General features: G+C 43.4%; 2 protein-coding genes and 1 non-coding gene across 3 annotated transcripts; 2 read left to right on the forward strand and 1 right to left on the reverse strand.

The window, feature by feature from the left end:
- Nucleotides 1-20,114: 20,114 nt before the first annotated feature.
- LOC133799832 (uncharacterized) lies at nucleotides 20,115-25,703 on the reverse strand (the record flags this gene model as incomplete). The annotated part of the gene is made up of 1 exon (XM_062237821.1): nucleotides 20,115-25,703. A coding segment is annotated over exon 1 (5,286 nt), but the record flags the coding sequence as incomplete, so codon positions are not given.
- Nucleotides 24,778-24,884, forward strand: LOC133802700 (small nucleolar RNA R71). Its single transcript, XR_009877445.1, has one exon. It is a non-coding gene; the product is annotated as a small nucleolar RNA R71 (small nucleolar RNA).
- A 3,392-nt stretch (nucleotides 25,704-29,095) lies between the features above and the next one.
- On the forward strand, nucleotides 29,096-30,660 carry LOC133799833 (serine/threonine-protein kinase BSK5-like; the record flags this gene model as incomplete). Its single annotated transcript, XM_062237822.1, has 5 exons — nucleotides 29,096-29,147; nucleotides 29,623-29,756; nucleotides 29,851-29,956; nucleotides 30,243-30,322; nucleotides 30,451-30,660. Coding segments are annotated over exons 1-5 (567 nt in total), but the record flags the coding sequence as incomplete, so codon positions are not given.
- Nucleotides 30,661-72,089: the final 41,429 nt, after the last annotated feature.

Below are 72,089 nucleotides of genomic sequence, written 5' to 3' on the forward strand. Positions count from 1 at the left end.
TCGATCTCCAGAACCAATAAACCTTGGCTCGCTCTGATACCAAGTTGTAACGCCCTACTACCTTAGAGCCGTTACTAAGTGAGTTTTTAAGACAAAACAGTGTGCAATGAACTCGCTAACCGAGGTTTTGAGAAGAAAGTGTGACTAATTAAGATTTAAGGCTGTAATCTTAGAAAATGCATCGTTTCATCTAAAACTGCTAGTATTAAACATTTGGGATCCCAAAATAAGGTTTGAAAACTATTTATATCTTGAAATAAGTTTACAGTTGATAAATCATAAAATCATAGATTATTACAGCCATTTTCAAATAAACCCCCAACCAAAGCAGTCGGGCAGGCCAAACATGTACGCGCCGCTTCACGCTCTCCGTACTCATGGTTGGTTGATTCAGTCATTGCCCTTACCTGCAACACAGAGCACCCGTGAGCCGAAGCCCAGCAAGAAAACTCATGCAGAACATAACATATGCAATGTATACAATTTATCATAACAGATAATCCACAAATAAACAAGTCAACCAATAGACGAAGCAAACACGGCCATGCCGCCCCAAGACCCTTACCAAAGCCCTAGGGTATCGGTTCTCACCGCGAGGATAACTCATGTATCCCTTGGGTCCCACCCTGAATATAGCATAACACATGAATTCACCGGGCCCCGCCCTGACTATAGCATCCCATGTGCTAGGTGTTACTTTCGGCCCACAGCCGCCCCGGCTTACGCCGTACTCGGCCCACTGCCGCCCCGGCTTACGCCGTACTCGGCCCTTGCCGTTCATTTCATCATAATCACACATATAGTACATTCGAAATAATCATTCACACACATCATGATTCATTTAAGGTTAAAAATTTGCACATAATACAATCTAGGGCCATGCCCTAACCTCGGGGTTATAGTTTTCTTACCTGCATTCCGAGCCTCCTGATGCACTAAAGCCGCGAGCACGGTCCTCTAGCACGAGCCTCACCAAAACCTAGTCACAACACACAAGCAACATCCCTCAATACTTAATCAAATCAAAAACCGCCTCCCGGGACCAATCCCACACTCTCGGGACTCCCAAATTCCTAAAACAGTTCATCGGAAACATCCCCCGAACCCCCGGAGCGAAAGCTGAAAAATGCAAATTTCCAACCCCTGAAAATGGCTAGCGCCGCGGCTCAGCCCTACAGGGCCGCGGCGCTAATCAAGTCAGAGGCCCCATCCCCTCCTGCCTTCAGCCTTGCGCCGCGGCGCCCAAGAACAGGGCCGCGGCGCCCCAACGCGAACCCAGAAAAACTGGGTTTTTCTCCTGCATTTCATCATCCAAAACATCTCCAAAACAGCCCAAACAAACCTAAACCCCAAAAACCAATTCCAAACTTCAAATAGACCATACATCAACCCATAAACATCATATCCCAACTCAATAACACAATCATACTCAAAATCCACCCATTTAATCTCAACTAAAGAAATCTAAACCCATAAACCAAAAACATAAACCAAAGCTTGAAAAGCTTAAACCATGCATCAAATTCCTAAACCACAACAGAAATAAATCTTAAAATTGCATAGAACCTTACCTTGAATGAAGAATCCAACCTTAAGCTTCCTTGGTTCATCCCCTAAGTCCTCAAGTTTTCAGCTCCCTTCTTCTTCTTCATGCCCTATCTTTTTCCCTCTCCTTTGTCTTCTCTTCAAATTTCCAAGCATCAAATGACTAAGTCCCCAAACCGTGTACCCCTTATACCCAGCTGCAATATACCAATTTCCCAGTCAAAAGACCATTTTACCCCTTCATCAAAACCCTTTGCTAACTAAACCTCAAGGGCACTTAAGTCCTTTTACCTCTATTTCATTTCTACCATTTTCTTTCTAAAACTTGTTACTCTCAGCAGTAACTAATGGTTACCCAGGTTACTAAATCTCCAATAACCATTAACCGCCAATTCTCTACTTAACCATAAAATTCCCGAGGTACCCCTAGGCTCCTCCCGAGCCGGGTATAGAAATCCCGTTGTGACTCTTAAGTTAACTTGCTCTCTCTAGGACCGTCTCGGCACGTGCATCACAATAATAACACCACACTCACGTGGTACAAATCACGGAATACAATTATCACATATCAATGCAGTTATGCCCAACAAGGCCAAAATTACAGTTATGCCCTTTAAACACAATCAGGGCCTACATGCATACTAATACACATAGTCATGCATCTCAGATAAACAATTAGCCAAATAACATGCTTTAAATCATAACCATGCATTTAACTCATAAAATCACACATAAATCCCATCATGCCCTCCTGGCACGCTAATCAAGGCCCTTAAACCTTAATAGCGAATTTGGGTCGTTACATGCACGATATGAGACAGTCCTAGGGAGCAGTTTAGTTAGAAAGTCACAATGAGGTCAAATACCCGGCTTGGGAGGAGCATAGCAGTATTTTGGGAATATTATAATGTGTTTAGAAATTATTGAGTAGCCGGTAGTAATTTAGTAATGATTGGGATATGTTGGGATTAAATGGAGATTTATAGGAATACTCAGGGATTTAACGGGCTTTGGTAAATGACTAAATTGCCCTTGGGGTTACATAAGGGTTAAGGATAGGTGTAAGGGGAAAAAGGGTAATTTGGTTTTAAGGTTGGATAGACTTGGCTAAGGAGAAGTCATTCACGTTTTCTTCACTTACGCATACATCTTATTTCTGTTGGAAGTCTAGAGAAAACCAGAAGCTAGGAAAGGAAGGAGAAGAAAGCTAATCTTCTTTAGGATCAAGGGAGGAATTTAAAGCTGGAACTTTGGGGGCTAGAAGCTTGGAACTTAGGGGATTAATTCAGAGACTTATTCAAGTTCAAGGTAAGCTTTTAAACCTATTGATCTACTGAAATTCTACTAGTTTTGATTGCTCGAATTTAGGCATGCATGGATTGGTTTCCAAGATTGGTTTTGAAGGTTTGTTGGGTGTAAGAATTAGTTTATGAGCTTGTTGGGATGTTTAGGCCTTATGGATATGAATTCTAGACTTAATTCCTTGGTTGCCTGTAGTTTGGGATGTGAGAAATGGGATTAAGCTCGGGGAAAAACTTGAGAGAAAGGCTAGTTTTTCTGGGTTTGCATGTCGAGTTGTGGCCCTTGAAGGGGCATGCTGCAACCCATGTGTACGTGAGGCCTGGGGAGGCCTCTATTCTTGAGGCGTGTCTCGGCGCTGGGCTAAGAATGTCGCGACCTGTGTCTCCTTGCAGGGAGGAATTTTGCCTCTGTTTTGAGGCATGTCGTGGCCCTTTAGGGGTTGGGTCGCGACCTTAGTTCAAAATGTTGGTTGTTTTGTAGGTTTTTTGCTTGGGAACCCAATAGTTAAGGCTTGAGATGGATTTTATCACCCGGATTGATAGAATCCAAGGTTCTGAAAACTTGAGTTGTAGCTCAAAGTTATTTAATGGATTAGAACTTGATGGATGGATGTTGTTGATGCGTTGTGACTAGGTTTTTAGCGAGACTCGGACTAGGGGACTGTGCTCGAGACATCTATGATGCCCTACCTACTTAGATCCGTTACTAAATGAGTTATAAACATGCATCTGACTCGTTAATCGATGTTTTAAGACAAAAATGTAGTTAAACCATAAACAAAGTCACACAATTTGAAAATACATCCATTCATTGAAAATTATAAAGCATTTAGCATTTGGGATCCCAAAATACTGTTTAGAAATATTTACAACTAAAAAATATAATTAATTTCGGCTAAACGACAAAACTATGTTTAATGCAAACATCTCCCAAAAATACCCTTGGCCGTGGCAGCGAGGCAGGCTAAACATGTACCCGTCGCTTCACGCTCTCCGTACTTATGGTTGGTCAACTTTTCCCTTGCCCTTACCTGCACCATAGAGAACCCGTGAGACGAAGCCCTTCAAGAAAACTCCACACAAGCAAATAACATATGCACACCTATCATTCAACATATAATCAAGCCGCCAACAGGCTAAACACATACGGCCATGTCGTCTCAGAGCCTTTACCAGACTCTGGATTTGCGGCCTACACTGTGAGGATGTCCCAGGTATCCTATAGGGTCTCACCCTAGAAACTCGCTCTCCGCGTGCTTAACGCTGCTCCCGACCCCTTGCTGTACTCAGCCTTGCCATTCTCGACCTTCGTCGTTCTCGCCCTTCGCTGTTATGAGTTTCCAGGGTGGGACCCCTATAGGATACCTGGGATATCCTCATGGTGTAGACCGTGAACCTAGGGCCTGGTAAAGCGCTTGGGACGGCATGGTCGTTATGTGTTTAGCCTGTTGGCTGTTTTGTTATGTGTAAATTAATGGTTATGCATATGTTATTTTCTCATAGGTGCTCTATGGTCCAAGTAAGGGCAAAGGGAAATTCGACCAACCATGAGTACAGAGAGCATCAAGCGACGCGTACTTGTTTGGCCTGCCTGGCTGCCACGGCTAGGGGTATTTTTTGGAGTTGTTTGTATTAAACTTAATTTTGTCGTTTAGTCGACTTTAATCGTATTTTGGAGTTGTAAATATTTCTAAACAGTATTTTGGGATCCCGAATGTCTATCGCTTTATAATTTTCAATGGGTGATTATATTTCCAAATTTTATAACTTTTATAACGGTTTAGCTACACTTTTAACCTAAAACCTCGATTAACGAGTTAATTGGACGTTTTAAACTCACTTGGAAAAAACTCTAAGGAATTAGGGCGTTACAACTTGGTATCAGAGCGAGCCAAGGTTTATGGTTCCTAGAGATTGATTGAACATGTACGCTCGCTGTCAGTGACAAGCTCCACTCAGGGTTGGTTGGTAATGAATGAGTTATATCCTTGATTATTTGCTTAAATACCCTGTAACGCCCTACTTCCTTAGAGCCGTTACTAAGTGAGTTTTTAAGACAAAACAGTGCAATGAACTCGCTAACCGAGGTTTTGAAACAAAAGTGTGACTAATAAAAGTTAAGGCTGTAATCTTTGAAAATACGTTGACTTAATAAAACCTCTAGTATTAAACAATTGGGATCCCAAATTAAGGTTTGAAAACTATTTACATCTTGAAATAAGTTTACAGTTGATCAGTTCTAAAAATCATAGATTATTACAGCCATTTTCAAATAAACCCCCAACCAAAGCAGTCGGGCAGGCCAAACATGTACGCATCGCATCACGCTCTCCGTACTCATGGTTGGTTGACTCAGTCATTGCCCTTACCTGCAACACGGAGCACCCGTGAGCCGAAGCCCAGCAAGAAAACTCATGCAGAACATAACATATGTAGTTTATACAGTTTATCATAACAGATAATCCATATATAAACAAGTCAACCATTAGACTAAGCAAACACGTCCATGCCGCCCCCGAAGCCTTACCGAAACCTGGGGTCTCGGTCCTCACCGTAGGGATATCACCCGTATCCCCTGGGTCCTACCCTGACCATAATCATCCCATGTGCTAGGTGTTACTTCCGGCCCCGCTGCCGTTCTCGGCCTTGCCGCCCTCGACCATAGCCGTTCAATTCACTATAATCATATATAGCATAAATCAAACAACATTCAAACAAATATCAATTCATTTAAATCTGCACCCTAACATGTAATGCAATACAGGGCCGTGCCCTGCAATCATCTCATCATGCAACATGCAATATAGGGCTGTGCCCCGCAATCACACTATGGGCCCATGCCCCATCCTACGGGTGTTATAGTTTTCTTACTTGTATTCCGAGCCTCCTGATGCACTAAAGCCGCGAGCACGGTCCTCTAGCACGAGCCTCTCCAATAACCTAGTCACAACACACAAGAAATATCCCTCAACACTAATCAAATCAAAAACCGCTTCCCGGGACCAATCCCACACTCTCGGGACTCCCAAATCCCTACAACAATCCATCGAAAATATCCCCCGAACCCCCGGAGCAAAAGCTCAAAAGTGCAAATTTTGGTGCCCTGAAAATGGCCTAGCGCCGCGGCACTTCCCTATAGCGCCGTGGCGCCCAAAAAGACAAAAAGCCATCCTCGCCTGGACACAGCCTCGCGCTGCGGCGCCCAAGAACAGGGCCGCGGCGCCCCATCGCGAACCAAGAAAAACTGGGTTTTTCCCCTGCATTTCATCATCCAAAACACTCCCAAACTCACACCTAAGCCCCAAAATCAATTCAAAACCCCACATAGACCATTTAACAACTCAGAAACATCATCAAAGAAATCCAAACACACAATCAAATCCCCAAAACCCACATCTTTGATTTTCAACTTTAGAAAATATAAAACCCAAAAACCAAACTTAAACCATGCTTAAATTCCTCAAACCATAACATAAACAAGCCTTAAATGTGTATAAAATCCTTACCTCAAGAGGAGAATCCAACCCTAAGCTTCCTTCATCTCCTAAGTCTCCAATTCAGCTCCTCCACTCATCTTCATCTTCTTCATGCCCTAGCTCTTCCTTCTCTTTTCTCTTCTCTTCAAACTCTATCAAGAACAACAATCACTAAGTCCAAACCGTGTACCCCTATAACACAGCTCAAATTTGTCTATTACCCTTGCCAAATGACCACTTTACCCCTCCTTGCTTATCCTTTCCTAACTAAACCTCAAGGGCTTACTTGTCATTTCCTATCCATTACAATTCTACCATTTTACCATCAAAACCTGTTACTCTCTATGGTTACTAATAGTCACACAAGTTACCAAATTACCAGTCACCAAAATCTCTCAAGGACTAAGTTACAAAATCCCCGAATTACCCCTAGGCTCCTCCCGAGCCGGGTATAAAATCCCGTTGTGACATTTGAGTTAACTAGCTCTCTAGGACCGTCTCGGCACGTGCATCACAATAATAACACCACACCCACGTGGTACAAATCTCATAAAACAATATCACATATCAATACAGCTATGCCCAAACATGGCCAAAATTACAATTATGCCCTTCTAACACGATCCGGTCCTACATGCATACTAATATATAGAGTCATGCATCTCAGATAATCAAATATTCATATAACATTATTTAAATTATAACCATGCATTAAACTCATAACATCATACATAAATTCCATTATGCCCTCCAGGCACACTAATCAAGGCCTTTAAGCCTTATTAGCGATTTTGGGTCGTTACATACCCTATTTGCCTGCTTATCTTATATAGAGCATGATGAATGAGTTAACATATGCATGATGTCAAGGCATGGACCGTTGAGTGTTATATGCTATTTGTATGTTGTGTGGATTGTTGTTATAGTTTGTTGATGTGAATTGGGAGGTGGTTTTGGATGTTGTTATCATGCTTGATGAGCGGCATCGTTGATTGTAGGCATACTGTTGAGATGCCTCGACAATCATCGAGACTCCGTGACAGTAGGGCTGAGGATGACAACCAGGGTCAGGACCCTCCACCTGCCCCACAGAATTGGCAGCAAATATTTGCCAAAATTTGACAGCTGAGGCAGCAGGCCCGTCCTCAGGCCACTGGGTTGTTAGTTCAACAGGCTGTGGCGTCAGCGCCGTTTCAGCCTGTTATTGAGAACAGGTGGGAACCTTTGTATGAGAGGTTCAGGAAGCAGCATCCTCCCACCTTCGAGGGTGGAACACACCCACTGTGGGCAGAGCAATGGATGTATATGATTTTCTCCATCCTGGATTTTATAAGGGTGGTAGGGAATGAGAGGGTGGCATGTTCCAGCTACATGTTAAGAGAAGATGCCCACATCTGGTGGGATGTAGTGACTTAGAGGAGGAATATGGCAGTTATGACCTGGGAAGAATTCAGAAACATCTTCAATGAGAAATATTATTGTGTTGTAGTCCGATCTGCGAAGGTTGACGAGTTCATCAACCTGAATCAGAACCGGTTGATAGTTACTGAGTATGCTTTGAGGTTTGACCGGTTGGCAAAGTTTGAGATGGATTTGGTGCCGACTATTGCGGCAAGAAGGGATAGATTTGTATGGGGGTTGAATGTTATGATCGCCTGTGATGTGAAGATTACTTTGGATCTAGAGACTACTACTTATGCCCAGGTGGACAAGGTCTTTACAGCTGAGGGGGCTGAGGATCAGATATGAAGAGAAAGAGTCGTTAGGCACGATGCCAGGAGGACAGTGCCTCCTTTTATTGGATATAGTCGGGGTAAAGGCTATGATTTCAGCACTGAAGGCTAGAGACCTTATGCAAAAAGGTTGCATAGGATTCCTAGCGAACATTTTGGATACCTTTAGGGTTGTGTCGGTTGGACCAGGTGAGACTAGATTGGTATGTTAGTTTCCAGATTTATTTCCAGCACACCTGCTAGGTTTGTCGTCGCAGCAGGAGATCGAGTTTGTTATAGAGTTTTTGCCGAGGCGGAGCCAGTATCTAGGACACCTTACAAGATGGCTCCAGTTGAATGGACGGAGTTGAAGATACAATTGCAGGACTTACTGGATTTGAGGTGCAATAGACCTAGTTTCTCGCTATGGGGTGCTCCAGTGTTGTTTTTCTATAAGAAGGATTGATCTCTTAGGATGTGTATTGACTACAGGGAGCTAAACAAGTTGACCATTAACAATAAATACCCACTGCCTAGGATCGATGATTTATTTGACCAGCTACAGGGAAAGACCGTGTTTTCTAAGATTGATCTCCCGTCAGGTTACCATCAGTTAAGGTTCAAAGAAGAGGACATACCAAACACCACTTTCTACACGAGGTATGGACATTATGAATTCCTAGTTATGTCCTTTGGATTAACCAATGCCCCAGCAGCTTTTATGGACATGATGAATAGGGTTTTCAAGGACTATCTAGACAAGTTTTATTGTGTTCATCGAAGACATTCTGGTGTACTATCGGTCAGAGAAAGAGCATGAGCAGCATCAACGTTTTGTATTACAGCGGTTAAGGGAGCATAGGTTATATGCTATGTTCAGCAAGTGCAAGTTTTGGCAACGGAAAGTCACATTGCTGGGCCATATCATTAGTAAGGAGGGGATTCATGTTGATCCAAGTAAGATTGAGGCAGTGAGAGATTGGCCTAGACTGAGCAGCATTTCTGAAGTCAGGAGTTTCTTGGGGTTGGTAGGGTATTATCGGCGATTTGTTGAGGGGTTCTCCAGGATAGCTATGCCATTGAAAGAACTAATGAGGAAGAAGACTAAGTATATATGGACAGATAGGTGTGAGAATAGTTTCAAGGAACGGAAGTGGCGACTGATCACCGCGCCAGTGTTGAGTCTGCCGATAGACAATGAGCACTTCGTGTTTTATTGTGTCGCTTCCAAATAGGGTTTAGGGTGTATGCTGATGCAAGATGGAAAGGTGATAGTCTATGCATCGAGATAGTTAAAGGAGTATGCGCCAGAGATCTGAATATGCGCCAGAGATGATGGCTATAATTGGTAAAGGATTATGATTGTGATATCATATACATTCCTGGGAAGGCTAATGTAGTGGCTGATGCATTGAGTTGGAAGGTCCCAGGACAGTTATTTAGTTCGAGACAAATATCTGATAAATTAGCTGGGGAAATGACAAGAGCGGGTATAGAGTTGGTGGTTGGTCAGCTAGCCAACATCACTCTTCAGTCTACACTCCTTGAGAGGATCAGGGAAGTGAAGGGGAAGGATTCCCAGTTGAGAGGGCACAAAGAGAATGTCTTATTCGAAGAAGCTAAGGACTTTTCTATCTTGGAGATGGGGTTATTAAAGTACAAGGATCAGATCTGCGTTTCATTGGATTCTGATATCCAGCGAGAGATCTTGGATGATTTGCATACCACTCCTTACTCTCTTGACATCCAAGTATGACGAAGATGTACCAAGATTTGAGAGCTTTGTATTGGTGGTCAAGCATGAAGAGGGAAGTGGTGGATTATGTAGCCAAGTGCTTAACATGTCAGTAGGTAAAGGCTGAAAATCAGAGGCCAGCAAGGTTATTGCAGCCTCTAAGTATTCCAGAGTGGAAGTGGGAAGATATCACCATGCACTTCGTGGTTGGTTTGCCGAAGACCATGGGACAGCATGATTCAGTGTGGGTGATTGTGGATAGGTATAGCAAGTCCGCCAACTTTCTACCTGTCAGGACGACTTATACTATGGAGCAGTATGTCGAGTTATATGTGAAGGAAATTGTTCGACTTCATGGGGCTCCGAGGTCTATAGTATCCGATAGAGACCCCACATTCTCCTCCATGTTTTGGGAGAGTCTGTAGAAGGCTATGGGCACACAGTTGCGGTTTAGTACTGCTTGTCATCTTCAGATTGACAGTCTGAGAGGACAATTAAGATATTGGAAGACATGCTATGAGCTTGTGTGCTAGATTTTGGGGGATCTTGGAGTAAGTATCTCCATTTTGATTGAGTTTTCATACAATAACAGTTATCAGGTGATTATCAGAGTGGCTCCATATGAAATGCTATATGGGAGGAAGTGCAGATCACCTATCCATTGGGATGAGATGGGGAGAGGAGATACTTGGGTTCTGAGATGGTTCAGAGGAACAATGAGGCAATTGAAAAGATTAGAGCTCGAATGCTTGCCTCTCAGAGTCGCTAGAAGAGTTACTCCGACTTGAGAGGCAAGAGCGTAGAATTTTAGGTCGGTGACCATGTGTTCCTTAGGGTTCCACCTTTGAGAAAAGTGAAACAATTTGATGTTTGGGGCAAGCTGAGCCCTAGATTTGTTGGCCCCTTTGAGGTTCTTGAATGGGTTGGAGAGGTAGCTTTCATATTGGCGATTCCTCCAACCTTATCAGGGATTCATAATGTTTTTCTTATGAGGAGAAGTCGGTTCAGATTCTCGTCCGGAAGGATAAAGTCTTACGGAGCAAGACCATCACCTTGGTGAAAGTGCTGCGGAGGAACCGCAAGGTTAAGGAGGCAACGTGGGAACTTGAATCAGATATGTGAGAGCGGTATCCCGAGGATGAAATTTGTGTGATGAGGGGATAGTTGTAGAATCCCAAATATTCTACTAAGTCTTAGGGCGTTGATTATCGTGCCTGGAGGGCAATAAGTGATTTATTATCTTAATATGTAAATTTAATGAGTGTGTGATTAAAATGCATGTTTAGGTGAAATACATATGTATTTGGCCCCGTTTGGTTATTAGGGGCATGTTTGTAATTTTAGTCGTTGAGGGCTTTAATTTAATATTTGTGTATATTGTGATTAACACCACGTGTGAGTGGTGATGTATTTGAGTTGCACGATCCGAGACAGTCCTAGTGAGCAGTTTAGTTAGAAAGTCACAACGGGGTCAAATACCCGGCTTGGAAGGAGCTTAGGGGTATTTTGGGAATATTATAATGTGTTCGGGAATTATTGAGTAGCAGGTAGTAATTTAGTAATGATTGGGATATGTTGGGATTAAACGGAGATTTATAGGAACACTCGGGGATTTAGATTACTTCAGCTAAGGGAAAGATCATTCACGTTATTTCACTTGGGCAATTTAGTTTTAGCTGAAAGAAAAAGAGAATTAAGGGCAAAAAGGAAGAAAGGAAGGGAGTTGGGAATTCTGAGATTTAGGAGAGGAATCAAGGTGATTTGAAGCAATTGAAGCCAAACAAGAATCAAGATTGGTCAGAGGTAAGTTTCATCTCTGGAATCTCTGTGCTTTTAGTAAGTTTCTATATAATTTAGGTTGGAATTGAAAGATGGTTTGTCGCTGGCTTGTATGGGAAATTCAGCTTGTGAAATCAGAGGGCTTAACTTGGAGCTGGAATCAAGGGCGCTTAAGGTTGAATTCTCTACTTGAGGTAAGGATTCTGTGCAATTATGAAGTTTATTTCTGTTGTGGCTTATGGAATTTGAGGTATGGTTTAGGTTTTTGTAGGCTTTGGTCTGAATTTCTAAACTTACTGGTTTGAACTATTGAAATTTGGAATCAAGTGTGATTTATGGAAGTGATTATGTATCTATACTTGTGGATGATGTTTAAAGGTTGTTAGATGGTTTATCTGGGGTTTTAAATTGGTTTGGGTGTTTAGATATGTGTTTGGGTTGAGTTGGAGGTGTTTTGGCTTGGGAAAAACGCAGGGGGAAAACCCAGATTTCTGGGTTCGTGAAGGGGCACTGCGGCGCGAGGCTGCTCCAGGGCTAGGGGTATTCTCTGACTTGCTGGGCACCGCGACCCTTAAGGGCAGCGCCGCGGCGCTAGGCTTTTTCCAGAACTAGGTATTTTGCAATTTTGGGCTTTTGTTCCGGGGGTTTGGGGAAGTTTTCGATGCATTGTTTTAGGAATTTGGGGATTCCGAGAGTGTGGGATTGGTTAGTATTAAAGGATGTTTTATATGTGTTGTGACTAGGTCTTCGGAGAGGCTCGGGATAGAGGACCGTGCTCGTGACTTTGGTGCATTGTGAAGCTCGAGATAAAGGTAAGAAAACTATAACACCCGTAGAGTAGGGCATAGGCCCATAGTGTTTTTGCAGGGCACGGCCATAGATTTTATTATTGCTAGGATGTAGCTTTAAATGAATTATTGTATGTTTGATTGTTTTTTGAGAATGCTATATGTGGTTATAGCAGAATGAATGGCAAAGGAGCTGGGAACGGCGAAGGGCCAAGAACAGCAGTGCGGCCGGGAATACCACTTAACACATGGAGTGCTTACGGTTAGGGTGAGACCCCAATGGATACATGGGATATCCTTACGGTGTAGACCGAGAACCCAGGCTTTGGTAGCGCTTCTGGGATGGCATGGCCGTATATGTGTTTAAATCTTATGGGCTGTCTGATCAACTATGTGTTGTCTGCTATAGTGATTGTATGATATGCATATGTTATGTCCTGTATGAGTTTTCTTGCTGGGCTTCGGCTCACGGGTGCTCTGTGTTGCAGGTAAGGGCAAAGAGAAAGTCAACCAGCCATGAGTTCGGAGAGCGTGGGGGCGGCGCGTACATGTTTGGCCTGCCCGATTGCTTTGGTTGGGGGCATTTTGAGAAATGGCTGTATTAAACTTTGTTTTTGATAATTAGTCATCTGTAAATTTATTTTGAATTGTAAATATCTTACAAACCTCGTTTTGGGATCCCAGATGTTAAACTCTTAGAACATTTAATGAAATGGAGTACTTTTAAAGAGTACAGCCTTGTCTTTTTGTTTAATCACACTTTTGTTCTGAAAACCTCGCTGAGCGAGTTAACTGCACATTTTATGTGTTACAGGTAGTAACGGCTCTAAGGTAGTAGGGCGTTACAGGTAGGATTCTTAACCTTTCCTACAAGATCTTATTTTATGTGTTTCACCGTTCATTCTTGGAAATATATTTGCCAATTATCAATCACAGGTTCTAAACCAACCCCGTCTCTACTTCATTCTAACCGTTGCTATCCGACATTATTATCAACTCGACATCCAATGTAGAACATCTAAGTCCCATGCCGAGCATCTATGTTCTTATTCCCCCTTACATCTTGAAGAATGAACAACTTCCATTGCAAGTCTACACATGGGTGCACCATAACTGTTGACGCACCGCATCAATATACAATGTTCTATGCAAGGACAGTGTCCATTGCACCGTCCTCCTATACCAGTCCATGACATACATATCATAATACAATGACGTACTAACCAACCTTTATTCTAACTTCTGAATATACACAACTATCCATTCAGACAAACTTTATGTTCTTATTTTACGTCAGTCAAGGTATGACTGTCATCGAAAATGCTTCAAGTAGTAGTTGATGTGTCCAACTGGTTTCATTGTGCTTCTCACCCCTAAGGCATTCCTTTAGCGATTTATTTATGATTTCCATCTTAATTACCTCATACGTGATCCCATTACCTCCCATAGCATGACCTTGAATGTCTACTTGAGAAAACGGAACTTGTCCCTCTTGTAACAATGCTTCCTTAGCCTTGGTACTATAAATGGAGTTGTTATTCACGTTTTGTTTCTAACTAGAAGTAGTCTGAAACATCCTTGATCAATCTGAATACGACTTGTCCATAACATTCATGTACTCTCTACTTAGTAACATGAGGTGCTCAGAACATTGAGCATACATTTTGGTTGATTCCCGGAGGTCCTTGGAACCTTGAGAATTCCTCTTTCATGATTCCTTGAGGTCCTCAGTACTTGGGGCATACATTTTTCTTGGTTCCTAGAGCTCCTCATGACATTTGAGCATTCTTCTTGCTTTGTTCCTAGAGGTCCTTGAAACCTTGAGCATTCATTTTGCTCGGCTCATAGAGGACTTCATAACCGTGAGCATTCATCTTGCTTGGTTTCTAGATGTCCTCGAAACATTGAATTTGCTTGTTTTGTAGTGGTCTTTGGAATCTATAGCATTCATTTTCCATGGTTCGTAGGGGTCCTTAAAATCTTTGAGCATTCCTCTTTAAGGTCCTCGGAACCTGGAGCATACGTTTTGCTTGGCTCCTAAAGGTCCTAAAAACATTGAGCATTCCTCTTGCTTGGCTCCTTAAGATCCTCATAACCTTTTTCATACATTTTTCTTTATTCCTACAGGTGCTCAAAGCCTTTGAGCATTCCTCTTGCATTGTTCATTTTGGTCCTCGGAATAAAAAGCATACATTTTGCTTGCTTCCTAGAGGTCCTCAGAACCTTTAATCATTCATCCTGCTTTGTTCGTAGAGGTCCTCGAAATAGGTAGCATTCATTTTCCTCGGGTTCTAAGTTCCTCAGAATCTTAAGCAATCATCCTGCATCTTTCCTAGAGATGCGAGGAATCTTGAGCATTCCTCTTGTTTGGTTCCCAGAAGTCCTGTGAACCTAGAACATTCATTTTTCTCGATGCCTACAGGTCTTCAAATCCTTTAGCATTCTGCTTGCTTTGTTCCTTGAGGTCCTCGGGACCTGAAGTATACATTTTGCATGGTTCCTAGACGTCCTCAAACCTTTAAGCATTCATCTTGGTCAAGTCCTTGAGGACATTTTAACCTTGCACATTCATCTTTCTTGGGTCCTAGAGGTCCTCGGAACCTTGAACATTCATCTTGCTTATTTCGTAGAGGTGCTCGAGATCTTGAGCATTAATTTTTATTGGTTCCTCGAGGTCCTCAGAACCTTTAGAATTCATTTTGCTTGGTTACTCGAGGTCACCATTATCTTGAGCATTCATTTTGCCTTTTACCTTGAGGTCCGAATAAACTTTAACATTCATCTTACTTATTTAATAGAGGTGCTCGGAACTTGGAAGCAATTATTTTTCTTTGTCTTTTGTGGTTCTCAGAACATGGAGCATGCATTTTTCTTGGTTCTTAGAGGTCCTCGAATCCTTTGAGCATTCGTCTTGCTTCGTTCGTTGAGTTCATCGGTTCATGGAGTATGCATTGTTATTTGTTCCTACAGGTCCTAGGACACTTGAGCATTTGTCTTTCAAGGTTTCTAGAGGTCCTTGGATCGTTTGAACATTCGTTCTGCTTACTTTGTTAAGATCCCCAGATCCTGGAGCATGCATTTTGATTAGTTGTTAGAGGTCCTAGGAAACTTGAGCATTCGTCTACCATTGTTGCTAGAGGACCTCGCAACCTGGAGCATACATTCATTTTGCTTGCTTCGTAGTTGTAGTAGAAACCTTTACAATTTATTTTGCTTGTTTCCTAGAGGTGCTTGGATCATTGAGCATTCCTCTTGTTTGGTTCCTTGAGTTCACGAAACTTAGCACATTCATTTGCTCGCTGCCAAGAGGTCCTCAAATCCTTGAGCATTTCTCTAGGTTTGTTCCTTGAGGTATTCAGAACCTAGATCATGCATTTTTCTTGGTATCTAGACGTCCTTAGAACCTTTGAGCATTCATCTTCTCAATTCCTTGAGGACCTTTAAGCCTAGTGCATTGATCTTGCTTGGTTCCAAGAGGTCCTCAGAGCCTTGAGCATTCATGTTGCATGTTTCTTAGGGTTGCTTGGGATCTTGAGCTTTCATTTTTCTCGGTTCCTCGAGGTACTCAGTACCTTGAGCATTCATTTTGCTTGGTTCCTCAAAGACTTCATAACCTTAAGCATTCAACTTGCTTGTTTCATAAAGGTTCTCAAAACTTGGAGCATTCAATTTTCTTAATATTTTGTGGTCCGCAGAACCTAGAGCATGAATTTTTCTTGGGTCTTAGAGGTCCTCAGATCCTTTGAGCATTCATCTTGCTTGGTTCGTTGAGGTCCTCAGAACCTGGAGGATGCATTTTGATGTGTTCCTAGAGGTCTTAGGAAACTTAACCATTCGTCTTTCATTGTTTCTAGAGGTCCTCCCAACCTTGAGCATTTAGTTTGCTTGGCTCTTATAGGTCCTCGAACCTTTAGCATTCCTCTTGTTTCGTTCCTAGATGTCCTCGAAACCTAGGAAATTTATTTTTCTCGGTGCCTAAAGGTCATCAAATCCTTAAGAATTCCTCTTTCTTTGTTCCTTGAAGTCCTCAAAACCAGGAGCATACATTTTGATTGGTTCCTAGACATCCTAAGAACATTTGAGCATTCATCTAGCTCAATTCCTTGAGGATGTTTTAATCTTGCACATTCATCTTGCTTTATTCCTAGTAGTCCTTGGAAACTTCAGCATTCCTCTTGCATGTTTCTTAGAGGTACTCCAGATAATGAGCATTCATTTTTCTTGGTTCCTCAAGGTCCTCAAAACCTTGAACATTCATTTTTCTTGGTTCCTCGAGTTCCTCATATCCTTGAGCATTCATCTTGCTTGGTTCCTAGATGTAACACCCAATTTGCTAATAAGGTTTAGGACCTTGATTAGCGTGCCTGGAGGGCAATAAGTTAATTAACATGTTAATATATGAATTTAAATGAATATGTGATTAGAATGCATGTTTAAGTGGAATAAATATGCATGGGGGCCCCGTTTGTTTGTATGGGGTAAATTGGTAATCTTAGCCCGCTGAGGGCATAAATGTGATAATTGTATTATATGATTAGTACCACGTATGAGTGATGAAATTATTGTGATGCACGTGCCGCGACGGTCCTAGGGAGCTAATTAGTTTAAAAGGTACAACGAGATTAAATACCCGACTCGGGAGGAGCCTAGGGGTAGTTTGGGAATTTTATAATTTGAGTTTGTGAGTTAATGGTTAATGGTAATTGAGTGACTTGAGTGACCATTCGTGACCATTAAGAGTAACAGAGTTTTGATGAGAAATGGTAGAATTATTGGAAAGGTGAAACGGCAAAAATGCCCTTGAGGTTTAGTTAGGAAAGGAACTACATGGAGGGGTAAAGTAGTCTTTTGGCAGTGATATCGCCCAATAAATTCCTAAGCGGTCGCAGTAGTAATCGGGCTATGTCGTATCCACAGAGAGGTAAAGTACAAAATTAAAAGAAAGATTAGTAAATTAAAAATAATAAACTTTGTAAAAATGTGAATTTGAAAAAGAATATAAACATTAAATGAATAAAATCGAGGGATTAGAATCAGAAAGAAAGTATGGAAGGCATAAGTTTCATTCATGCAAACATATATATATTTTAATAAAATTGATTCATTATACTCAACTATAATTCTACACCATTAATTATAATTGGAAAATATATATATTAAAGCTCACCTTAAAATATGTTCTTTAATTAAATTATACTAACTTCTAATTTTAAAACCTATCATATTATATACTTTAGAGCGACAAAATACCAATGGCAGAATGCAGTAAAAAGCATATAATATAACAAATATTCTAAATTAAATTAAAAACCTAAATTACATAAGAAGAGCATGACTAGACTTATGTAAAAGATAATAACAAATTTAGAACAAAAATTAGAAAAAAAATAAATTTAATTGTAACAAATATACAGAAATGAAGAACAAAATAAAGAATCAATATATTAAAAATATAATATTAAACATGAACTCCACTCTAGCCTTTCCACAAGAAAATTTAGCCTAAAATAGGCATTGTTTTCACTCAAGAAAATGTAAAAGAAAAATAGGAAAAGTAAGTGTTTTTCTCTCCAATACTCTCTACTATTCCCTTGCACAATCTCATCTCATTTTTCACCATTTGGTACTCTATTTATAGTGTAAATAGGACTCAAAATCGTGTAAAACCGTGTATAAAATAGTGGGAAAGTGGCTTAAAAAGCTGATGAAAATGGGAGACACGGACTGGTCGTGGTCGGGTGCTAGGGAGCATGGGCTGACGAGTGGGACGCGTGGCGGGCTACGGTTCGCTGCTGGGCTGGATGCGTCAGTCACGGTCGGGTCGTGGGAGACAAATCAGGCGCGTCAGGCTGGCGTGTCAGGTGCAGTCGTCAGAACGTGGCAGGTGGGGCAGTGGCGGCTTGGCGGCTGCGGCTTGGCGGCTGGGACAGGTGCGGCTGTCAGAGTCTCGTCAGGCTGATGGGACCCTCGGCGTCAGAATGTGTCAGCGTGGCAGGCGGCGTCAGGCATGTCAGGGAGGCTGGCGGCTGGCTGCTCGGCTTGGAGGCTCGGCTTGGAGGCTCGGCTGGCTCGGCTCGGCGGCTCGGGTGGACGAATGGCAAGCTGCCATGTGGCAGCATGGGAGAGCAGAATTTTGCTTGGGCTTTGGCTGTTTTGGGCTTAATTTTGGGCCATTCCATCTTCAAAAATGCCATTTTCTTCATGATTTCTTCAATTTTAATTATTTATTTCCTCTTTCTTTTTCTTTGTGTCAAAAATCATTTTATTTCCTGAAAATTAAACACAAAATAAATTAAAATTAATATTTTCAAATATAAAATATATGACAATAAATCCATGAAAATATTAATTAAAACTTAATTAATTTTACACTTTAAGATTAATAAAATGATATTTTTGAGCACTAATCACAACCCCCAACCAGCTTATTGCTAGTCTCTAGCAATTCAAGCGAAATGATAAATGTCAACATGATATGTTTCCGGTCAAAAATTATAAAAAGAACTTAAGTATTCACACAAAATGTTAGTAACAAGTCAACAAGAGTTATCAAAATTACTTCGAATAAATCTAGAGTTGTGAGTGTGTGCACCAAACTTAAACCTTCTTACCGCAAACCAGAGCACATAAGAGCCTTCGAAATTATGCCAAGTAAAAGTCTCAACTCCATTAACCTCCCATGTAATTGAAAGTATTTAAAGCTTAAGGGTTTCACTCATGGAGTTGGAAAAGAAGTAAGCACTCATCAAATGGGTATATATTTAGGACAAACTCATAAATAATTATTGAAACGAAGATAGGAAATAGACTATTTGGACAACCACCATAAATAGTACCACAAAACCAGTTTTTCGGGATTTTAAGTTAAATAGACAATCTTTATATTTATTTTAAGAGCCATAAAATAAAAAATTAATAAACATATTTTTTTTTTTTTTTTTTTTTTTTTTTTTTTTTGGACACAAGGGACAACATAATTGAAAATGATAGAAATATTGTTCTTGTGTCTTTCTCCTTTTTGCTATTTTTTTTTTTTTTTTTTTTTTTTTTTTTTTTTTTATGAAGAACAAAATAAAAGGCTCTTTAATAAGATTTGTCTATAGAAAATATTATCCCTAAAACATCATCCATTCATACCACAATACCTTGTCCAAATAATTATAACCATTTCTAAGAATCAATAAAAATTTAAAAGTTGTTTTCTCAAGTCTCACTTCTCACACAAAAGAATGAATTACTTAAACATGGCAAATTTCTAAGCAAATATGTGCTAACAACCATCTTACCACAACAATTGGCATGTGCATTAGGTAACTCTAGAGAAACTCTTAGTAATATAGATAACAAAAATTGACTCAAAAGTAACATTTTGCAAACATAAATAAGTAATTTTTTTAAAAATTTGATCGTGAAAATATTAATATGACAAAAATCAACATGAACGTGCATGAATATGCTCACCACCCCCAACCAAAATCTGACAATGTCCTCAATGTCTCAAAAGATAATAAATGTAAAAGAGCAGGGAAAGAGAACACCTGGATAGCGAGTGTCGAGTGGTAGAGCGAATATTGATTCTCTAAAACATGAAAAACTGAAAACACAAAATGATAACAATTAAAATAAAATGACAAAAGGGAAATAAACAGAAAACAAACCTATTTACAAACAATTTGGAACACTACTCAGACTTGGTAAACTGGTTCCACGAGAGTGACTTCTTCAGGCTGGGTCACCCTTTCTATGTAGTGTTTCAGTCGCTGGCCATTTACTTTGAATTCTCTCCCATCAGTTGGGTCTATGACCTCAACAGCACCGTTGGGAAAGACGGTTTTTACAACATATGGGCCAGTCCACCTTGATCTCAGCTTGCCAGGGTGGATATGCAGACGAGAGTCATAAAGATGCACTCGTTGGTTTGGCTCAAATTCTTTTCTTAGGATCTGCTTGTCATGAACCGCTTTCATTTTAGCCTTGTAGATCCTAGAGTTGTCATAAGCATCGTTCCTTAACTCTTCAATTTCTGACAATTGAAGCTTACGATTGAGTCCTGCCGCCTTGAGATCAAAATTTAGGCTTTTAACTGCCCAATAGGCTTTGTGTTCCAGCTCAACAGGAAGGTGGCAGGCTTTACCATAGACTAGCCTATAAGGAGACATACCAAGTTGAGTTTTGTAAGCAGTGCGGTATGCCCAGAGAGCATCGAGAAGTCGTGAGGACCAATCTTTGCGGTCAGGATTAACCGTCTTTTCTAAAATTTGCTTAATTTCTCGGTTGGCTAACTCAGCTTGGCCATTTGTCTGTGGGTGATAAGGCAATGCAACCTTATGAATTACACCATATTTTTGCATTAAGGTCTCAAAAGAATAGTTGCAAAAATGGGTGCCTTGATCACTTATGATAGCGCGTGGTGTGCCAAACCTAGATAACACATTTTCTTTTAAAAATTTCACAACAGTTGTGTTATCATTATTTCGACAAGGCACAGCTTCCACCCATTTCGAGACATAGTCTATGGCGAGGAGAATGTAAAGGTAGCCAGAAGAAGGTGGAAATGGTCCCATAAAGTCTATTCCCCAACAATCGAATATTTCTATTACAAGAATTGGGTTTAATGGCATCATATGTCGTCGGGACAGGGCACCTAATTTCTGACACCTTTCACATGATCGACAGAAATTGTTAGTGTCTTTGAACAAAGTAGGCCAATAAAGACCACACTGTAAGATTTTTGCAGCAGTCTTTTTCATTGAAAAATGACCACCACAAGCTTCATTATGACAAAAGTTCAAAACACTAAAAATTTCATCATCTGGAATGCAACGTCTCATAATTTGGTCGGGGCAATACTTGAAAAGATATGGGTCATCCCAATAGAAGTTACGAACCTCGACCAAAAATTTACGTTTATCTTGTGCACTCCATGCAGTTGGAAGTTCGCCAGTCACTAAGTAATTGACGATATGAGCGTACCATGGCAACTTAGTGACTGCGAAGAGATGTTCATCAGGGAAGTCATCTCGAATGGCTGGGCCATCAGCGGAATCAGAAAATTCAAGACGAGATAAGTGGTCCGCTACCACGTTTTCAACTCCTTTCTTGTCTTTTATGGTCAGATCAAATTCCTGTAACAGAAGGATCCACCTAATTAAACGCGCCTTAGCATCCTTTTTGGAAAGGAGGTATTTTAAGGCGGAATGGTCCGTGAAGACTGTGATAGGTGAACCAATCAGGTAGGAACGAAACTTGTCAAGTGCGAATACTACAGCAAGTAACTCTTTCTCAGTGGTAGAATAGTTCATTTGAGCACTGTTAAGAGTTCTACTTGCGTAATAGACAACGAAGGGCTTCCCTTCCCTTCTTTGACCTAAGACAGCCCCTATAGCATAATTGCTAGCATCACACATGATTTCGAACGGTAAGTTCCAATCTGGTGGCTGAATGATAGGGGCGGAAGTGAGTTTTGCAACGAGTGTTCGGAAAGATTCCTCACACTCAGGTGTCCAACTGAACACAACATCTTTTGCTAGGAGGTTTGACAAAGGGCGAGCAATTGTCGAAAAGTTTTGTATGAACCTCCTATAGAATCCTGCATGCCCAAGAAAAGACCGAATGTCTTTAACAGTCTTGGGGGTGGGCAACTTTGATATGAGTTCAATCTTTGATTGATCAACCTCAATTCCTCGTTCTGACACGACATGCCCCAATACTATGCCTGATGGCACCATGAAATGACACTTTTCCCAGTTGAGTACTAAGCCTTTCTCTTTGCAACGTTTAAGCACAGACTCCAAATTGAGAAGGCTTGATTCAAAGGAATCTCCAAATACTGTCAAATCATCCATGAATACTTCCATACATTTCTCGATCATATCACTAAATATGCTCATCATGCATCGCTGGAAAGTGGCTGGAGCATTGCACAGGCCAAATGGCATACGCCGGAAGGCAAAAGTACCAAAAGGACAAGTGAATGTGGTCTTATCCTGATCTTCTAAGGCAATCTCGATTTGGTAATACCCTGAATAACCATCGAGAAAGCTATAGAAAGGATGACCTGCCACACGTTCCAATATTTGATCGATGAATGGAAGTGGAAAATGGTCTTTGCGGGTGGCTGCATTTAATTTTCTATAATCAATGCACATGCGCCACCCAGTTGTGACCTTGGTAGGAACAAGTTCCCCTTTTTCATTTGGTACCACTGTTACCCCAGATTTCTTGGGCACAACCTGAGTTGGGCTGACCCATTTACTATCAGCAACAGGATAGATTATGCCAGAATCCAGAAGTTTCAAGACTTCAGTCTTTACTACTTCCTTCATCGTTGGGTTCAATCTTCTTTGCGGGTCACGACGTGGTATAGCCCCGTCTTCCAATTGAATGTGATGGGAGCAAATTAATGGACTAATACCTTTGATGTCAGCTATCGTCCATCCTAATGCATCTCTTTGTTCTTGCAACACATTGATGAGTTGGAGCTCTTGTGTGGCAGTGATCTTGGAGGATATTATGACAGGAAAAGTGTTGTCAGCTCCCAGGAAAACATGCTTAAGACCGTCAGGAAGTTGGGCCAACTTTGGTTGAGGAGCTTGTTCAATAGATGGTTTTGGTGTTTCTCGATCTTGAGGGAGTTCCTCAAAGATTGGATTCCAAAACATGGTTCTTTTAGCCTGTGAGTGTTTAACGATTTCAGGGTTGATTGTCGACTCATCAGGCTCAGAACTTTCTGAAATTTGGAAGAGGTGATTAAAATGATTAGACGTGTATTTTGATTCGACCTCTTCCGAAATAAGTGTATCGATGAGATAGGATTGGAAACACTCATCGTTGTCAGGTGGTTGTTTGCCGATGTGGAAAACATTCACTTCTAGAGTCATGTTCCCGAAAGAGATTTTCATGAGACCATTCCTACAGTTAATGAGTGCATTTGCTGTTGCGAGGAAAGGTCTACCGAGAATGATGGGAATTTTGGACTCTATACTTACTTCAGATTGAGTGTCCAAGATGAGAAAGTCAACAGGGTAATAGAATTTTTCAATTTGAATCAGAACGTCTTCTACTATTCCCCGAGGTTTCTTAACTGATCGATCAGCCAGTTGTAGCACCACAGATGTGGGCTTGAGTTCTCCTAGACCTAATTGCAAGTATATTGAATATGGCATGAGATTTACACTTGCTCCTAAGTCTAGAAGGGCTTGACCAAATTCCTGTTCCCCTATTTGACATGAGATGGTGGGACAACCAGGATCTTTGTACTTAGGCGGTGTTTTGCAGTCAATTACCGCGCTAGCTTGTTCTGCCAAGAATGCAGTTTTCTTGACATGATGCTTTCTTTTAACGGTGCATAAATCCTTGATAACCTTGGCATAAGCCGGCACTTGTTTGATCACATGCAACAATGGCAAGTTGATCTTCACTTGTGTTAAAAGGTCTAGGATTTCACCATGATTTTCCAGTACCTTTCCAGTGGATTTCAAAGCTTGAGGAAAGGGTGCCTTTACTGGAATGTTTATTGGCACATCATTATCTGGAGCGGGCATTGACGTACTCGTTGTCTTTGTTAACGGTGAAACCGTACTTTGACCACTTCGAGTAGTTATGGCATTAACCTCTTTGAAATTTGTATCTGCAGAGGAGGAGGTTTGTGCCATGTGTTGCCCTTTTTGATGGATTAGAGGTTGAGCGGGAAGTTTCCCATGCTCTTGAATAGCCAAAGTAGTGTTTAGCTTTGTCATTTGGACTTTCATGTCTTTCATTTCCTCTACCATTTGTGTGAAACAAGCTTTGAGCTCTTGAGTTGAGGCTATTTGAGTTTGTGCAAGCATTTGCAAAGTACTCTCAAGAGAATTACTTGACTGCATGATATTTTGAGGAGCGTTGTATGATTTTGGTGGTTGTTGCTGCTCAGGCCTCCATTGGCTCCCAGATGCTTGGTTCGAATCCTTCCAGCTGAAATTTGGATGGTTGCGCCAACCAGGATTGTAAGTGTTTGAGAAAGGGTTATAAGGTTTCTTGTAATCCCCTAAGGCATTGCATTGTTCCTCTTTTCCTCCTCTTAACTCACTAAGAGTTGGGCACTCTTGCGGTTGATGTTCCGTTCCTCCACAGATGAAGCATGGATCTCGTGTCTCTACTTTTGCAGCCATGTGGATTCCTCTACCTTCTTGAGATTTGAAAGCCTCGAATTGTTGTCTCAATGATTCAATTTGGCTTTTGACGTTATCCTCTTCCTTCAATTGGTAGATTCCAGTTGATCGTGGCTTGTCCATAGGACTTGGTCCATTCCATGTGTAGGATTTTTCAGCAAGATCGTCGAGGTACTCGAAAGCTTCATCGGGATCTTTTTGAAGGAATTCGCCATTGCACATCATTTGTACGAATTGTCTTTGTCCGGTTGTGAGACCGTCATAGAAATAGCTGATCAGACGCCAGCTTTCGTATCCATGATGTGGGCATTGATTTATCAAATCTCTAAACCTCTCCCAAACCTGATGGAAAGTTTCATGGTCTTTCTGGATGAAGGTAGAGATTTGTCTCTTAAGGCTGCTAGTCTTATGGGGCGGGAAATATTTGGAAAAGAATGCTTTTGTCATTTCGTCCCATGTTCCGATAGATCTAGGCCTTAAGGAATACAACCAGCTTTTTGCTTTGTCTTTGAGTGAGAAAGGAAAGAATTTCAATCTCACAATGTTGGTGACATCAGCTCGGTTGTTGAATGTAGCCACCACCTCTTCGAATTCCCGAATATGCACGTACGGACTCTCATTTTCCAACCCATGGAAGGTTGGTAGGAGGTTAATCATGCCGGGTTTGAAATCGAAATTTGGCATATTGTTGGGATACATTATGCACGAAGGTGTGGCTGTACGCGTAGGATGTAAATATTCCTGTAGCGTTCTTGGTTGGACTTCATCTTGATGAGCCATCGTGGGTGGTTCAGGAAGTCTCGGTGAATCAGGAGTGTTTGAACGAATGGAAGAAAACGACGAACTAGGAGAGTTTTCTAAAGTTTCTACTTGTTGTCTCACAAATCTCCCTAGTGTGTCTCTGTTTCGTGGCATAAATATTTTTTTTATTTTTTATTTTTTATTTTGTAAGTATTATAAGCGCAAATATGTAATAATGTAATAAGTATACACCAAAATGTTCCCAGGCCAATTGGAAAGGCTGCCAAGGTACCACTTTAGGCCCAAGAGCTTTTCTAGAACTCCCCGAGGTTCTTAGAAAAGATTGGAGGGTAACGCTAACACAGACCTTATTTAAGAACCAATTTTTCTAAGACAGAACAAGTTTGGTTTTTACTAATTTCCACGATTACACAAATGTTCTCAATACTTTGTTTGATTTTTATTTTTGATTTTTATTTTTATTTTTTTATTTTTATTTTTTTTCGGAAAAAACCTAAATCTAAAATAAAAATTCTAAACTTAAAATTAAAAAAAAATGAATAAATAAAATAAATAAATAAAACTACTAAGGAAAAATAAAATAAAAGAGAAATTAAAAATTACACTACTTTTTTTTTTAATTTTTTTTTTATATATATTGAAAGAAAAAAATTAATTTACTAGGCAAACCTTTAATTGTAGAATTACCTCCCCGGCAACGGCGCCAAAAATTGATATCGCCCAATAAATTCCTAAGCGGTCGCAGTAGTAATCGGGCTATGTCGTATCCACAGAGAGGTAAAGTACAAAATTAAAAGAAAGATTAGTAAATTAAAAATAATAAACTTTGTAAAAATGTGAATTTGAAAAAGAATATAAACATTAAATGAATAAAATCGAGGGATTAGAATCAGAAAGAAAGTATGGAAGGCATAAGTTTCATTCATGCAAACATATATATATTTTAATAAAATTGATTCATTATACTCAACTATAATTCTACACCATTAATTATAATTGGAAAATATATATATTAAAGCTCACCTTAAAATATGTTCTTTAATTAAATTATACTAACTTCTAATTTTAAAACCTATCATATTATATACTTTAGAGCGACAAAATACCAATGGCAGAATGCAGTAAAAAGCATATAATATAACAAATATTCTAAATTAAATTAAAAACCTAAATTACATAAGAAGAGCATGACTAGACTTATGTAAAAGATAATAACAAATTTAGAACAAAAATTAGAAAAAAAATAAATTTAATTGTAACAAATATACAGAAATGAAGAACAAAATAAAGAATCAATATATTAAAAATATAATATTAAACATGAACTCCACTCTAGCCTTTCCACAAGAAAATTTAGCCTAAAATAGGCATTGTTTTCACTCAAGAAAATGTAAAAGAAAAATAGGAAAAGTAAGTGTTTTTCTCTCCAATACTCTCTACTATTCCCTTGCACAATCTCATCTCATTTTTCACCATTTGGTACTCTATTTATAGTGTAAATAGGACTCAAAATCGTGTAAAACCGTGTATAAAATAGTGGGAAAGTGGCTTAAAAAGCTGATGAAAATGGGAGACACGGACTGGTCGTGGTCGGGTGCTAGGGAGCATGGGCTGACGAGTGGGACGCGTGGCGGGCTACGGTTCGCTGCTGGGCTGGATGCGTCAGTCACGGTCGGGTCGTGGGAGACAAATCAGGCGCGTCAGGCTGGCGTGTCAGGTGCAGTCGTCAGAACGTGGCAGGTGGGGCAGTGGCGGCTTGGCGGCTGCGGCTTGGCGGCTGGGACAGGTGCGGCTGTCAGAGTCTCGTCAGGCTGATGGGACCCTCGGCGTCAGAATGTGTCAGCGTGGCAGGCGGCGTCAGGCATGTCAGGGAGGCTGGCGGCTGGCTGCTCGGCTTGGAGGCTCGGCTTGGAGGCTCGGCTGGCTCGGCTCGGCGGCTCGGGTGGACGAATGGCAAGCTGCCATGTGGCAGCATGGGAGAGCAGAATTTTGCTTGGGCTTTGGCTGTTTTGGGCTTAATTTTGGGCCATTCCATCTTCAAAAATGCCATTTTCTTCATGATTTCTTCAATTTTAATTATTTATTTCCTCTTTCTTTTTCTTTGTGTCAAAAATCATTTTATTTCCTGAAAATTAAACACAAAATAAATTAAAATTAATATTTTCAAATATAAAATATATGACAATAAATCCATGAAAATATTAATTAAAACTTAATTAATTTTACACTTTAAGATTAATAAAATGATATTTTTGAGCACTAATCAGGCAGGGTATAGGAACCTTCAGCTGAGGGAAATGAATATTCACGATACTTTATGATAAGTGTGACTGAAGTTATGTTTTGGAAGGCTAGAGGAATCAAAAAGGAAAAGGAAAACTAAGAACCTAGAAGGCAAAGTAGAAGAGGATGTGAGTTGAGTTCTTTTAGGCTAGTGAAGAGCTTAAGGGTGTAAAATCAAACTCAGGCCAAGGATTATTCAGAGGTAAGAATTTATCCCCTATTTTGCTAAGTTTCAAGCTTGATTTTAGAAAGTAAGCATGAAAATTGAAAGATAGTTATGGCTGGTTTTGCATGAGGATTCAACTTGATAATCAAGAGGAATTGGTTTAAAGTTGGGATTGGAGGGAGTTCAAGTTGAGTTATTGATTGAGGTAAGAGTTTTAGACATCTTTGAATTTTCGTATCTGATGTGGTTTAAGAATTTGGAAGGATGGTTTAAGTTTTTGGCCTACTAGTTTAAGTTTCTGAAGTTTGAAACCAAAGTGTGGATTTTGGGTGTGATTGTGTGTTTGACCTTGTTGCTGGTGTTTATAGGTTTTAGATGGTTCATTTGAGGTTTCAAATTGGTTTTGGGGTATAGGTATGTGTTTGGGTTGGGTTGGAGGTGTTTTGGCTCGGGAAAAATGCAGGGGAAAACCCAGAAATCTGGGTTCACGAAGGGGCATCGCGGCCTTGTTCTTTGGTGCCGCGGCGCAAGGCTGCATCAGGCAGCAGAGAAGTTTCTGGGCGCCGCGGCCTTCCTTGTTGGGCCCCGCGGCGCTAGGTTAATTCTGGGCAGGGAGATTTTTCATTTTAGGGCACTACAACAATTTGTAGTATATATTACATTAAAAAATAGCATATATTTAGAAGTGCTATCAATGGTGGGTGATTAAAAACACGGAACATTATATTTTGGCGCCATATGAATAAACCTCAGGCGCCAAAATGAAATTTTATTTTTTAGTCTCATCTGCCAAATTCCCTAAATCTAAGTTACCCGAAAAATTTCTCTCAACCTCCATCTCTCACTCTCGTCTCATCTCTCCGCCCTCTCCGCCTCATGAAGTCTCACTCTCATCTCGTCTCTCCGCCTCACGAAGTCTTCTCAACTCATCTCTGCCTCACGAAGACACGCTCCAGAGTGGAGCTCTTTCTCCGCCTCACGAAGTCACGCTCCAGAGTGGAGCTTCTCTGCCTCAAGAAGTCACGACTCACGAAGTCACGCCTTCTAGAGATCTATCTCTGCCTCACGCCCACTATCTCAGTTTCGTTTCTCTCCTCGGCTTACATCTTTTTTAAGGAACGATACCATATGATTCATCCCTCTGCCCTCCAATTTGCAGCCCTTGGATTCCTGCTCTCCGTGGGTGAGGAGTCTGTGTTCACAGGTGCTGTCTTACATTGGGGTCATCTGTCGTGCCATTTTTCTGGGCCATTGGGTTCATGTGAGGTGGCGTGGTAAAGGGTTTCTTTTTCTCAATCATCTCATATGTTTTATTTAAGAAGCTAGGTCAGTTGGGAGTCTTAGAAGTGAGCGATTAGCATATCTGATTGGGTGTTGCTGCGAAGGAGATGAGAGGTTGCTGGTGGCCGATTTTATGCCCCATGAAACTCTCGCTAAGCATCTTTTTCACTATAAGTTACTTTATTTCTTTATATATATATTTATATGTATATGTTTGTACATACTTCCATTTCGTTTCATTTTTATGGGTGATAATTTATTAAATAAAGCTAAAATAACTGAAAGTGAAGTTGGGAAGATGTATTTGGTTATTGTTTGGCTGAAAAATGCATTGTAGGTTTTTGACTTGTTCAAAATGACTAAGACTGAATAAAATTGATGTTTCATTCAAGATCTTTGTTATTAAAAGGTTTTTCATGGGACTTAAAAGTGAAATATTGGTATTTAGTTGCCTTGATTGCCCAAGTACTTGCTTATTTATCATTTTGGAAGCGCTATTGATGGAAAGCAGTGCTTATGAATTGATATTTCTTCTCTCAAATAAACCTCTAATGTTCATTCACGACTCAATTGAATTGAATTGAGCTAAGAATGATTTTGTGAATTTTTTTGGATAGTTTGTTTCTTATGATTGCATTGTTATAGGGATTTCTCAACCAGTGAAATGGGCCATGAGATTGAAGGTGGCTTGGCATCTGACACAACCTCTGGAGTACTGTAGCAGCAAAGGGCGTGCATTGTATCACGATCTCAATGCCTACAGGGTTTTCTTTGATCAGGTAACAATGGTTTCTTTGATATATAGTTTTTATTTTTATTTAACTCTTTTAATTAAAATAATTTACTATTGAGTTGGCTGTGATCAATTATCAGGATGGTAATCCCAGACTATCCTGCTTTGGCCTCATGAAGAATAGCAGGGATGGCAAGAGTTACGGTACAAACTTAGCATTCACTCCTCCGGAGTACCTGAGAACTGGTATTTTTGTTTGCTTGAATAAGTGAAATAATGTGTTCTTTTAATGTGGATTATCATTGAACGGGCATCACTATGTTAGATATTTGCAACTGAAGAGCCATTTCTTCATGACTTTAGTAATGGAAATTCTAAGAAAAATTATGTTGATGGAAAAAGCATTACTGTACTATTTTCCTCATGATATCTTTGGCTGACGAGTATAAAATATTTTTTTTATGAAGCGGAGAGAATTTAGTCTGGTAGTAATATGATATATACATGATACGATTCAATTCTTTGTTGACAGGTAGAGTGACACCAGAAAGTGTGGTTTACATCTTTGGAATGTTGTTGCTGGATCTTCTGAGTGGAAAACATATACCCCTAGTCATGTGAGTTCACACTTTATTCTTACTACTACTAGTAAATATATGCACATCAGTTCATAAGCACATATCTCTGGTTTTAACTGGATAATAAGTTGGATCAACATTGTTGGTTTATATTGTTTGCAGGCACTTGATCTAATTCGTGGCAAGAATTTTCTGATGCTTATGGATTCTGCTCTACAGGGTAATTTTTCAAATGATGATGGAACTGAACTTGTGCGTTTAGCTTCCCACTGTTTGCAGTATGAAGCACGTGAGAGACCAAATGCAAAGTCTTTTGTCACTTCTTTCATGTCTCTTCAGAAAGAAATAGAGGTGTGTACTCTGCTTGATCCTTTCATTTTTATGTTTAGTAAATTTGTTCTTCTATTTTATTAGTTATCTTTTTGCCTGAAATACTATTTTTTGCACACTACCTTTATGTATTTTTTTGTAATGATGAAATGGAGATCATTGGCACTTGTCTAATTGAGGATACAACCAAATTGGATTGTGAGATTTTGGCCATTTGATAATTGAAAATTTGCTTCCATATGCAAGCAAATTATGAAATTATTGAAACCTGCCATTCTCATTTGATAATGACCAAGTGCTTATCTCCAATTACTCAACATGGTATGTACTCAACTCGGTTTTTTCTTTTGTTTCTTAGTAATTGAGTTAATAAAATATATGGCTTCAGTGTATTCTAGTTTCTTGCTTGACCTTTTATTTTCTTGAGTTCTTTTATTCCTTCCAGCTTTTCCTCTATTCTGAAGTTGTTTTTGAACTAAGAGAGATGAGTAGGTATTTAGCAACATTATTTTATAATTTAATTTAAATTAATAACAAGGATGGAAGGAATCCATTGAGCGTTTCTGTGGCTGCCTAGTAATAATTTTACAGAATAGGTCTATATCTATATGACAATTTATATTATTTAGGCTTGTTTCTTTGATACTTTTGATAATTAATATGGTTTTTTAAGAGTTACTATAAGCACTTAACAATTTGTGATTCCGACAATGTTTTGGTAAAAGATGAAAGTATCTTTAGAATGGGTTCATTATTAAGAGTTGATCATTTATGCGTTAATTTCATCTAATGTAAATATTCAACTGATTGCTTTTTGACATAGTGGTTATATAATATTTTGTATTGATTGCTTTTAGCCGGGTCTTAATGAGAAATTAAAATGCATGAAGAAACATGCTTTTAGATCAGTTTACTTAATATTATTGACTTCGATTTAAAAGGAATGATTTCTTTTTTCTTATTATTTTTAAAATAGATTTTGGGAGATGAAAAGAGTGGAAATGGATTATGCAAACAATGATATTCTTGGCGAAGCAGTTGAGAAGAGTCTTAGCAGCATTCTGGCAAGTGGGTTTTATTTAGAGATGCGTGTTAGATTTAAAATTATTCAAAAATCTTATTATTTGCATAGATTGATATGGTAAATAACTTAAATGTATCGAAAACTATATTTTATGCTATAAGAGAATTTGAAAACTAATATTAGTGGGGCTTTAGTATGATTTATGCTTACGTAGTTGTGGCAGAGGAATTGGTTCGTAGTAATTAGTTGGAGGATGCCAATAGGGTTCTCTTGTGGGGTGGTGGTTTATTCTTGTCCCATGTGCCTTTTTTTTAATTTTTTTATGGCATATACGTGTACAAGTAATGTTAGCATTTTCTTTTTTATAAGTTGATGCAATTTCTTGAGATTATTCCTTTTAAGGTTGAAGACTTCAGCTGTAGTTGTCTGAGTTATGATTGATGTTTACAATAGTGATTGTATATAATTGCTGCATATATAACATGTTCAGTTACGTTTTAATTGTAGTCATAAGGTTTCTTGTTCTACTGATTTTCTTTATTGATTAAGATAATATATAATATATTTTCTTAGCTATGCATATACATGAACTGTTGTAATAGGTGATAATAAATAAAGCAATCGACATTTGTTTTGACATGAGTTTTTGCTACTAAACCATCTAAGGGCTTCTCTTTTCTTCACTCCATCCCACTCTTGTTGAATTTGATTGTTGGTCTGTTTAATCAAAGAGGTGTTCTCTGCATTTTCATTTCTACTTGGCTATTATTAGTATTCATTGAAAGGCTTATATGGGAATAAAATTGGTCTTAAGAGTCAAGACAGTCCATGGTGGTAAAGCAACTGTATATGAACCTATCATTTTTAATATCTATTTCCACTAAACCATTGATAATGAACCAATATCACTCTTCTTCAATGGATGTAATAGCTTTTGGGTAATGTGGGTCCTTGTGTGTTTTCTTGACCCTGTTTTTATTTTTGTTACCATGTATTCCTCCACGATAAGTGAGAGCTCTCAATGTTATTGAGAGGAGGTCAATCTTTGACCTCTGTCTCTTTTTTAAAAAAAAAAGATGAGTGGGGTAAATGTATCGAAAACTTTATTTTATGCTATAAGAGAATTTGAAAACTAATATTGGTGGGGCTTTAGTATGATTTATGCTTACTTAGTTGTGGTAGAGGAATTGGTTCGTAGTAATTAGTTGGAGGATGCCAATAGGGTCCTCTTGTGGGGTGCCAAAGGTACGTGGCTTAAGAGCTATTGATGAGGTCTATGACCTTTTAATAGTTGAAGATTGAGAAATGGGTATTGGTTTCTACTGAATAGGTGGAGCCACTGAATTTGTTTTAAGTATTTCTTAAGCAAGTTTTTTAATGACCATAAAGATATTGGTTTACATATACATGTTTCTTTCACTCTTTGATTATTTTATACTGAAAAGCTTTTGTATTGATAAAGTGTGGCTTGTAAAAATCTATTGTTCTTTGTATTTTATCATGAGAACCTTTTTTTATTATTATTATTATTCATGTTATCATAAAGTTTTTAAAAAAATTATTGCATATGAAATGTCTGATAATAGTTGCAATAGAAACTATTAATGTGTTGTTCTCATTTTGGATATGGTTTCTCAATAATCTTGATTTGAATAGGTGATCTACATGGTATAAGTATTTATAAAACTAGAAAATGCACATTGCCTAGCATATATGTTAGAAAGTAAAAACAGAAAGAAAACTTTCTTATTGATGAGCTCATGACACTACAATAATTTTGACTATATGTTACTGTTGACGCGGTTCTTCGCCAACAGGTAATTAAGAGAGGGAGAGAAAGGGATTAGTGCTGAAAGTAGAACCGTCACAGATAGGAAATCTTAGGGGATGAACTAGGTGACTCAAGACACGTTTTTAAGTGGTTCAAAGGTTAAAATCCTTCTACTCCACTAGTCAATATTATTGATCTATTCTGGGTATTTGGTTACAAGGTGTATCTCTCCAGAGACTATTTTTTCCAACCCTTATCCACTCCCAGGGTCTCCATATTTATAGGAGAAGGCACCTGGAAGTTGGTAAGGAGGTCATCCCGTGACCTTCTTATTTGTCATATCAACTCTGTGACATTCATGATTAATTCCTAAACCTGACACATAAGTATGGTCAAATCGATAGATAAGGAGATAATGGGCCGCACGGCCCAACCCAGCCGTGGGTGTCTGAATACGCATGTTCCTGCTGCGCGTCCGAGAAGTCAGGGAGATATCGGACACGTGATGTCAGATATAGGCACGTTTATCTTGCGTTTGTTGACTTTACAAAGGGTCAGAGATCCACGAGAAGCTCGTACCACGAGCTGCTTCCTTGACCCGACCTTCGACCTTCAGGCTCCTTCTCCCAGTCTTGGGCAGCCTGGGAGAGTCCTTGAGGATACCTCGAGCTAAGGGGGTACGACCTCAAAAACAGGATCTGCGATCTGGGGAAATTTACGGACTAACCTTGATTAGTCCGGTCCTCGACCTGCTAATCAGCCCGTGGGAAAACCAGGGCGTACATCTGCCCCCCAAGCTCCTGCTCGTGGTATATGACATCATACATAGAAGACCACAGTAGGGGCTTTTAGACTTCCCCACAACCTTTCACATTCCACTTTTTGTGCAGGCGTCTGATACGTGGAACGTCGTGGGTGGTGACGATACATTTTACGAGAACCGCATTTAATGGCCTAGTCTATGCTCAGCCGTATTTCGAGGGAAGGCCTCGGATCCCCCACTAGGGTCACCCAAGAGCCTTATACACGTGATTCTTCATGCTTTTGGCTACAATACACATATTTTTTTTTTGATAAACTTAGTTCATGTTAACCGTTATTTATATCCCGAGCCCCTTTTAAGAAGAACCACGATCAATAAATTTAAGCTAACTTCTAAGTTTTATGACCCGGTTGAAACCGGGAGTTTATTTTGAAAACCTAGTTCGTGTCAACTTTTATCCATATCTTGAGTTCTTTAAGAAGAACCACGATCAATAAATTTAAGTTAACTTCTAAGTTTTGTGACCCGGTTAAAACCAGGAGCTTATTTTGAAAACTTAGTTCGTGTCAACTTTTATCCATATCTCGAGTTCTTTAAGAAGAACCACGATCAATAAATTTAAGTTAACTTCTAAGTTTTATGACCTGGTTAAAACCAGGATATGACTTAGTCGGCGTGAACCCTTATCCATATCTCGAGCTCTTTAAGAAGATCAATGATCCATAGATAAGGATCAACATCTAAGTCGTTAAGGAGACCTGGTTATATCCAGGTACTATATGCCCCCCAAGTAACTGGGAAAGGGTCTTTCGTGGTTACTTTAAGATTACACTTGCAAATAAAAAGAAACACTTGATTTTTATTAATACATAAAAAGTGGCCTTCCAGGCCTTACAATGGATCATTGATAATATTTCTTCAAGTGGATGGCGTTCCAAGTCCGTGGGACTGTCCCTCCATCAAGTCGAGCTAACTTATAGGTTCTGTTATCCAGATTTCCGGATAGCGTTTAGATTGATGACCTCGGGGAAGCAGAATTATCGATGTCTTTCACGGAGGGTGACCAGAGCTCGCGGATGGACAGAAAGGCTTCGCCTCTCCTGTCTAGTATCCGGATTACTCTTCCAAACAAGCACAACACGGAAACTCGTCAACTCTCCCGGACTCCAGAAGGATACCCCTCGGGGAGGCCCCTTCCAGGAGAGGCTCTTCGAGTGGTCTCCGCAGAAACAGTTCCGTGCCCCGCACAGAACAAAACCGAACGGTCGAGTCCGGGAGAAGGCATATTTGGAATGATATCCGTCTGACACAGAATCCCGCCTGACACGCCCGTCAGGTCAAAGCCGCACACATCCCAGCACGCCTAAGGGTACCTTTTCGCCTACTGTTCCGCTGACAACTTGGAAAAGACGGCTGACTTTGTGTGTTCCCCATACTTTCACGTAAATATACCCACATAGAGTCTGGTAGCCATGCGACTATAGTAATTGTATCCCCTATTTATGGCTGGTGTAATTAAGACTCACGTACGTAGAGAAAAACCCTAATCCGAAACCCTAGCTATAAAGACTCCTTCCTTTTACAAGAAGGGGGGGAGAGAGGGATCAGATAGAAAAAGACTGTACCAAATTCTCTCTAGCTTCATCTTCTTTAAGAGAACCCGAGAGAAACATTGTGAGTGTGTGAAGTTCTTATGCACCAGCCATCTTACTGTAATCTTTTCCAAGTATAATAACATCGACTCGTGAACTAGGGCTTGTTAACGCCTGAACCACGTAAAAACACTGTTTGTTTAGTTACATTTCAGTATTTCTACGGTTCTTATCTTTTTATTATTCTGTTAGTTATTCGTTTCCGAAAAACTCGGTAAACATTTTGGTGCTTTCATTGAGAGCTGTAGGAAGTTGTTAGTCAGCTCTTTTTCTGTGTACATTTTTTGTATTCACTTCGTACTAAAGAGATGGTGACTACGCGAAAATCCGCTGTTGACAAAAATGCTACGGTCAACCCCGATACCGTGATGGAAGATGTGGTGCAGAGCGAACCCTTAGACTACCAAGGTGAAGACCCGACATCCCGCCAGGATCAGGTCAGTACCGAAGATACAACATACTTAGAAGACGAAGAAGAGTATGTCCAAGACGGTTATTACAAGGACGGCTGCTACTATGAGAAGGACCCAGAACTGGTCCAAGTAGCCGAAGAACTGGTGGCCACTAAGGCCAAGCTTGCTGAGCAGGAGCGCGTCTCCGAAAGAATGCAACGCATGATGGAACGCCTCCAAAGTAAGTTCGGAGATCTAGGCGACTCGGACGAGGATACCTCTGTTCGGGGTGGTGCTGATGCCCCCATGCCGGATCCAGCCGCTGCTGGACCATCCAAAGCCGCCCCTAACAAGGGCAAAGAAAAAGTTGGAGAGCCTGTGCGCGCTAACGCCCCTGCACCTCCTAAAGGCGTGAATCACCAGGCCGACTGCCCCCCCCGCGCGCAGAAGGTCTCTGGCGCTCCTAAGCCCAGACGCCCTTCAGCCCCAAGGGGGCACTCTGTGCCTAAAGGGCCCGGTGCTAAGGCACCCAGGCCTAGGGGAAGGAACAACCGCCCCAGTGATTCCGTCAATCAGGACGGTCGGGCTGCGAACTCGCACTCCGAAGATAGCTGGTCCACGGTGGACCTAAGAAGAAGGTTGGAGGCCTCGCGGAGATGACCTCCGAAATCATATTAATGACAAGCTCCGGGGACGTGACCTCCCGGAAAGTGATACGAAGAGGCTCGAGGAACAGATTGCTGCCTTGACCAAGCTGGTCCGGAAGCAAAGTGGGGCCCTGTCAGATTCTGAGGAGGAAGACCCGGAACCATGTATTAGGAGGATCGCGGAAACGTCCCTCCCGGATAACTTCAAAATGCCTCACATAGAATTATATGATGGGAGGACAGACCCGCGTACCCACCTAGCTAAATACAATAAAATGATCCAAGTGGCGCGCGTCAGTGAGGACGCCAAATGCATGTGCTTCTCACTCACCCTTACCAAGTCTGCGGAGGACTGGTGGAAAAGATTAGCTCCTGGATCAATCCACAGTTGGAAGGGGCTACAGTCCGCGTTTAGGAGGCAGTTTATTGCTGCCCGCGACCACGACATGGAGGTTGGTTCCCTAACCAACATCAAACAGCAACCCACTGAGAACCTCAAAGCTTTCATTCAGAGAATGATGGAAGCTGCTGCAAAAACCAAGGTCAGCGATGACATGAAGCTGATCGCCCTTCAATCGGGCCTTACTGTCGGCTCCCTGCTATGGGGGGAAATGCAAAGGAGACGGGCAGAAACCCTGTCCGAATTCATGTCAAAAGCTCAGGGAATCATCAACCTTGAGGATGCCTACCAGCAAGCCTTTGGAGTTCCCCCGGCTCCAACCCTTCCGTGACTGCGCCGAGCTTTGCTTCGCAAGCTCCCGCACCAGTCCTCACGCTTCCAGGAGCCCGATTCACTCCGAGTGTGTATGGGCCTTCCGCGTCTGCTCAGACGCCGGGTCAAACCCATTTCTCTGGGTATGGAGCGGTACAAATCGGATGTAGTATCGCTCCTAGCATGCCGCAGCCGCAAGCGGAAGCCCCGGAACGAAGTTTGAGCCAATCGCGGAGCAAGCGAAGCGGAAGAAACTCCAACCGGGGAGACCATTCAAAGAAACCCCGAAAGGATTATGAGCCCAAGTTCACGGAATATACCAGTTTGATAGACTCGCGAGAGAATGTCTATCGGGCGACCTGTAATATGGTCAACTACAGGAAGCCCCCGAAAGTGTCTCACGGAGGAAGGCGTCCGCGAGACTCCAATAAGAGGTGTGAGTTCCACGGAGACGTGGGGCACACCACGAATGAGTGCCTTCAGCTGAAGGATGAGATCGAGTCCCTGGCAAGAGCGGGACACCTCGGTCAGTGGGTGAGAATACCCATAATCTATCCCGGACAGGGGGTAGTTCACGGAGCTGCATATTCACCGGGACAGAGGGGGGCCGTTAGGGCTCCTGGAGCCGGTCACCCCCAAGCTCCCGGGTCTCAGTTCCCAGCACTTCCTCCTCCACCTGCTCCGGCGCCCATTGCCTTGTTGGCTCCAGGGCCAGGCAACCCATATCCGCCCGGCCTTGCTCCGCCACCCGTTGACGGACACGTCGCCACCATTTCCGGAGGACCACACCTTGCCGGAAGCACCCGCAATTCCCAGAAGAGGTACTTGAAGGAGTTAGAGCACGCCGAGGAGATGTGCGCCTTGGTCCAAACACCTGCTCAACGTCCCCGAATGATGGATCTTCCCATCACCTTCACGGAGGACGATGCTCGACATGTGCACTTCCCCCACAACGATCCCCTCGTGGTGGAAGCCCAGATTGCCAATAAGAAGGTCTCACGGGTCTTGATCGATGACGGAAGCTCCGTGAACATCCTCTTCAAAGCGGCCTTCCACGCGATCGGATTGACCGAGACGGACCTGGCCCCATGCCCCATCCAGCTTCAAGGTTTCAATGGGGATGCACTCATGCCATTAGGCAAAATTCAACTTCCGGTCACCCTCAGAGGAGAAAGCGACGCTTGTGCCTTCAAGCATAGCACATTCGTGGTGGTCGACTGCCCCACGGCGTATAATGCCATCTTAGGCCGACCGGTCCTGATCGATTGTGGGGCCATAACCTCGATACATCACTTATGCTTGAAGTTTCCCTGCGACGATGGGCGTATTGGCACCCTCCGAGGAGACCAGAGAAGTGCACGGAGCTGTTATAACGTCTCCGTCCGAGCTGTCTACACGGTCCGAGAGACGTTTGCTGCCATTCCTTTGGCGGAAGTATTGCCAGAAACTAGGGATGCTCAGGAGGCATACTTTGACGAACTCGACCCAAGAGTGGGAATCGAGAAAGCAATAGAGCCGATGGAGGAAGTCGAAGAGGTGATCCTCAATCCGGGAGAACCCACCAAGGTCATTCAGGTGGGAAAAAACCTGCCGTCGGCCGTTCGAGATAAGATCGTGGCCACTGTGAAGGATAATCAGGATATCCTGGCATGGTGCCACGCTGATATGACGGGGATTAATCCCAATGTTGCGTGCCACGCACTCAACATAGACCCAGCTGCAACTCCAATTCGCCAAAAGAGGAGGCCACTGGACCCAGTGAGAGCCGAAGCCGTCAAAGCTGAAGTGGACAAATTGATGTCCATAGGCTTTCTCCAGGAGTCGCACTATCCCGTGTGGTTGGCCAACCCAGTTCTGGTCCCGAAACCCGATGGGTCCTGGAGAATGTGCATTGACTTCACGGACCTAAACAAGGCCTGCCCGAAAGATTGTTTCCCTCTCCCGCGAATCGATCAGATGGTGGACGCTACTTCCGGGTACGAACTCTTATCCTTCATGGATGCGTACTCCGGATACAACCAGATCAAGATGCATGTCGCGGACCAGGAACACACCAGCTTCCTCACGGATAAGGGTGTCTACTGTTACGTGGTCATGCCTTTCGGTTTGAAGAATGCTGGGGCGACTTACCAGCATCTGGTAAACAGAATGTTCAAGGACCAACTGGGGAGGAACATGGAGGTGTACGTGGACGACATGTTGGTAAAGTCCAAGACCTCCGGGGACCACAGTAACGACCTTGAGGAAGCTTTCGCCTTGATCCGAAAGTACGGGATGAAACTAAATCCAAAGAAATGTACTTTCGGGGTCTCGTCTGGGAAGTTCCTCGGTTTTATTGTCAGCTCCCGCGGCGTGGAAGCCAACCCTGAGAAAATAAAGGCGTTCATAGATATGCCTTCCCCCCGGAAGCATAAGGATGTCCAAAGCGTCACCGGAAGGATAGCTGCTCTCAGTCGCTTCGTATCCAAGGCCACCGACAAGTGTATCCCCTTCTTCAATGTTCTGCGAGGGAACAAGAAGTTCGAGTGGACCCCCGAATGCGAAGCGGCCTTCCAACACCTCAAAGAACATCTAACCCGAGCCCCCATTCTGTCTAAGCCGGTCGAAGGAGAGGCGTTGTTCTTATACCTAGCTGTGACTGAGCACGCAGTAAGTGCTGCTCTCGTCCGGGAAGATGGCCGTATCCAACTCCCTGTGTATTACGTAAGCAAGAGGTTATTGGACGCCGAGTCCAGATATTCGATGATCGAGAAACTCTCCCTCTGCTTGCTGATCGCTTCACGGAAGCTGAGGCCATATTTCCAGGCGCACACCATCAAAGTACTCACCAACCACCCTCTCCGACAAGTCCTGCAGAAGCCCGAGTCTTCTGGCAGATTGCTTAAGTGGGCCATGGAACTAAGCCAGTTCGACGTCCACTACCAACCGCGTGTTTCCATAAAAGGTCAAGCTCTCGCAGACTTTATTGTGGAGTGCTCGGGAATGAATGACCTCCCAGAATATCCTGTCCCGGAACTTCCCACCTGGAAGGTCTACGTAGACGGAGCCTCAAATGAAAAAGGAGCTGGAGCGGGGGTTATCCTAATATCTCCCCAAGGGCATCAGCTCCAGAGCGCCATCCGTTTCACATTCCCAGCATCCAACAACGAGGCAGAACACGAAGCCATGTTAGCTGGGTTACGACTGGCCAGAGAAGTCGGAGCCCAAAAAATCGAAGTGTACAGCGACTCCCTACTTATGGTAAACCAAATATCCGGGGAATACCAGACGAAAGGCGAAAGGATGGCTGCCTACGTGTCTCTCTCCCGCGACCTACTGCAGCATTTCAAAGGCTACAACATCCGCCAGGTCCCCCGGGACCAGAACTCACTTGCGGACACGCTGGCCAAGCTTGCAACGGACCAGGAGATTGAACAGTATGGCTTAGTCCCCATCGGGCACTTAGAAGCCCCCAGTACTGAGACGCGAAGGATAAACGCCATCATCGACCATTCCCACTCCTGGATAGGACCCATCCTCAGATTTCTCACCACCGGAGAACTCCCCACCGATAAAGCTGACGCAAGGAAGCTCCAGTATCAAGCTCCCCGCTACGTGGTTATGGATGGAAAACTTTACCGCAGGGGGTTGTCCATACCCTTCCTTAGGTGTGTTGCCGGAACCGAAGTCAGCACCATTATCCATGAGATTCACGGAGGCTTCTGTGGCGATCATACCTCCGGGCTGAGCCTCTCCAAAAAAATCCTTCGACAAGGATACTTCTGGCCCACCATGAAGAAGGATTGTGTGGATTATGTCAGGAAGTGTGAGCAGTGCCAGAGGTACGCCAAGGTTCCGCGAGCGCCGCCTACGGAAATTACCCTAATGACCAGCCCCTGGCCGTTCGCCGTTTGGGGCATTGACCTAGTAGGTTCCCTCCCCACTGGAAAGGGTGGAGTGAAGTACGCCATAGTCGCGGTAGACTACTTCACCAAATGGGCTGAAGCTGAACCTATGAACACGGTCACATCTAAAAAAGCACTGGATTTTGTCATAAGGAATATAGTGTGTCGTTTTGGGCTTCCACGGAAAATTGTGTCCGACAACGGAAAGTAGTTTGACAGTGAACACTTCACGAACTTCTGTGCTTCGCATGGAATTATCAAAAGCTTTTCCGCAGTCGCCAGACCCCAGGCTAATGGACAAGTGGAAGCTGTAAACAAAATATTAAAGACCACGTTGAAGAAAAAACTCCAAGCATGCAAGGCTCACTGGCCGGAAGAACTTCCGCGAGTACTTTGGGCTTATCGCACAACAGAGAGAACTTCGACGGGGCACACGCCTTATTCCATGACCTTCGGTTGCGAGGCCGTCATCCCAGTAGAAACTATGATCCCCTCTCACAGGCAAGACACCTACGATCCTACCCGGAACCATGCCCTCCTCCAGGAGTCCTTAGACATGATCGAAGAGCTCCGGGAGCAGTCGCAGGTCCAACTAAAAATGTACCAAGGCAAGATAGCCCGACACTTTAACACGAGAGTCCAGAGCCATGCATTCGAAGTTGGGGATCTTGTCCTACGGAGAGTATTTCCTGCTACGCAGGATCCGGGAGTAGGAGTCCTCGGACCCAACTGGGAAGGCCCCTACGAAGTCCAAGAAAAAGTGGGCCATGGGACGTATCACTTAAAGAGACTCGACGGATCTAAAGTCCCGCGCGCCTGGAACGCGGAGCACCTCCGCCGTTACTACCAGTAGGCCCCGGACCATCCAGTCGGAAGTCCTTGGTGAAAATAACAAAAGTGAAAAATGTGGAAATAATCCTCCCTGTTGTAAAACTAACGCCTAGCAGGCTATTTTAACGAAACACGGAGGGATTCACTCCACTTTTACCGCACTTTTTATCCCTATGTTCAAAGCTGCGTTTTAACAAGTGACCACGCGGTCCGGAGACGTCCGGACCCCACGCTCACTTGGGGGGTATACATGGTTAAGGCTTAGCCATACGCCCCTTGAACAAAACGTACACAGAACACCACTTATGTGCTAGCATTGTGTTTGAAGTTTTAAAATTGTTTTGCTCTAATTGTTAAGCTTAGGTTTATTTGTTGCCATGAACATGCTTGCATTACGTGTCATATGTGCATTATGTGCTTAAGTGAAAATTGCCACAAAAATGCCTGCCATTATGTATCATGAGAATTATCTCTTGTGTAGCCCAGCGATGGACAGGACTGGGGGTTGAGGCACGTTCATAGAGCTACGCCAAAACACCCCCAGCTCCTTGACAAGTCCTTTGCAGAATTCTCCGCGAGCTCTGTAGAGCTTTGCTTCGCAAGCTCCAGCTCCGGGTCCCGTAAGGCGAAAGATGGCAAGATCCGCGAGCGCTGAAGAGCTTTGCTTTGCAAGCTCCAGCTTCGGGTCCCGCAAGACAAAAGATGGCAAGATCCGCGAGCGCTGAAGAGCTTTGCTTTGCAAGCTCCAGCTCCGGGTCCCGCAAGACAAAAGATGGCAAGATCCGCGAGCGCTGAAGAGCTTTGCTTTGCAAGCTCCAGCTCCGGGTCCCGCAAGACAAAAGATGGCAAGATCCGCGAGCGCTGTAAAGCTTTGCTTCGCATGCTCCAGCTCCGGATCCCGCAAGGCAAAAGATGGCAAGATCCGCGAGCGCTCTAAAGCTCTGCTTCGCGCGGATCTAGCCTCGCAGGGCTCCATGCCAGGTCCCTGAAGCCAGCCACCATGAGGTTCGCAACAACAGTTAGTTTTGCTTCGCAAAGATCTAACCTTAAGTCTAGCGACGCTCACCAAAGGAACTCCCGTTCCAAACAATAGAACGACTCACCTTAGCAATCCCAGCGAACAGTATAACTACAAGTCCCGGGATTGGCTATTTGCCTCAGGAAAGATAAAGTACGGTGAAAGGAGCCTGGCCGTTGGAACCAGAAAACCTTCGTAACCTGGAAACTACGTGGGGAGAGACATCATCCGTTAAAGCTTCAACTGGGAAGTGCATAAGTTTTGGCCGTTGGAACCAAAACCCCATACGCCCCTACAACAGTTTCTACCGTATAAATGTCTACCCTAAGCGCAAAGATAAATAAAGAACTCGGCAGAAAAAGAAAGGAGAATGCTATGATTATGGCAAAATTGTCCGCAATGAAAAACTCAAAATGAAAAACAATTAAAGATAAAACCCCTTCAAGTATTGGGGGTAACTACAGCGTCCACGACCGCAGCTTCGAGGGCATCTGTTTCAGCTGAGGCTGGCGGAGTCGGCTCATTGGAAGGAGGGATTTGGTCATGAGAAGGTTCAGAGGTCCCCGCCTCTCCGGGATCTCCCGCCTCAGGAGCTTCAGCACGTTCGTCAATGTTATAAGTTTGGACGTACGCCTCTGGGCCCTGATCCCACACGAGTAGCTTCTCCCTCATGGCTTCGGCATCATCTCCCAGATAGCCTAACACCTCCGGGTTCACTTTCCAGAGTTGATGCATGAGGACCACATGCGATATATTAATAGTTCTGTTCAGTATCACCTCAGCATCCTCCTTCTCCTTCAACCGCTCCGCCTCGGAGGTTGCCAGCTGTTCTTCCGCGACAGTTAGTTGGGCCCTCAATTTTTCCATTTCGGCCTTGGAGGCATCCCGCTCCCCCTTAAGAGAATCAATCGCCTTGCGCTGCTCCCTATTTTGGTTCAGCACGGATTGCTTCTCGGTCACATGCCCCCTGGCAGTGAATTGCAAAGCCCCGATCTCTTTATCCTTCTCGGCGAGCCCCAACTGAAGCATAGACACGAGATCCCTGCTCCTCTTATGAAGTTGCTCCTCGTCGTGCAGCTTACTCTGAAGAGTGTAATATTCCTCTTGCCGCTTAAGGAGGAGATCGTTCTTTGATTGCAAGCGGGCTTCCAGGGTATCTTTCTCCACCTTGGCTTGGGACAGCTCTTCCCGGAGCTTGGAGTTTTCGGTCTTAATTCCATCCGACCGCTGTCTAAACTCATTCTCTGCCTTGGCCCGGTACTCTTGATATTTGGCAAGATATTTCTTCTCCGCCTCTTCTTCAGCCGTGCGCCGGGCCCGATCAATCTTCTCCGAAGCCCCCAAGGCCTGCTGGGTCAGTTTCTGTTTCTCCGCTTCCAAGGCCTGGCGAGCCAGTTGGCTCTCCTCCAGCTGAACCAGAGCTGCACCAACCTCCCGGAACGAGCGTTCCGCGATCATAGAGGCCTGCAAGGAAAGACAACAGAGTGAGCTAAAGCAGGACCAAAAGACAGGTGGTCCCAAAAAAAAAAAAAAAAAAAAAACTACAACTGACGGCTTACCCCGGACAGTTGCTGCTTCACAGCGTGTGTCAGCAACAGCGGATCCTTGCTGCTGCTAATGGCCCATTTCTCAGAATTGAGCTCGCATAAGCTCAGGGCCATGTCCTCCATCATCTCAGCTCCGAACGGCGCCAATGCACGTCCGAGCCTAGGCACCAGCCTCTTCTCCAAGGCTGGACCATCCAGAACCGCTCCGGCCGGGTGAGGAGATCTCACCCCCTCGGCCAGCTCAGCCCTCTTCACGGCAGACAAGTTATCTGCCCTTCCCTGAGTAATGGCCTTCTCCGCCTCTAGCCGCCTCTTCAAAAAACTATCGGCCCGTCTTACACCCTCCAGGAGGGCAGCGGGAAAACTGGTCGGCTTCCGCGGAAAGTGGAACTTCAGGCCAGGCAGGGGAAGATTGGTTGTCTGAGAAGACGGAGACCCCGGAAGGGTGGCCCCCCTTTGGGCTCGAGGAGGAGGCAGCCGGGGTATTAAGGCCCCGGTCTGTTGCTTCTGCTGCTGCGGTAGCAGAAGTAATTGCCCTTGTTGCTGCTGCTGGTTTGGATGTTGCTGTTGCTGCTGCTGCGGCGTTGGTGATTGTGTCTCTTGTTCCTGTTGCTGCTGTTGTTTTAGTTGTGATTGCTGTCGTTGCTGTTGTTGTTGCCTTCGACCGGGAGAAGAGTGTCTAAGGCGTTTGTTCTTAGCACCCTCAGCATCTTCTCCGGGACGCTTGCTCACCCCAGTTGTCCTCACGGGGAACACAAGCCCTTCCCCGTCGCTACTGCTACTCGAGACCATCATAGTCTCGGAAGGCCCTTCAGCAGGGGACTTCTCTACCCTCGGAGACGCTTGCGCCTCGCCGCTTGTCTTCTTGGGGGAAGCAGCCTTACCTCCCCTACCAGCCTTGGTCTTCCTTCCTTTTCCCGTGGGCGGGTCTTGGCTGGTGGCAGCCTTCTTAATAAGCAAAGTAACCCTCCCCAACATCTTGGCTTCGGGATACTCTGCAAGAAACGTACAAAGCAAGGTTAACGAACCAACAAGAAATGAGAAAGAAGATAAGCGGAAGACAAGACAATCAGCAACATAAAAGTACAAGCAAGCCCGCCAGCAGGGAACAAGAAACAAGAAAAAGAAAAGTTTGAAAGGGACGACCATGCACGAGAAACGTGGATGGCCTTCCCCGAGCAAAACAAAACATCGCTTCCTGCTCCAGGAAACTCCCGTACTCCTTGAAGTCCGGGAAGAACATGCTGAGAGAAGAAGGGTCAACCATGGTGACACCTTCTGGCAGACTACCATCACTCAGACACCAGAGGAGCTCATCTACCCTATCACAGTACCTGTCGAAAGGTATCCTACGCGGATCTAGCCTAAGGAAACGAGGATCAAACCCCATCTGAGAGGTTTGGGTAACTTCCGACAGGCTGGGGGTGTGGATCAATCGAAAACTAGTCTTACCTCTCCCGGAGGAACTAGGCCCCGGAGCCCCTTCATTAGGGTAAGCCGCGGCGTGGCGAGCCTCGATCTCCTCTCCCTCCGGCTGGGGGTCGGGGAACCTCTCCGCCCAACTAGGAGATAGAGTATTTTCGTCCCGAGCGGCTTGGGTGATCACCTTAGACAGCTCCAGGGCAATCTGCTCCCGGATGTCAGCCGACACCTGAGTCTGCCCCCTACCGCTTACTGGCTCGATATTTTGGAAGGAGGCGAGTAACCCATACTCCCTCAACGATTCGGAGGTCACAAGTCCCTCCACTCTCAAATCTTCCTCAGAAAGCCCTTCGTAGAACTTGGACCTCCTTATCATCTCCGCGCAGCGAGGTGTCCGCGGAACGACTTCTGCAAAAATCAAATACAAGCGTTAGAGATCCTCCCAAAAGGCAAATCAAATACAAAGAAACAAAGTTGAAAAGGAAAAGAGGAAACACTTACCAGGGATTTTGAAGTCCAAAGATAGAGCTGGCACCCTCTTCAGCGGGAAGCCAGTCGTCAGGAACCAGTATTCCCGGAGGTCTGGAACCCTCGCGGTATGACAAGTGGGGCACATCACATCCGGGTGCCTTTCTAGCCTGTAAAACCCCACCTTGTCTGAGTGACCCCTCATAGGCTGAGACTTCAACCCATAAAAGTACAGCACCTCCTCCGGGGTAGGAGCTTCCAGTCTCCGGGACTTGCAAAAGATGAACCACCCCGCTAAGAGCTTGTAGCTGGGAGGAATTAACTGGAAGGGGGCAATCCCCACCTTCACACAGAAATTGGCGAAGTAACTCCTTAGGGGCAAATGCGCTCCGCACACTATGTGTGCCCAGCTCCAGGCACCAAAGCCCTCGTGGCTCTGGCTAGCTGACTCGCCCAGCACCGACAGACGGTGCCACATCAGACCTGGGATGTTCTTCAGGCCTGCCTCAGAGGAATACAGCTCCAGCATGCCATAATTCCTGAAAAGGTTCGGTTTTTGGTCCATCTCCCAGATGGAACTATTGGAGGTTGGTGGGCTAGCCGCGACCGCTTTCGCCTTTCCTTTCCCCTTTCCACCAGCGATAGGAGAGCCCTTCTCTTGGGCAGATTCAGCCTCCCCCGCAGCAAGGAGTTGTTCCTTCGAGATGTTCGTCACTGGACAAAAGAAAAGAAAGAAGAAAACACTCTAAGCAGTCAGCACCCTTGTCATACCCTAGTGGTATCAAAGGCGTCGGGGAGACCCTCCCCGAAAACTGCTTGGAGAGGCTCCCACCGAGCTTGCCGAGGGATTGGCACCATGCCACCCGAAGGACAGCAAGGAACCAGACTCAGACCCCGAGCCTAAGCCCACCAAAAGAAGTGTTTATCCAGAGAAAGACACCCTAAAGGCGTTCATGCTTATGCCCTAAAACAGCAAAACAAGGGACGACTTTCCAAACGCAAATCGCCAAAACACGCAGAAAAGGCTACTTATCGACTCACAATCAATCACATGCCTACCAAAGCCCTATTCACACATGCACATAAGCAATAATAGCAGAAACCTCTACTCTAATAACTACCAACAACCTAAGGTTTGGGAGGAAAGAGCAAAGTAGAAATACTTACTGATATTCGGGTAGGTAGAGGTTGAAGGAGTAACTGGATCACTGCACAGCACGATCGCGAGAAGTAAAAGCTGCAAAGATAAACGGCGATTCAAACCAGGAACTTCGGGGAATAAACCCACTGCCAAATCAAAAAGAAAAGTTTCCAGATACTTACCAAAAGAAATGGCAAGTTCGGAGGAACGTAAGCTGGGAAGCCTGAGAGTTCGGAGGTTTGGAAATCTGAAAATCCTAAAGATGGAGAATCTGAAAGCGTAAAGAGGAAGAAAGGTCCTTTCCCTCGTTTTTATAGCAGGGAAGAAGCCGTTTCGAATTCCTCGAGTGGACGGTCCCGATCTTCCCATTCCATGTGCGTCAGATCCAACGGCTGGAGAGGAAGCGACGATCCTATTTATGACTCCTCGGATGGGAATAAAATATTTATTTCCCATCATTACACCACCTCGGGCCCTGAGTACCATTAAAAACCGTCAAATAGTCAGATGACTGACACACGCATCCTCAACCAGTCACCTCACGCACACGTCTTGGTCGCAGAACCATTCCTAGAATGACACGTGATCCTTGCCGCACTTGAGTACTTGATCTCAAACAAAAGAAATTCCTTTTTCTCTTTCATACTTATACTCAGGCGGGAAAAAGGAACCCTTCCGGGAACACAGAAGGTGCCCCCTCGCCTAATCTAAGAAACCGATTGTACAAGCTCCCGGATCTCTCAAAGCTCCGCGACCTTGGGGGGTAAATGTTATCCAGATTTCCGGATAGCGTTTAGATTGATGACCTCGGGGAAGCAGAATTATCGATGTCTTTCACGGAGGGTCACCAGAGCTCGCGGATGGACAGAAAGGCTTCGCCTCTCCTGTCTAGTATCCGGATTACTCTTCCAAACAAGCACAACACGGAAACTCGTCAACTCTCCCGGACTCCCGAAGGATACCCCTCGGGGAGGCCCCTTCCAGGAGAGGCTCTTCGAGTGGTCTCCGCGGAAACAGTTCCGTGCCCCGCACAGAACAAAACCGAACGGTCGAGTCCGGGAGAAGGCATATTTGGAATGATATCCGTCTGACAAAGAATCCTGCCTGACACGCCCGTCAGGTCAAAGCCGCACACATCCCAGCACGCCTAAGGGTACCTTTTCGCCTACTGTTCCGCTGACAACTTGGAAAAGACGGCTGACTTTGTGTGTTCCCCATACTTTCACGTAAATATACCCACATAGAGTCTGGTAGCCATGCGACTATAGTAATTGTATCCCCTATTTATGGCTGGTGTAATTAAGACTCACGTACGTAGAGAAAAACCCTAATCCGAAACCCTAGCTATAAAGACTCCTTCCTTTTACAAGAAGGGGGGGAGAGAGGGATCAGATAGAAAAAGACTCTACCAAATTCTCTCTAGCTTCATCTTCTTTAAGAGAACCCGAGAGAAACATTGTGAGTGTGTGAAGTTCTTATGCACCAGCCATCTTACTGTAATCTTTTCCAAGTATAATAACATCGACTCGTGGACTAGGGCTTGTTAACGCCTGAACCACGTAAAAACACTGTTTGTTTAGTTACATTTCAGTATTTCTACGGTTCTTATCTTTTTATTATTCTGTTAGTTATTCGTTTCCGAAAAACTCGGTAAACAGGTTCCTTCCTTGATGACTTCAATGACCTGATAGGGTCCTTCCCTGTTCGGTCCCAAGACTCCATCCTTGGGATCTTTTCCGGCCAGGAAAACTCTCCTTAGGACCAAGTCGCCAACGCTAAAGGTACGTTTTTTGACTTTAGTGTTATAGTAGCGAGTGATATTTTGCTGGTAATGGGTGAGCTGGAGTTGCGAATCCTCTCGCCTTTCATCGATAAGGTCTAGGGAATGGCATAGGAGTTCGTGGTTCCTATATTGGTCGTAGGACTGGACCCTATGCGACAGAACTTTAACTTCCACGGGGAGGACCACTTCACTCCCAAAGGTTAGGGAGAAAGGAGTGTGACCCGTAGGAGTCCGATGCGAGGTCCGGTATGCCCAAAGGACCTGGGGGAGCTGTTCTGGCCAGACCCCCTTTGCCTCATCTAGCCTCTTCTTGAGGCTCGCTGTTAGAGTCTTATTGACAGCCTCGACCTGGCCGTTTGCTTGAGGATAGGCCAAAGAGGAGAAGCTTTTCACAATTCCGTGCCTTTCACAAAACTTGGTGAACAGGTCGCTGTCGAACTGAGTGCCATTGTCGGAGACAATTTTCTTCGGCAGGCCGAACTGACAGATGATGCTTTTAACCACAAAGTCGAGTACCTTCTTCGATGTTATTGTTGCCAGTGGCTCTGCCTCGGCCCACTTTGTAAAGTAGTCGATGGCTACCACGGCTTAACGGACCCCGCCCTTTCCGGTAGGCAGGGCGCCTACTAAATCTATCCCCCAAACGGCGAATGGCCAAGGGGCCGAGATCATTTTCAGTTCGACAGGAGGAGCTCGGGCAACCGCGGCGAAACGCTGGCACTTGTCGCACTTTTTCACATACAAGATCGAGTCTCTTGACAGAGTCGGCCAGTAATAACCTTGCCTAAGAACCTTTAAGGCCAGGCTTTGCCCCCCAGCATGGTCTCCGCAGAATCCTTCGTGAATGTCCTGCAGGATGGCCTGTGCCTCACCTGGACGAACGCACCAGAGGAGAGGTAGGGAATGTCCATGTCGGTACAGCAGATCATCGACCAGTGTGTACCTCGGAGCTTGATACAAGATTCGCCGTGCGTCGTTACGCTCTTCAGGCAGCTTGCCCTCGACGAGATACTCGAGAATGGGGGTCATCCAGGTCGGCTTGGCATCAATCATCTCGACCTCTGCCCGATCTCCTTCTATACTTGGTTCTTTTAAGAATTCTATTGGCACCAATCCCATGGTTTCTGTCTCTCCCGAGGTGGCGAGTTTGGCGAGAGCATCTGCGTTGGCGTTCTGTTCCAGAGGTATCTGTTCGATCGATCCTCGCTCAAATGCGGACAACTCAGTTTTTATGAAGATCTTCCACGATGAATGCGGTGGGGCGACTTGAAGTAGGCCTTCTGATGGATCCTCCTGGAATCTCGTGCACTCCGCCACGAAGTCAGCCAACGCCTGACTTTTTATGGAAGTGCGTGGAGTATAGAAAATCTCGAACTGACTGAGTTCGACCACCCACTTTAACAAGCGTCCCGATGCCTCAGGCTTTTGCAAAACCTGCCTTAGAGGCTGATTGGTCATGACGTGTACCGAGTGGGACTGGAAATACGGTCTGAGCTTTCGCGAGGCTGTGATTAGGCAAAACGCAAATTTTTCCATCAGTGGGTACCGCGACTCTGCTCCGAGGAGTCTCTTGCTGATGTAGTAGACTGGCTTTTGAACTTGGTCCTCTTCTCGTACTAGCACGGCGCTAGCTGCATCTTCAGTGACGGCCATGTAGAGGAAAAGAGGCTCTCCTGCCTTGGGCTTGGACAGCACGGGCGGTTCAGCCAGATGCGCCTTCAGATCGAGGAATGCGCTTTCGCACTCTACTGTCCACTCAAACTTCTTGTTTCCCCGGAGTAGGTTGTAGAAGGGCAAACACTTGTCGGTTGACTTGGAAATGAACCGGTTGAGCGCTGCCACCCTTCCTCTGAGGCCTTGGACATCTTTCCGCGACCTGGGAGAAGGAAGCTCGAGCAGTGACCTAATTTTGTCGGGGTTCGCCTCGAGTCCTCGGGTATTGACTATGAACCCCAGGAATTTCCCCGATGCGACACCGAACGTGCATTTCTGAGGATTGAGCCGCATGCCGTATTCCCGTAGTATTTTAAAACATTCTTCCACGTCGGAAACATGGTTGTCGGCAGTCTTTGACTTGACGAGCATGTCATCAACATACACCTCCATGTTCTTTCTGATCTGGGCCACGAACATTCTGTCTACTAGCCTCTGGTAGGTAGCTCCGGCATTCTTCAGGCCAAACGGCATGACCCTATAGCAATAGACATTCGTTGGGGTCATGAAGCTGGTATGCTCCTGGTCTGCCGGGTTCATCGCGATCTGATTGTAGCCTGAGTACGCATCCATGAAGGACATGAGCTCGTGCCCCGCCGTGGCGTCCACCAACTGATCGATCCTAGGCAGTGGAAAGCAATCCTTGGGGCAGGCCTTATTCAGGTCGGAGAAGTCAATGCAGGTTCGCCATTTCCCGTTAGGCTTTGGAACTAGCACGGGGTTGGCGACCCAAATTGGAAATTTGGCTCCGCGGATAAAGCCGCACTTTTTGAGTCGGGCCAGTTCTTCTTCTAGGGCTTCAGCTCGGGTTGTTCCTAAACGCCTTTGCTTTTGAGATTTGGCAGGAACGCTTTTATCCAGATGGAGCGTGTGCATGATGACGGTCGGGCTGATCCCCACCATGTACTCGTGAGACCATGAGAATACGTCCAAGCTACTCTTCAGAAACGTAATCAGCTCCGCCTTCTTCTGGTCGCAGAGGTTCTTCCCAATCTTAACCGTCTGTGACGGATTTTTTTTATCAATGTTCACCTCCTCGAGCTCCTCAATAGCCTGGAGCTCGGATCTGTCCTCGCCTACTCGGGGGTCAATGTCCTCACTCAAGGTGATCTTTTCCTCTTTGGGATTCTGAGGATTTTCAATCTCAGGAGCCACCAAGGGTCCCTGAGATTCCTCCTCGCTCTGAATCGCCATTGCCAACTGCCTGGGTTTAGACTTTCCCTTCATGGAAATGCTATAGCATTCCTTGGCAGCGAGTTGATCGCCCTTGACGGTGCAGATTCCTGTTGAAGTAGGGAACTTCATGGCGAGGTGTCGGATGGAAGTGACGGCCTCGAAAGCTATCAGTGTAGGTCGGCCTAAGATGGCGTTGTAGGTAGCGGAGCAGTCAATGACCACGAACTCAAGTAGCTTGGAGAGTGTCCGAGACTCTTCTCCCAAGGTGATCACCAGCTCGATCGTTGCTATCGCTGCCGATCCTTCTCCCGAAAAACCGTATAGCATCATGGAAGTTGCCTTTAGCTCAGCGACGGTTAGACCCATCTTTTCTAATGTGGATTGGAATAGGAGGTTCACCGACCTTCCGTTGTCCACCAACACTCTCCTCACTTTTTGGTTAGCGAGCTGGACTGCTACGACCAAGGGATCATTATGGGGGAATTGGACATGGCCTACGTCTTCCTCCGTAAAAGTAATCGGTTGCTTCTCTAACCGCTGCTATTTTGAATGACGCTGCTCCAGGACGAATTCCGCTCCGTTGTGGGCCTTTAATTCATTCACATACCTCTTCTGGGCGCCTCTTCTCGTGCCAGCCATGTGCGGCCCTCCGGAGATGGTGGATATTTCTCCCTCGACCACGGGGAGAGGGACGTCCTGATCTACCCGATGCCCAGGCTGACTGAACGGGACTTCTGGAGAGGGTCGACTCGCTGGGACCCTGTTTCGCGAGTACTGCACCAAGGGGCCTGCTCGGATGAGGGTCTCGATTTCGTCTTTTAGATGCCTGCAATCGTCGGTATTGTGGCCGACATCATTATGGAAACGGCAGAACTTTGAAGTATCTCTCTTTCCCTTGTGGTGTTTCAATGGCTCCGGCCTCTTCCAGGGGACCCGAGCAGCGTTGGCCAAGAAAATACTTTCCCTGGACTGGGTGAGCTCGGTATATGTCGTGAACACGGGCTTGAATTTATCCACAGACTTATTCTTCTTTTGACCGTGCTGGCTGTTTTCACCATTTCCCTTTCTTTTGCCACCACCGGGCTGGTTGTTCTGCGCGACCTCGGGGATCGCCATCACGATCTCTGTCCCTGCTCCAGCGGGCTTCTCGGGAACCTGGCTGGTCCCCGCGGCTGAAGCTTCAGCCTCTTCTAAGTTTATCCACTCTTGGGCTCTATTAAGGAATTCGTTAACCGAGCTGACTCCCTTCCTCTGAATATCTTTCCACAGGTCTTCCCCGACCAGGATTCCGGTTCTCATGGCCATGACCTTGGAGCTATCATCTGCGTCCCTCGCTCGAGCAGCGACATTCGCGAATCTGCTCAAGTAAGCTTTCAGCATCTCACTGGGCTGCTGTCTCACGTTAGCTAGGGAATTGGCTTGGACTCGGGCGGCCTGGGAGGCGCGGAACACCCTTTTGAAATCAGCTGAAAAGGTCTTCTAGGAGCTGATTGACTGCCTTTTACTCTGCTTGAACCACTGTCTGGCAGGTCCAGTCAGTGTGGAAGGAAAGATCAAGCAACGAAGCTCCAGGCCAATGTTATGGGCCATCATTAGGGTGTTCAACATCCCTAAATGGTCCGACGGGTCCCCGTCCCCGTTGAACTTTGACAAGTGAGGCATACGGAAGCCAGACGGGTATGTCGTCACTGCTATGCTGGGGGCGAAGAGTTCCATTTCGCCACCCGAATCATATTCGTCTTTTTCTTTTTCTGATAGGAGCTTTCTCATCAGTTCTTCCATCTGAGTTAGGCGATCGAGGGTTTGGTCCGGAGATCCTGGGTTGTTCTGGGGCTGTTCAACAGCTCCGGACCCATTGTACATATTAGGTGGGTTGTTGCCCCTCCTATCTTGAGATAGGTTATTTGGGACATTCCCTCCGTTATGTACTTCGGATCGGACTCCCACCGAGCGGGCCGGGCTACCATCTCTAGCTCGATCCTCCCTGTGAGAGTTGAGGCGATCTCAAAGGTCGCCCCCCTGGGTGGTCTGGTAACTTTGCGCGGAACTCAGTCGCTGACGCAAGTCTCCCCTGGAGAGATCACTCAGGCGGCTGCCGGTCCAATGACTCCTACTGGACAGGCTCGGAGTGCGTCTCTGGTGGTGAGGACCTGAGCTTCCTCCAGGTGCCCTGCTACATCGGGAAGGTCCTGCTAATGGTGGGTTTCTCCTACTACTCCCGTAAGCTGGGATGTCTCGGACGGGCTGAGGAGACGGATATCTGATTGGAGAAGGAGGATGCCTGACTGGGGAGGCAATCCTAGTTCCGTCTGGACGGATCAAATTTGGTGGGGGCCTTTCGGCCCCGCCAGCTTGCTGGTCCCGCCCTGGGCGAGCTGGACGAGGCGCAGGAGGGTCTTCTGGGACGGGCTGACGTCGCTGGCCCTCCCCGGATCTCCTTCGGGAATTTCCTCGAGCTCTCCCGGGCGTTCTCGAGGAAGGTTGAGAACTAGGAGTTGACGTCCTGACCGAACGGCTGTATTGCTGTTGTCCGGTTCCAGGCATTTCCCTGAAGTTTGCCTCTTGATGGTGCGATGAAGGGGTGAAGTTGGCTGCAGGAAGTCTATCCGAACGGCTACGCCTGGGCTGGTTACCCCGGTGAGACTTAGGAGCCTCACCATGCCTCTCTCCAACGTTAACGTTGGTTGTGAGAGGGGGTAGTCGGGCCATAATTTCCTGGATTTGCCGACTAGTAGTTGCTAACTGGCTCCTTAGCTGAGCGTTCTCCATCTCCACCGCAGTATAATAACACGGGTTCGGATTAGGTGGTCGGGGCGCCGAACTACCAGTATCGTCTTGGTCCGCCGGCTGCTTCCCTGGCCTCTGTTGGACTTCAGGAATTTGTTCATCAGGGATGGCAATATGGTGGGCCTCCTGCCCATCCTGCTGCTCTATCTCATTGCCATGCCTGGATCGAGTGGTCACCATAGTTGGATGTTTGTGGCAGCACTAATTGAATTTGCTCTCAATGAAAGCACCAAACTGTTGACGCGGTTCTTTGCCAACAGGTAATTAAGAGAGGGAGAGAAAGGGATTAGTGCTGAAAGTAGAACCGTCACAGATAGGAAATCTTAGGGGATGAACTAGGTGCCTCAAGATACATTTTTAAGTGGTTCAAAGGTTAAAATCCTTCTACTCCACTAGTCAATATTATTGATCTATTCTGGGTATTTGGTTACAAGGTGTATCTCTCCAGAGACTATTTTTTCCAACCCTTATCAACTCCCAGGGTCTCCATATTTATAGGAGAAGGCACCTGGAAGTTGGTAAGGAGGTCATCCCATGACCTTCTTATTTTTCATATCAACTCTCTGACATTCATGATTAATTCCTAAACCTGACACATAAGTATGGTCAAATCGATAGATAAGGAGATAATGGGCCGCACGGCCCAACCCAGCCGTGGGTGTCTGAATACGCATGTTCCTGCTGCGTGTCCGAGAAGTCAGGGAGATATCGGACACGTGATGTCAGATATAGGCACGTTTATCTTGCGTGTGTTGACTTTACAAAGGGTCAGAGATCCACGAGAAGCTCGTACCACGAGCTGCTTCCCTGACCCGACCTTCGGCCTTCAAGCTCCTTCTCCCAGTCTTGGGCAGCCTGGGCGAGTCCTTGACGATACCTCGAGCAAAGGGGGTACGACCTCGAAAACAGGATCTGCGATCTGGGGAAATTTACGGACTAACCTTGATTAGTCCGGTCCTCGACCTGCTAATCAGCCCATGGGAAAACCAGGGCGTACAGTCACAATAAAAAAATTACATGTTTTTCTATTGGTTTGATGCTAGCTTCTTTGTTCTTATTTTTACTAAGAATATATATCAAGATTGATTTCCAATAGAATATAATATAAAAATTTAGAGTTTGATTTTTTTTTCTTAACACATTTTCTTACATTCTCTCAATTAATTTGTCTATTGATGTTGATAGTTTATTAATTGGTATGTAATTTTGCTTCCATTTTAATGGCGTCATTGGATTTTAAATTGGAAGGAAACTTCATTTCCAACATTTTGCAAGAGGTATCTTCTCTTACTTTTGTTTTTGTTATAATATTATGCAAATGTTAGAATAGTTTGAATATCTTAGATATTCATCCATAGTGAAGTAGGTCCTGAGATTATTATTGTTTGTTGTGGTGATAACGGAAGGTTGAGAACTTGTGTGTCTTAGTGAAGTAGGATCTGAGAAATTTGTGTGCTGCGGTGAGATAAGGAAGAAAACTTGTGTGTTGTTTGAATATTTTGAATTGATAATGGTAGATGGTTGGTTGATAATATGGGAGGAATGTTTTATGATTTAATGTAGAATTATCTATTATTATCTTATACTTAACTTGTGTTTGGTTGATTGGTTTGGTTATTGGTATATTAATTCGATTATTAAAAGCATACACTTGTATGTTTATTTATTTTGATTTTTCTTTTAAGTTTTCACAGACACATAAGAAAAAGTATGAATGTAATTCTACATTCATGTTAGGGGCTCAATTAAATTCATTTTAGTGGCTCAATTAAATTTCAAATTGGAAGAAAAATTTATTTGAAATTGTTTGGAGTTTGAGTAATTAATTTTCATTTATATTGATGGATTAATTTGATGATTCTTACTGTATACTAGCCATTTTTACTTTACATGAAAACTACCATGTAACAAAGATTTTGAAATTCCTAGTTTTATTTTTTCATTTCTCAAATTGATTGCCTTGTTGTAAATTCCTTAATCATGTAAATCAACTTTCATATTTATCATCTTCTTCTTAGATCTATCAAAATTGGAAGGGTATCCTGTAACTCTTGTTTTTTGGTTTTTTGTTTGAACTTTTTTTTCCATGTATAGGCTTGGCTGTTCTTTTTATTGTTTAGTCAACATGAGAATTAAAAAAATGAGAATATTTATATATGTAATTTTCTACTGTTGTTATTTGTGGTTTTTCCACATCCTTGCATATTTTATAAATTAATACAAGGCATTTTGTTTTAAAAAATGATATTTATCACTTTTCTTAAAAAGTTAAACTTTGATGACTTATATATACAAAAAAAATATTATTGTAAATGGTTGAAAATATATCTAGACAACTTAATTATGCATCAAAACGTCTCTGTCCATGTTCATTGGTTGTCTTTACAAATTGTTATCCAAAAAATAGGCATTGATGACGTGGCAAGTGATCCCTGGACACGTGGCTGACACCTGGGAAAGTTCTGCTAGAGTATCGACCAGAAGACGCGTTCGGAGCAGTAAGCAGCCTAGTCTTACCTACGACCAGTCTGGTCGATAGTTCTGCATTCAAAGCAACATTAATGAGAAGATCTTTGTAAATCCCTAATTTAACTCACACAATCTTCTGGGTATCCGATTATCCAGGAAAGAATATCTGTAACGATTTTATGTAATCCCCCTTGAGCCTATAAATAGCAAGACATAGCTCAAGGGAGGGACTTTTGGCTTCTGAATCATTCGAGACTATAGTAATTCTCCTAGTGATATTGTATTGTTCTTGAGAGGTTAGTGAAACTCATTGAACCCTTGTTCTTTGATCACTCCATTGATTCTCATATCAATAACAATCTAAGTGGACGTAGGTTATTACCAGAACCTGGGGCCGAACCACTATAAAAATATCGTGTTGTTATTACTTTTTGTCATTAGGTTTCTCTCTACACATTCATTCATATCAAGCATATTCTAATTAATCATTGCTGAGAAAACTAATGGCGAAAACTGGAAGGAAAGCTGGACAGGCGGCCGCTGCTGCGCCATCAAATCCACCTCCTCCTCCCCTTGCAAGCGTGGTGGAGGATGAGCCACGTCTGGACTTTGAGGAGGAAGAAATGGATGATGCAACGCTGAAGAGTACCCTGGGCGCATTGCAGGAAGAGCTGGCTAATCTGAGAGCCTATCAGGAGACTGCTGCCGGAGTTGTGGCACAGCAGCAGCAGGAGATTGAAAGGCAACGCGCGGAGCTAAGCGAAAGGCAGGCGGAGATGGACCGCCGCCAGAGTGAAGCCATGGCAGCCCTCGAGGCGGCCTTGCAGCTGGCAAGGAATCAGGCCGCACCTATTTTGCAACCTGACCAACCTGGCAATGGGCCACCCCAGAGGGGTCCTAATCCAAGCCCACCGATCCGGCCTTCAAGTTCACAGAGGCCTGAGCAGCCTCAAGCGCCCCATGACGACGTCCCGCTGGACCCTGAGGCGCAGCAACCATCCCAGGCTGGTCATGGCAATCTCCCACAGCAAAGGCAGAATAGGGCCGAGCATCAGCCTCGTAGTCCTAGACGCCGTAGGGGTGATGAGCCAAACCTACCGAACAGAGGTCAGTATCCCCCTGGTAACAGGAGGGACTCAGAGTTAGGCTCTGCGGTCTGGGGTCCCCCACGGCACGATGATGCACGGGGACACCACGACCAGCGCAGGCCACCCTTTAACGCTCGGGACGTTTCAGCCAGGAATGTAAATCGAGGGAACAGTCGATCCCACCATAGCCAGTCGAGGTTCAAAGATGGCCATGGATATAATGAGGCTGACTCAAGCAAGGGGAACGCTGGCCGAAGGAATGAAGAAAGAGGTAAAGGCAGGAGCCAGGTACCTCAAGATGACCAACTCAATAGATGGGATGCCGGGGGGCAGCCCAAACAAAATAATGTCTTCAACAGGCTCGGGGTTAGCGAGCAGCGGAGAAGAGATGAGGATTTGTGTGATGTACTCAATGATCGCCGCGAGCGGCATGGCGAGAACGTCCCCCCAGCAACAGAGGCCATAGCGATTCCTGCCGCTGTACATGCCCAGATAGACGCCCTCAACCAGGCAGTGCAACAGCTGTTCGGGGGAAGGACGTCTTACATCGACCACGATAGGAGGAAAGGCACTCCTTTCGTACAGAGGATAGCTAATGCCGAAACTCCAAGCAAGTTCAAACTTCCTACACTCCCAAACTTTGACGGGTATGGAGACCCAGTGTCTCATGTCAACAAGTTTGAAATTCAAATGGACATTTAGAAAGTGTCCGAAGACGCTCGGTGCAGGATCTTCCCTGCAACACTTTCTGAAGCTGCGGGAAAAACCCATTTTCCAACTAGCCTAAAGATCGAATTTTTACTTCGATCTTACGTCCTAAAAGTATGATCCTGACTATAAAACTAACTCGTAACCCTTTTTTGCTTACGAAACATTCTACTCACAAGCATCTCGAACCAGAAACAGATAAACTCATACAGTCAACATACAGAAGCATGCACCACGACAATTTGAAGCATAAGGATTCAAAAACTTACCAAGAAAATGATCGTGGAGATGGAAAAAGGGCCTTCAGAGATCAAGGAACTCTCGGTCTGAGCCTTGGAAGTACAGAAGAAACGGTCTCCGGGGACGATTAAAGCTTTGGCTTTTAGGGTTTCTTGTGAAGACAATGGCGTGCGTAAAAAGAAAAGGAAGATTTCGAAGGTATTATATAAGTTTGTCTGTGGCATTAAAAAGGTGTAATCATCAGTTTCCCTTTTTCAAAGTATGGGGAAGCGGAATGGCCGTCGAATTATTTCTGGGGAACCGAAAAGACGTGATTAGATGGAAGTAGGTTACTTTTTCCAAGAACACATGAAGGGTTCTGACACGTAAGGTGGGGTTATCGAAGAGTCGTTCGTTGAAAAGTTTATTTATTGCTCGTGATAAATAAACTTGGGGGGCAAATGTTATCCAAAAAATAGGCATTGATGACGTGGCAAGTGATCCCTGGACACGTGGCTGACACCTGGGAAAGTTCTGCTAGAGTATCGACCAGAAGACGCGTTCGGAGCAGTAAGCAGCCTAGTCTTACCTACGACCAGTCTGGTCGATAGTTCCGCATACAAAGCAACATTAATGAGAAGATCTTTGTAAATCCCGAATTTAACTCACAAAATCTCCTGGGTATCCGATTATTCAGGAAAGAATATCTGTAACAATTTTATGTAATCCCCCTTGAGCATATAAATAGCAAGACATAGCTCAAGGGAGGGACTTTTGGCTTCTGAATCATTCGAGACTATAGTAATTCTCCTAGTGATATTGTATTGTTCTTGAGAGGTTAGTGAAACTCATTGAACCCTTGTTCTTTGATCACTCCATTGATTCTCATATCAATAATAATCTAAGTGGACGTAGGTTATTACCAGATCTTGGGGCTGAACCACTATAACAATATCGTGTTGTTATTACTTTTTGTCATTACGTTTCTCTCTACACATTCATTCATATCAAGCATATTTTGACTCCGTGTCAGTTGGCCAAATCCTGGGTCAACACAAATATAAATTCAAATTAAGACAATGCAAATTATATAAAGGCAGTTGTTTGGAACTTTTCAAGAGTAATTACTATGAATTAAGTGTAGTGAGATAATTATTTAGTTGCTGTAACGCCCTACTACCTTAGAGCCATTACTAAGTGAGTTTAAGATGGAAATTGTGCATCTAACTGACTCTACGAGGTTTCTAAAACCAAAAGTGTGATTGGATCAGAAGTTAAGGCTGTAGTCTTTGAAAATGCTTAGTTTCATTGAAAACATTAAGTGACAAACATCTGGGATCCCAAAAATAAGGTTTATAAAATATTTACAACTCAAAAATAGAATTACGCCTAGTTAACTATCAAAAGAATAAGTTAATACAGCCATATACAAAATGCTCCCAACCAAAGCAGTCGGGCAGGCCGAACATGTACGCGCCGCCCCCACGCTCTCCATACTCATGGCCGGTTGACTGACTCTTTGCTTTTACCTGCCACACAAAGCACCCGTGAGCTGAAGCCCAGCAAAAAAACTCATACAGTATATAACATATGCATAAAATATAGCTGACATATAATCCACTGATAAATAGGAAACCCATCAGACTGAACAAACACGGCCATGCCGCCCCAGAGGCCTTACCAAAGCCTGGGGTCTCGGTCCTTACCGTAAGGATAACTCATGTATCCATTGGGTCCCACCCTGGCTACAAGCACTCCATGTTCTAAATGTTACTTCCGGCCCCAAGGCCGTTCTCAGGCTTTGCCGCTCTCGGCCTTAGCCGTTCATTTCATTATAATCACACATATAGTACATTTCAAAATAATCATTCAAGCATATAATAATTCATTTAAGGTTATACATTCGCACATAACACAATCTAGGGCCATGCCCTGCAATAACACTGTGGGCCCATGCCCTGTTCTCGGGTGTTACGGTTTTCTTACATTTCAATTCGATAGCTTTGATCACCTGACTCCTCGAGCACGATCCTACTCGAGCCCTAGCGCTCACCTAAACAAAATCCATAAGTCAAAGTCATTACCAAACCGCAAGTCCAAAACCTAGCCTCGGGACCAATCCCGAGCCCCCTGGATGTCCTAGATCCACAAAACAAGGTGGTGGAATCGAGCCCCGAACCCTAGGTCAAAATCCCTCAACAAAAGCCCAAAAACCCCTTTCTGTGAACAGTGCAATGCTACAGCGCTCTTCAGAGGGCGCTATAGCGCTACAAGCAGAACCACACATCCCCAGAAACAGGGCCTAGCGCTACAGCGCCCAAAGACTAGCGCTGTAGCGCTAGTTGCAGATTGGCAACACCAAAAATCACTTTCTGCGATTTCTTTCAACCATTTCAACCCCAAACTTGTCCAAATATTTCCCAAACCCAAAAACAAACTTATCAACACTTCACACTCATCCCAAGCATCCCAAGAACTCATAACCCAAGCTCAAGCAACCCAAAACTCAAGATCTACCATAATGAACCTTAAACCCAAAAATTCAGTCAAACATCAAAGTTAAAGACTTAGAAATCATACCGTGGATGGAAATTCGACCTTGAGTTGAACCCTAGACGTCCTTCGCTTGCTCCTTCTCAATCTTGGCCTGATTTCCCCAAAAATCCCATCTATTTAGCTTAAATACACAGCTCAAACCAGTTAGACCCTAAAACTGAAATTTCTAAAACTTACCTCAATGTTGATGAGTTCTTTCTAATCCCTTGCCAATATTCAAGTCTAGCTTAGGATCCTTGATGCTCAGCTTACCGTAGCTCACCACTGAGCTTAGCTCCAAGAAAAATGAGGGGAAATGGTGGGAGAACCATAAACCGTTCCTGTAACGCCCTACTTCCTTAGAGCCGTTACTAAGTGAGTTCTAAGACAAAACAGTGTGCAAAGAACTCGCTAACCGAGGTTTTCTTACGAAAGTGTGACTAATTAAAATTTAAGGCTGTAATCTTTGAAAATGCGTTGATTCAATGAAAACTTCTAGTATTAAACATTTGGGATCCCAAAATAAGGTTTGAAAACTATTTACATCTTAAAATGAGTTTACAGTTGATAAATCATAAAAATCCTAGATTATTACAGCCATTTTTTGAATAAACCCCCAGCCAAAGCAGCCGGGCAGGCCAAACATGTACGCGTCGCTTCACGCTCTCCGTACTCATGGTTGGTTGACTCAGACATTGCCCTTACCTGCAACACAGAGCACCCGTGAGCCGAAGCCCAGCAAGAAAACTCATGCAGAACATAACATATGCAATTTATACAGTTTATCATAACAGATAATCTACATACAAACAAGTCAACTATTAGACTAAGCAAACACGGCCATGCCGCCCCCGAAGCCTTACCGAAGCCTGGGGTCTCGGTCCTCACCGCAGGGATATCACACGTATCCCCTGGGTCCTACCCTCACCATAAGCATCCCATGTGATAGGTGTTACTTCCGGCTCCGCTGCCGTACCCGGCCTACGCCGCACTCGGCCCTTGCCGTTCATTTCATTATAATCATACATAGCATAAATCAAACAACATTCATACAATTATCAATACATGTAAGTCTACACCCTAACATGTAATGCAATATAGGGCCATGCCCGGCAATCATCTCATCATGCAATATAGGGCCGTGCCCCGCAATCACACTATGGGCCCACACCCTTTCCTACGGGTGTTATAGTTTTCTTACCTGTATTCCGAGCCTCCTGATGCACTAAAGCCGCGAGCACGGTCCTCTAGCGCGAGCCTCACCAACATCCTAGTCACAACACACAAGAAACAACCCTCAATACTAATCAAATCAAAAACCGCTTCCCGGGACCAATCCCACACTCTCGGGACTCCCAAATCCCTAAAACAATTCATCGGAAACATCCCCCGAACCCCCGGAGCAAAAGCTCAAAAATGCCACTTTCCAACCCCTGAAAATGGCCTAGCGTCGCGGCGCTGCCCTATAGCCGCGGCGCCCAGCAAGACAGAAAGCCACCCTCGCCTGGACACAGCCTCGCGCCGCGGCGCCCAAGAACAGAGCCGCGGCGCTCCTTCGCGAACCCAGAAAACTGGGTTTTCACTTGCGTTTTCACCGAGCTAAAACCTTCCCAAATCAAACCAAACCAATATCTAAACCCCAAAACTCAATTCCAAGCTTCAAATGAACAACTTAACAACCTATAGCCACTAGATACAAGGCCAAAACATCAACACACTCAAGAATCCACCCCTTGATTCCTATTTTCAGCAACTCACACAAAAAACTCAAACACACTAACTCAAGCTCTAGATTTTACAAATCAAAACAGAAATAAAAAATTAGATGTGTATAAAACCCTTACCTCAAATGGAGAACCCACACAAAGTCCTTGATCTCCTCCTAGACTCCCACTTCTCCTTCTCTTCTTCTTCTTGCCCTAACTTCTTTCTCCTTCTCTTTCTTCTCTTCAATTTCTATCAAGCCTCAAGTGACATAAATGCCCAAACCGAATACCCCTAAATCCCAGCTGCAATATGTCTATAACCCTTGCCAAAAGACCATATTACCCTTTCCTACTAATCCCTCCTAACTAAACCTTCAAGGGCACTTAAGTCTTTACACATCATTTCAATTCTATCACTTTTTACCTTAAAACTTGTTACCCACAACAGTAACTAATGGTTACCCAGGTTACTAAATCTCCAATAACCATTACCCGCTAAATCTCAACTTAACCATAAAACTCACAAAGTACCCCTAGGCTCCTCCCGAGCCGGGTATAGAAATCTCGTTGTGACTCTTGAGTTAACTAGCTCTCTAGGACCGTCTCGGCACGTGCATCACAATAATAAAACCACACTCACGTGGTACAACTCACAGAATACAATTATCACATACTAATACAGTTATGCCCAACATGGCCAAAATTACAATTACGCCCTTTCTAACACGATCCGGGCCTACATGCATACTAATATACGTAGTCATGCATCTCAGATAAACAAATAGCCAAATAACATGCTTTAAATCATAACCATGCATTTAACTCATAAAATCACACATAAATCCCATTATGCCCTCCAGGCATGCTAATCAAGGCCCTTAAGCCTTATTAGCGATTTTGGGTCGTTACAGTTCCTTTGAAACAAAACCCCCCTGTTTTTCTCTCTTTTCCTTTTTCTTCCTTCTTTCTTTCTTTTTCAGCCTTATAACTTTATTCTACCAATTCCACTATGTATAAAGCTTCATTTAACTTATCTCTATAAAGCCTAAAGACCAAAATGCCCTCCCTATTAATTCTAAACCTTTTTGTCCATGTAGTGTCATTTTAGTCATTTTACCCAATTCCCACTAATTCCTCGAGTGTCTCTAATAATTTCCCGCTTGCTACCCAATAACTGATTAATCACTAAATATACATTCCTCATCATCAAGATTAACCTCAATATATTTTCCAAATTCCCATTAAACTCCCCAGGCTTAACCCAAGCCGGGTATAACTTCCCGCTTTGACTTTTCCGCTAACCCGCTCATTCTAGGATCGTCTCGAGTCACAGATCACAGATATCAACATCAACACAGTCATGCCCAAAATGGGCAAATTACAATTATGCTCTTTCTAAGACAATCAGGTCTACATTGTCATGCATCTCAAATAGTCAAGTAGTCATATAACATGCATTAAATCATAATCATGCATTTAACTCATTAAAATCACACACAAAATCCCATTATGCCCTCCAGGCACACTAATCAAGGCCCTTAAGCCTTATTAGCGAATTTGGGTCGTTACAGTTGCCATGACAGTGACTTGTCCATCTTTACTGACTCTCAATGTTATATTTTACGATCTCTACTATCTTCTCTTTGGAGTCTATTTTTAAAATTTTGAATGTCATTATTTTTAAGTCTAAAAATTAAAGAATATTATATTATTTCATCTCTTTTTTTGTAACTATTCTAATATAGCAAACCCAAAACTTATTTCTTGATGGCCTCACCTTCTTCTTCATCTTTTTCTTCATTTTATCCTCTTTGAAGCTTATCTCTTAGTTTAAACTTATTGATATAATTTTTTCTAGCATCTTTATCTCTAAATATTATTTTTAATATTTGTGACTGCTTACTTGTTTAATGGTTATATATATATATATTTTTTTCATGGAAATTTAGGAATAGAAAGAAACAATCATTTGTTGGTACTCCAAAATAAGAGATAGTGACTGAAAGTATTGTGGCTGAGTTAGTGTAGGTTGAATTGCAATTCCTTCTTTCAATTTTCATGTGGCTGAATTAGTGGTAAGGTTATGTTCATTCTTTAATTTTTTTGGAATATTTTTGTTACATCGGTGATTGAAAGTATTGTTTATTCTCTTCATATAATAACTAAGATTCATGTTTAATTTTTAGGTTTGTCTTTACTTTTGTATTTTCTTCTTTTAATTTTGATGCTGAATTCATGTTTTGCTATCTTACTTGTAAATAGAATACATCTGCTAAGAGTGAGGAGCAATCAAACAGTGTTCAAGCAAATCAACCCACAACAAAGACAAGTGCACAATGGATGGAGAATTGAATGATGGAGCAAATTTCATGGTTTATTTTTTGTGTATCTTGCTATGTTTTTGTTTTTCATTTTTGAAGTAAAAGATGTTTAAGATTATAGAACTTTAATATGTATGTTTTCAAACTTAATTTAGAACTAAGATCTCATGAAGTAGCCACAATCATGGTTTGAATTTTAATGTAATACTTATAGTTTATCAATCTATTTAATATTACATTTTGCGATTAATTTTGATACTTTTTTAATCCAAATACGATAATAAAAACCTTTTCATTTAAAAAAAAACTTATGATTATCCTTACACAACACAATTAAAAATCTATTATCTAGACTAAAATAACAAAATTTTATTACTGGACCTTTAATATGACATTTATGGCTGTTTTGGATACATATTATAAGTGTAACAAAACGTTATGATTTATATAATATAACAAACTAAAAATGCTATAAAAATAATCAATTATAACAGTTGAAAAGTGTTATGCAAAAAGTTTAAGATTAAACTTCAAATTTATAACCAATTACTCTAACTAAATGTTATTATTTTAATATGATAGCAACAAAAAATGTGTTATTGAATACTTTAAGATAACATCGAACATAACATTCAAAAACTGTTATAGAAAAGACGGGACTTTTAATAACAGGGGCTACGTTAGCGTTTTGAAAAGTGTTATGAATACTTCCGGTTAGCAGTTTTTAAGTGTTATGAATACTGTTTTTTCTTGTAGTGGGGCTTTCGCCCCGGGGGCTTGGGGGATGTTTCCATTGCATTTTTTAGGGAAATTGGAGGTCCTGAGAGTACGGGATTGGTCCCGGGAAGTGGTTTTGGATTGATTAGTATTAAAGAGTGTTTTATATGTGTTGTGACTTGGTTTTTGGAGAGGCTCGGGTTAGAGGACCGTGCTCGTGACTTTGGTGCATTGTGAAGCTCGAGATAAAGGTAAGAAAACTGTAGTACCCGTAGAGCAGGGCATGGGCCCATAGTGTTGTTGCAGGGCACGACCCTAGATTGTATTACATGTTAGGGTGTAGCCTTGATTGGATTATTATATGCTTGAATGTTGTTTGAGTTATGCTATATGTGATTATAGTGGAATGAACGGCAAAGGAGCCGACAACGGCAAGGGGCCGAAAATGGCAAAGGGCCGAGAACGGTAGTGGGGCCGAGAGTAACATTTGGCATGCAGAGTGCATATCACTAGGGTGAGACCCCAATGGATACATGGGATATCCTTACGGTGAGGACCGAGATCCAAGACTTTGGTAATGTTTGTGGGACGGCATGGCCGTATAAGTTTAGTCTGATGGACTATCTATTTATCTGTGGATTATCTGATATAATGGTTATAAAATATGCATATGTTTTGTGTTGTGTGAGTTTTCTTGCTGGGCTTCGGCTCACTGGTGCTCTGTGTTGCAGGTAAGGGCTAGGGAAAAGTCAACTAGCCATAAGTACGGAGAGTGTGAGGTGGCGCGTACATGTTTGGCTTGCCCGACTGCTTTGGTTAGGTGAATTTTGAGAAATGGCTGTATTAAATTGTGATTTTGATAGTTAGTTATCTGTAAACCTATTTTGAGTTGTAAATATTTTATAAACCTTATTTTGGGACCCCAAATGTTAGACACTTGAGACTTTCAATGAAATAGAGTATGTTCATAGATTACAGCCTTGACTTTTTCTTAGTCACACTTTTGTTCTAAAAACCACGTTTAGCGAGTTAATAGCACATTTTAAACTCACTTAGTAACGACTCTAAGGTAGTAAGGCGTTACACTAGAGGTGTTCACAACTTGGAGCATTCATTTTGCTTGGTTTTTTCTGGTCCTCGGAACCTGGAGCATGCACTTTTCTTTGCTTTTAGTGGTCCTCGGATTCATGGAGCATTCATCTTGCTTTGTTTGTTGAGGACCTAAGATCCTGGAGCAATCTTTTTTAATTTGTTTTTAGAGGTCCTAGGACACTTAAGCATTCTTCTATCATGGTATCTTGAACATTAATTTTTCTTGGTTGCTCGAGGTACTAAGAACCATGAGGATTCATTTTGCTTGGTTCCTCAAGGACTTCATAACCTTGAGCATTCAACTTGCTTGTTTCGTACAGGTTCTCAAATCCATGAGCATTCGTTTTTCTTGGTGTTTTGTTGTCTTAAAAACCTAGAGCATAAATTTTTCTTGCTTCTTAGAGGTCCTCAGTTCCTTTGAGCATTCATCTTGCTTGGTTCATTGAGGTCCTCGGATCCCGGAACATGCATTTTGATCTATTCCTAGAGGTCCTAGGAAACTTGACCATTCGTCTTTCATGGTTTCTAGAGGTCCACACAACCTTGAGCATTTATTTCGCTTGGTTCCTAGAGGTCGTCGGAACCTTTAGCATTCCTCTTGTTTTGTTCCTAGAGGTCCTCGGAACATAGAACATTCATTTTTCTCGGTGACTAAAAGTCATCAAATCCTTAAGCATTCCTCTTGCTTTATTCATTGAGGTCCTCGAAACCTAGAGCATACATTTTGCTTGGTTCCTAGATGTCCTAAGAACATTTGAGCATTCATCTAACTCAATTCCTTGAAGGCATATTAACCTTGCACTTTCATCTTTCTTTTTTCCTACTAGTCATCGAAACCTTGAGCATTCATCTTGCATGTTTCTTAGAGGCACTCCAGATCATGAGCATTCATTTTTCTTGGTTACTTGAGGTCCTCAGAATCTTGATCATTCATTTTTCTTGTTTCCTCGAGTTCCTCATTTCCTTGAGCATTCATCTTGCTTGGTTCCTAGAGGTTTTCACAACTTGGAGCATTCATTTTGCTTTGTTTTTTGTGGTCCTCGAAACCTGGAGTGTGCACTTTTCTTTGTTCTTAGAGGACCTCAGATCCTTGGAGCATTCGTCTTGATTTGTTTGTTGAGGACCTCGGATCCTGGAGCATGCTTTTTTATTTGTTTTTAGAGGTCCTACTACACTCGAGCGTTCGTCTTTCATGGTATTTAGTGGACTTCGAAACCTTAATCATTCATCTTTCATGGTTCCTAGAGTTCCTCGAAACCTTGAGCATTCCTCTTGTTTGTTACCTAGTTCTCCTTAGAACACAGAACATTCATTTTGCTCAGTGCCTATAGGTCCTGAAATCCTTGAGCATTCTCCTTGCTTTGTTCCTTCAGGTTCTTGCAACCTGGTGCGTCAGTTTGATTTGTTCATAGAGGTCCGAAGAACATTTGAGCATTCATCTTGGTCGAATCCTGGAGGACCTTTTTACCTTTGGCATTCATCTTGATTTGTTCCTAGAGTTCCTGAAAACCTTGAGCCTTCATCTCGCTTGTTTATTAGAGGTCCTCCATATTTTAAGCATTTATTTTTCTTGGTTCCTCGTGGTCCTCAGAACCTTGAGCATTCATTTTGCTTGGTTCTTTGAGGTCCTCATAACCATGAGAATTCGTCTTCCCTGGAGCCTTCAGGTGCTTGGAATTTGGAGAATTCATTTTGCTCGATTTTTGGTTGTCCCAGACCTGTAGCATTCATTTTTTGTGGTTCCTAAACGTTGGATCCTTTGAGAATTTGTCTTGCTTGGTTCGTTGGGGTCCTTGGATCCTAGAGCAGGCACATTTATTTGTTCATAGAGGTCCTAGGGAACTTGATCATTCATCTTTCATGGTTTCTAGAGGTCCTCGAATCCTTTGAGCATTTGTCTTTCTTGGTTCGTTGAGGTCCTCGGATCCTGGAGCTTGCATTTTGATTAGATCTTAGAGGTCCTATGAAACTTGAGCATTCATCTTTCATTGTTCCTAGAGGTACTCGGAACCGTGAGCATTCCACTTGTTTTGTTCCTAGAGTTCCTAGGAAACTAGAACATTCATTTTGCTCGGTGCCTAGAGGTCCTCATATCCTAAAGCATTCCGCTTGCTTTGATCCTTGAGTTCCTCGGAAACTGGAGCATACATTTTGCTTAGTTCCTAGATGTCCTCAGAACCTTTGAGCATTCATCTTGCTCAATTTCTTGAGGACCTTTTATCCTTTCGCATTCATCATACTTGGTTCCTAGTGGTCCTCGGAACCTTGAGCACTCATCTTGCATTTTTCTTAGAGGTGCTCAGGATTTTGAGCATTCATTTTTCTTGTTTCCTCGAGGTCCTCAGAACAATGAGCATTCATTTTTCTTGGTTCCACGTTGTAACGCCCTACTGCCTTTGAGACGTTTCCAAGTGAGTTTAAAATGTGCAATTATCTCGATAATCAAGGTGTTAGGACAAAAGTGTAATTAAATCATAATCAAAGCCATAAATTAGAAAATAAACCTTTCATTGAAAATTATAAAGCGTTTAACATTTGGGATCCCAAAAACATTGTTTAGAAATATTTACAACTCAAAATATATCCAGAGTTGACTAGACGAAAAAATTCAAGTTTAGTACAGTTATCTCCCAAAAATGCCCCTGGCTGTGATAGCCAGGTAGACCAGACATGTATGCGCCGCCCGTCATGCTCACCATACTTTACCTTTACCTGCACCATAGAGCACCCGTGAGTCGAAGCCCAGCAAGAAAACCCTCACATGAAGATAATATACGCATATCAAACACATAACATAAAATCAAGCCATCACCAGGCTATACACGTACGGCCATCCCGTCCTAGGCGCTTTACAAGGCCCTGGGTTCGTGGTCTATACCGTAAGCATATCCCAGGTATCCCTAGGGGTCTCGCCCTGGTAACTCGCACTCCGCGTGCTAAACGCTGCTCCCGGCCCCTTGCCGTTCTCAGCCTTCGCCGTTCCTGACCATCGCCATTCCATCATTTATATACACATATTATTTAACTAAACAAACATCTAAACACATATAAAACCAATCAAAGGGCAACGCCCTGCACACAGTCATATAGGGTCAAGCCCTGCATCTCAATCATATAGGGTCGAGCCCTACAACACAAGCTCTATGGAAACAGTAGTATTCTTACCTGTGTCCCGAGCCTTCCAAGCATAAGCTCTAAGGCCCAGGGTACCAAGAACATCCCCGAGATTCCCTCCTAGACATTCTAACCTCAAATATATCTGTAAATATTTATTTTCGTAACTCGATAACCTCATAAAATGATTAACACCTGAAATACCCCTCGACTCGCCCCCAGTCGGATTTTCAACCCCGTTGTGACTTCCTAGCTAACTGCTCCCTACAACTGTCTTGGGTCGTGCAATACAGATATATCACAAGTATATCACAATTATTATGTTTATACCCTCAACGGGCTAAACATAATAATTAATTCACCTAAACGCGCATAATTATTCACATATTCACACAAATTAACATATTAAACAATAATTCACATATTGCCCTCCAGGCACGCTAATCAAGGCTCTAAGCCTTATTAGCAAATCTTGGATCGTTACACACGTGGTCCTCATAACCTTGAGCATTCATCTTGCTTGGTTCCTAGAGGTTCTCGAAACTTGCACCATTCATTTTTCTAGGTTTTTTGTGGTGCTCGGAACCTGGAGCGTAAATTTTTCTTGGTTCTCAAAGGTCCTCGGATCCTTTCAGCATTCGCCATGATTTGTTCGTTTAGGTCCTCGAATGCTCGAGAATGCATTTTGATTTGCTCCTAGAGGTGCAAGGACACTTGAGCATTCGTCTTTCATGGTCTCTAGAGGTCCTCGCAACCATGAGAATTTCTATT

This window comes from Humulus lupulus, chromosome 9 (genome assembly GCF_963169125.1).
Source record: "Humulus lupulus chromosome 9, drHumLupu1.1, whole genome shotgun sequence".
NCBI classification, from domain to species: Eukaryota; Viridiplantae; Streptophyta; class Magnoliopsida; order Rosales; family Cannabaceae; genus Humulus; species Humulus lupulus.